This window comes from Sceloporus occidentalis, unplaced genomic scaffold (genome assembly GCF_023333645.1).
Source record: "Sceloporus occidentalis isolate IW3139 unplaced genomic scaffold, rSceOcc1.0.p SCAF_87, whole genome shotgun sequence".
Lineage (NCBI taxonomy): Eukaryota > Metazoa > Chordata > Lepidosauria > Squamata > Phrynosomatidae > Sceloporus > Sceloporus occidentalis.
The window spans coordinates 2,554,355-2,626,443 of NW_028317067.1; the positions used below are offsets into that span (position 1 = coordinate 2,554,355).

At 41.1% G+C, this 72,089-nt stretch overlaps 2 protein-coding genes across 2 annotated transcripts in view; one reads left to right on the forward strand and one right to left on the reverse strand.

Moving 5' to 3' along the window:
- Nucleotides 1–10,203: 10,203 nt before the first annotated feature.
- On the reverse strand, nucleotides 10,204–36,089 carry LOC149284916 (sodium- and chloride-dependent creatine transporter 1-like). Its single transcript, XM_089496162.1, has 13 exons — nucleotides 35,840–36,089; nucleotides 31,578–31,709; nucleotides 30,691–30,952; nucleotides 27,041–27,173; nucleotides 22,571–22,705; nucleotides 21,502–21,605; nucleotides 19,318–19,442; nucleotides 14,295–14,407; nucleotides 13,497–13,634; nucleotides 12,723–12,825; nucleotides 11,992–12,092; nucleotides 10,941–11,111; nucleotides 10,204–10,341 (listed from the first exon to the last, which is right to left on the reverse strand). The coding sequence occupies exons 1-13, from the start codon at nucleotides 35,925–35,927 to the stop codon at nucleotides 10,204–10,206; spliced, it is 1,743 nt and encodes a 580-aa protein (XP_089352288.1). The 5' UTR covers nucleotides 35,928–36,089.
- Nucleotides 36,090–51,927: 15,838 nt separating this feature from the next.
- Nucleotides 51,928–72,089, forward strand: part of LOC149284917 (calcium/calmodulin-dependent protein kinase type 1B-like) — a 20,751-nt gene continuing 589 nt past the window's right edge. Inside the window, exons 1-8 of the mRNA XM_089496076.1 lie at nucleotides 51,928–52,004; nucleotides 57,776–57,907; nucleotides 66,628–66,702; nucleotides 67,471–67,609; nucleotides 67,799–67,922; nucleotides 68,407–68,482; nucleotides 69,982–70,094; nucleotides 71,565–71,643. Of these exons, the coding sequence (XP_089352202.1) occupies nucleotides 51,928–52,004; nucleotides 57,776–57,907; nucleotides 66,628–66,702; nucleotides 67,471–67,609; nucleotides 67,799–67,922; nucleotides 68,407–68,482; nucleotides 69,982–70,094; nucleotides 71,565–71,643 (815 nt within the window). The remainder of the gene's footprint in view (nucleotides 52,005–57,775; nucleotides 57,908–66,627; nucleotides 66,703–67,470; nucleotides 67,610–67,798; nucleotides 67,923–68,406; nucleotides 68,483–69,981; nucleotides 70,095–71,564; nucleotides 71,644–72,089) is intronic.

The window sequence follows — 72,089 nt, forward strand, 5'->3', positions numbered from 1 at the left end:
TATTCTCCACGCATATCAATTGGTGGTATTGGTTTGAGAGAGGAGAAGTATATACAACAATGTTGTACCATTAAGATTTTTAAGTAGTAACAGTTACCCTTTAAATTTGCCTTGGCACTTTATCCTATGCAGGATCCAGTCTATGTTCTCTACCAACACCATGGGTACCAATACAACTTCTGAAACTATCTTTAATATCAATAGGGCTCTGGTATGTTGAGGAAACCCACATAGAACAGATCCAAAGGTTGATTTATCAAATCCATGCAATATATTGATAAAGCAATATCATTGGCTGGGCAATAGTGGGCAAACCTAAGAAGCACTGAAAGGCAAGTGTGCAGAGAAGGGCTGGCACTTTCTGGTGAAGAGGACAGGTAAAGCCAAGTGGCCCCATAGGTTCTGGCACACATATTTACACAAACACTCTCATACTTACAAACACATACTCGTGCTTATACATACTCACTAACACACACTTACACATTCACGCCAGAACATACTCCCTCTCACACACACATATACACATTCTTGCCCACAAACACACATTCATGCTCACACACCCTTATACAGACACATTCATGCTCACACACTTACAGTGTATACACTCTCACTAACATACTGTACATGTATACATACATATTCTCTCCCTTACCCCACCCACAGCTTTCTTCTAGCTGCTCACACACTGCAATTTTGCTTTTACCACAGGATCATATAACATCGCCCCTGCAAGCACATGAAAAATTTTCATAAGACATGATGTATACCGGTACATTTGGAAGCAAACGGTATAGCTTAATATAATCATAGAAAAAAGGGTATCATTTGGGGTGATAAATCAGGCAGATCACAGAATCTCTAGAATTTAGATTAGTAACCTCAGTAAATAACAAAAGAGGATTGTTACTTTATGCAATTATGGTAATTACTTACTGTAACATACTTCCCTTTTCCAGATTATTTAGAATCGTTTTATGGAAAAACCAGTGATGAAGCATCATCTGATACTTAAATCATCTATTATAGTGCCTACATGTTTTATCCTCTTCTCGGAAACTAGTTCATATCAAAATGGTATTATTTTACACATCCAAAGATCATGCATGACTCCAAAAGTTTGACTGTATATAAATTAATTAGTTCTAGAAAGAAGTTAAAGGGATATCCCAACTATCATATGTACTTTAATGCATGCAATGTTAACAATCCCTTAAAATTTTCTATGCAATTAAAGGGGCAGTCAAATGTCGCATGCAGACCCCCAACAAAGAACACATAAGAAAGTGCATGAGATGGCTCAAGTGTCACTTTAATGTTTTTTGGAACAGCATCTTTAAAGGGACAGTAAACAGTATACTTTTTTTATGCTGCCCTTTGCATGTCCATATACACCCCTCCCCTTTATATCACATATACCGCGTGGTGAACAATAACTAAGATATTGTGGTAAAGTGCCACTTAGGACACTTCTAGAGCAGCGGGGACAGCAGGAGACCCAATATGTTTTCAGGCTTTTATTGCACCAACTCAGTCAAACAAACATACAAAGAAAAACCTACTCCTATTTAGGTGACTTACTAAACAGTAGTCTTCCCTGACTAGCACAGAACTGGCCAGCTAAGCTGGTTTCCAGTATAAAATAAAACAGAATATACTTCCCAGAAGTCGTCTCTCCTACCAGCCCACCTTGTAACACCCTGGAGCTCAGGTACACCTCCTGTTCCTTCCAAGTTGTGGGCAAATTGCAGTGGGCTGTTCCCTCCACCCTGCATTTATCTCAGTGCAGATTTAAACCTGGGGCACCTGTGTTAATTGGACCAGCAGTTAACCCCTTAGTCACTGGGATAAACTGCTCTTTCCAATCTCCTGCTTACATAGAAGCCATCTTTCACCCTGTCACAATATGTAGTAACCAGTGAGTGCCGGTGTTAGAGCGAGTGTGTGTTAATCTGTGTGTGTTGGAGTTTGAGTGTAAGTGTGCCAGCCCTCTCCTGAGTCATACATACCTTGCAAGGGTCCCTCTTTAGGAGGCACAGTCTCTATTTTGGCCTAAATTCCCCCCATCCCCTGATTCCTTCATTTCTATCCAGAGGTTATAAAGTCACATAAAAAGTCGATAAAGCCCTGTCCCTAGCCACACCCTAACCACGCCCCTTAACACAAAGGTGCTCCTCTTTCGGCCATTTGAAACCTCGGGAGGTGTGGTTATGTGTTATTTCTTGAAATCTAAGAACTCATGCAATATAATGTAAAAATAGGGAAAATCATCAACATTCTGAGCTTCTTATGGTGAATGGGAGATTTCTCCTGGCTCACAATTGGATTTATTGATATTCTACTCTGAACTAACTATACCTGAGCACCCTAACTGGTACTTTTCTCACCGTTTGGTTTTCATCATGAGCAAGGCAAGGCAATGAAATGTTTGTGTCGGTTTGTTAAAGGGTTAATATCTGAAGAGTCTCGAGTTTCAGACAATTTATTCTGGTAGTGACTTGAAATCTTTACCAAAATAATCTGCCTCTTCCAAAAAAACATACTATGGCAGAGGGGAGGTCTGGGCTGGTGGGCCACTGGCCATCTTCACCCCATACTTGCCATTTCTGCCGCTCCAGTGGCAGATCAGGTGTTCCAGCGTGCAGCCAGCTGCTGGTTAAGCCCAGCGGCATGCTACTTGAGCACAAGTATTGAGCCGTTGGACGAACCTACATGATCAGGTGCCAGGGCTGCCTGGTGATCGCCAGTCCCACCAGAGGTTATGATTTTAGTATAATGGGAAGGTATAATCATACAACCCCAGTGAACAGCATGACATGGTGGCCCCCATGGTACAACACAAAAGCTGGGCTTCTATAAATTTCTCATTTTAATCTTTAAAGTTAATTACAAAAGTTTGCGGATGTGCAGCACAGAATAAGAGTTAACATGAGTGCCATCACAGCCCTGGATAAAGCACTTGTTAAGTGCATGCGCAGATTGCTGTTCGGGCACCTCACAGCGCGTGCACATCTGTGACTCACGGCTTATTTTTATCCTACACTTCATACTTTCTGGATTGTTGGCACTCGGTGTCAGGACCTTGTCTTGTGACTCAATCTCTCAACCAGAAATAGAGGAACTGATCCTGGCAAAACTCAGGTCAAGTGGTAGTGGCTTACTCACTAAACCGAGCCTGAAGAAGTCCTCTTCCTGCCAAAACACAGAAAGAATCCACAGTGCTATCTAAAGGACACCACACAGAAAAATACAAGGAAACTTATTTTTTTCCCCAAAATCACATTTTTTAATATTGCTGTTATTGCCATGTTTAGTGATTTTAGCAGATGATCACAGTGCAAAAATGATGGAGCTCATTGTGTCACGATAACATTTTTCTACACACATACAGCGGGCAAAAAAAAAAAAAAAAAGACTAGTTTATGCCAATATCGACGTGTTTAAGAACCATCCTGCCCTGATTTTGAAGACATACAAAGTTTCCCATACTTCAAGAATTTTTGATGGTGATATTTAGAAAAGGACACGTTACGTCGCTTTTTTATTTCTTACCCGCTGTTACGTGAGCGCCCTCATTTCCGTATGCCTGCTACTATATACATAGCTTTGAGGCCTGCATATGGTTAGAACTCCATAAACCAAAGAGTTCCATCTACTGTCCATTCAATCTGGTTAGAACTTCAGTACAGGAAAGTAACCAATACATCTCAATGAACTGTAGTGAACTTCATGGTTTGGCCACCCTTGCTTGAGATATACACAGATCATGGACCTTTTTTTGGAAGGAAGGTGCAATGCATGGAGTTAAAAAGCAGCAGTTCAGCAAATCCTTTAGAAACTAAAAATAAGTAGAAAAATATCTTTTTCCCTGCAGTCGGAACAGAAAAGGAGCCCCCGAAACTTTATTTACAACAAGGGCAAGGAACATGTGCAAAGGTGATTCTACAGTCTGGAGTCCCTACGTAGCTCTACCACGAAGCTTACCTCCTTGGGCTGCATAGGAAGAAGACAAAAGGCATGATTTTTTTTAAGTTAAGCCTCTAACTTGTTCTAAATTTAAAGTTAACTGATCTCCCCATGGAACGTAAACATGTCAACCTTGCTAGAGATTTCACTTCAACAGATGCTGACGGAGTTTAAAAAGAAAATGTCACCTTAAAACTGATTTTTCTTCATTTAGTACTTATTTTCGGGTAACATCTGTACAAATTTCTTTGGCTTTTGAACAATTGACATTTATACTGATTGTTGACTTAACACTTTAAATTACATAATGAGTTTGAAATATGTTACAACATTTTTTTGAGAATCATCTTCCTTTGGGTTTTTGTCACCACACTCACCAACCCACTAAAAATGCAACCCCCACCCCCATAATGTTAATATTAAATCATAAACCCTACCCTATAACTAGTTTTCTGTTCAGCCACCGCTAGAATTAGGCCATAATAAGTTAGAGTTACTAACTTTGTATCCTTACAAAATATAAGTAGAAAAAATAGCGTTGTCTACTTTGGCTGGCAAGGAGTTGTATACAGAGAAGTTCTCAGTGGATTTGTTTTTTGTAATGGTAACCCTATACTAAAACATAAAAGGGAGCAATTGTTGTTAAAGGCACCAAAAGAGAGAAACTAATTGGATATTTCAGAGCTCCTGATACATAGTATCACTAGGCCGTGACTCACGTGGTAAAGGCATAATACAGAGTTTAAAAAGCACCACGCGAGGAAGGTTTGGTTTACAGCTGAACAATGAGATGCCTCTTCTGATCTACACTGATTCTTGAGTTAATATGCGATCATGACCTCATCATGATGTACATTGACCATAATTTAGGTTGCACTCTGGCCAAGGCCTGGCCCAGAGCGGTGCCTTCTAGGACCGCTAGACGTTGCTGTCTGGTGTATAGTGTTATTACCTAAATCACTGTAGTCTAGCTGGAGTCAACGTATCACAATACTAACTTAATGAGGTCTGACCACCTACTTATGTCTTTATCGGTATTTAGCCTTCCACATGAAACATTGAACAAACTTTGATAACCCAACGTAGAATCAATGAAGCTTGATAATGAAGTAAGACAGTCCAGCTTTGAGAAATACCCTAATTTGGTGTTAACAAAAAAAAAGTGAATTGATACTGCCGGCATTAGAAAATACTGTTGGAGAAATCCAAAAAAGAAAGATGGTTTCACTTTGTCCATACTGTATGATCGATGTCAATCCTTATTTCCACTCGATTTTAAAATAATATATTTAAAAGAATTTCATCTAAAAACAGTCCAGATATCCCTAATAAAAGTTCATTTATAATAATTATTTCCCAGTCCAGTCAGGCATAAATATAAGCTCTTCTTAAAGAGTCTTTATGAAGGTTCAGCTTTCCATATTGAGAAAAACATGGATAATTTTCTTTATCGTTCTGACTTTCTGGTGATAATAAACCAGAAAAGGATTAAAATAATCCTGGGAATATCCACACATTTTCATAGTTTCTTTGTACCCTGGGATTAAAATGAAAGTGCAGACTATGGGTGCCAAACAAATCGTAGTTTCCTCCTTGATGTCCTCCAATGATTGCTACAGGAGCTTCTCCTTCTGGTATGGAGGAAATAAACTCCCCGGTTTAACAATGATTGAATCAGGAACATCTTGAAACCTTGGTTCAGACTAGTCTGAAAGCTGGATTTAAACACATTCTTCTGGAAAGAGCAGGCTGGATATGATGAAGCACATCATGGTTCACATCTTCAAGGTTATCAGAATTAGTTTGGACGATCCCACCTATCGAGGTGTCCATATCAGATGAACATTCCTGGACTAGGAGAATAGGGGGCTGGCATTTTTATAAAAACGTTTTACAGGAAAAAATACTTGCAAATAAGAAAAACCACAAGGTGCATAAAGGCTTGAAGACCCAGAAAAAAAAAACATGAGGCATACCACAAAGCTTCAGATATAATACGCGCTTGGGTATTATATACATGCTTCGTTTAGAATTACATTTTCAGGAAGACTTTTTATAGAAGTCCTAGAAAATGGATAAAGACTTTACAATAAGTGTGACACTGACCTATAGGGTATGAAACCTATAGCCTACAGTCTACTGTAATGTTATTTTTTTTAGCAATCGCTGGCTTGGTGCATGAAATCTGCTGACAGAGGTAGTGTTTTGGGGGCTTTAAGGAAAATAAATCAATTAAATGATTTGTGTCAATCATTAGCTTAACTGGTCTAATGACTAGTAGGCATGAGGAGACTATAACAGGGTGTTTGCACTTTTTTTGGTAAATATTCAAACGTCTCTCGCTTCCCACAGGGAATCGGCTAATGTTTAAGTAGATTGGCACTGTCAGCATGGCTAAAGTAGCCTCAGTAAACAATGTTCCATTTGGGGCACGTTTGCAATCAAGTTTGTGCAATACCGGCAAAGCTGGCGATCTCAGAGAACAGGGATATCTCCAAGACAGTAAAAAGGGCCATGTGTTTGTCAGGAGACCACCGCTGATCACCCATGTCTCCCTTATGTATATGGGGGCTGAGATGGAAATTCTACAGGCCCAATAGCAGAGGCTTGGTGCCCATTAAAAATGGCCCTGAGAGAGAAGTAGGACTTAAGGAAGATGTTTTAGCGTACGTAAGGAATAAAATGCGCTGCTTATTAATTAAAATACCAGTAAGGGTTTAAGAAAACCCTCTCTTGGCCATGGCAGGGGTGACTTCTCTAGACATGGTGTATTTTTAGAAGTGGCAAAGGACTTCTCAGGTCAAACGCAGTTACGTCTTAGTTTCCATACATTATGAGGGTCCAAATATACTCTGAGGCCTCTTTTGTCCCTTGTGACAGATTCCAGACTGGAGCATCTGTTAAACCAATGCTTTTCCAGCCATCCAGTTGGTAAGACCTATTAGCGAATCTTCTTCATCCTTACTATAAGCATGTGGGGTTAAGAAGATAATGTATGGGACAGTGACAGCTGAGAACTATAAGTCTCAGACTGTATCAGACTAAATTATGCAGATTTGGTTGGTTTTAAGTTAAAATGAAAATTATTTTAGTCACAGGAATCGTATCATTATTATTACAGAGGATCCTGATGCTTTATTCTTAATGGACAATTACGTAGTATTCCTGGATTTACGTCCCAAGCATTCCTTGTTATTATGGCTACCAATACTTTTCCCATGCTTTTAAAAATGGAGTCCACAAGGAGAAGAGTGGAAAGTCCCATGAAGTAATTCAACCCCAATTATTATCCATTCTTTTACACGGCAATAAGAAATTACCTTCCAAGGTCATTATCAACTGCACCCACAGATACGCAGTGTCTAGCTTTGCCATTTGCTGGGGACTACAGTTCCCAATATCCTCCTTGAGCAAGACAATCTCTCAGGACTGGCCAATCCATAAAGCTCAACTCGGCTGCCAAGAGGAAGGGGTAGTTTTTGGAGCCCAACCTTCACAATTCTGATCAGGGCCAGATTTTAAGTCCCAGGTACTCGGGGGTAACAAAGACAGGCTGAGCTGAAACAACGTAAAATGTTTGTTGTTGAAGAGTTGTAGACTGGAAATGGGAGGAAAATGCCTGGAAAACATTGGTGGGACCATGTTAGAGCCCTTCTCTTTCAGGTTCTGTGACTATAGTAGCGACTCTTTTTTTTTATTTTTTTTTTTACAAAGGGTAGAAGGTGGTGGGCACAAAAAAGGTAAACTTGGATAGTGGGGGTTGTAGTCTGACTGCCAGAGGATGCCTCTATTTCATACAACCACCATCCGTGAAGGACTAAAGTAGCCAGTGCAACATTAAACTGTTACACGAGACCGACCCTGTTTCACAGTTTATACACGTGTCACGCCAATGTGCGACACGCAAGTAAAAGCAAGTTAACCAGATCAAGCAGCATCAAGACCCACATTCTATTACATATGTCACAAAATATAGCTTTTTTTTTCCTTTACTTTTTACTCTCAATACAAATATCTGTACATTTTCTCAAAAATAAAAATTATATTTTATCTGAGGCACAAAAATATAACAAAATAAGCAATCTGAATCTTTGAAAGCACGTAGTATCCTGCAGGGAGAGTTCAGATAAAAATATAGTGAAAGTCCACCGTTAAAGGGATTAAGTAAAAATTTATTTTTGGACTGGAAGGAAAAAAAAAAAAATATTCTGGGCAATCATCCATAATCTGATTAAAATGTGTTTAGGAAAGAAACCTATGAGGGGGATTTATATCTAAGAATAATTACATATAATCCATAAAGCATCATATAGTTTAGTGCTTGACTTCAATTCCCATGATCCATGTGGAAGTCAAGGTCCATGACCAATGGAGCTCAACATCTTGCAAACTAAGGGAATCTTTGTACTAATACAGTTTTAAGCCCTTAACTAGTGCAATGCGAATCAGAACCAAATTAAGACTCCACGGGGCCCCGAGGAAGAGGATCAGATTAGGACCCCCAATACTTCCCAATCAGCATTGAGGTGGAACGATATCCCGTTTCAGTGCAGATTAATATTCTCATTCTGAGCCTACGTGATTTTTTTTTTTGCCATCGTAACGTGTGAAAAAAATACTGTCTACTGAGAGGCGATGATAAATAATCCCTTCTAAATCGCTAAAAGCTTACGATTTGCCAAGCTCCGATACACACTTGTTGCATTGATCGTTGCATGGATTTGGCTATTTACAGAGGCAGGTTGCGGCTGCCCATCGCAGCAATGCTTATAGCAGCAGCAATTCCTTCTGGAGCAGGGACAGCTGTGCTGTATACACCGGTGGTTTGGCGTTACGTTGCCACATAGGATCCCACCTGTATACTCAACAAACACGTGAAATATAAAGACAGAAAAACAAACGGTGCGGACTTGTCTTCTATCCGTGTTCTGCGGTGATGATTTGATTAAAGGCTTGCTTGTGTTAACCCTCGTTAGTGCCGAAGAAGCCTATTGCAGTGTAATACTTTGCTGGCTTTTCCAGTAATAAAGGGGTTAAATGCCTACGGCATCTCACACAAGCTTTTCCAAATGATATTCTTTACTTTGGCAATGTCTGCCCCAGAGTGCAGGGGAAGTGCCTACACGGCGGGGAGTCCCCCCGTTCAAGGATATTTTAGGGATGTGCGTAGTAAAAGACAACACAGAGTTTATTTTGATATCCTAGTAGCATTTGGCAAAGCCCCCCTATCGGCAGCTCTGCTGATGCTCAATTAGGTTTGTTCTCAATCGCTTGTAGTATCATCAGTCAGTATCTGAAATTCCAATTTGAACGTCTCTCCTAAACACTCTCTCCGGAGATCCTCTTCTTGGACCATTTAGGGCCCTTGCTGGTGAAATTCTCCATTAGTGTGTTGGCATGTTCCTGGAAATCCAAATATTTAATGTTTCATTATGAACGAGAGACATCCTCCGTTGGTCTACAGGGTTCGAGTCTCTGCACAACACTGAAATTAAGAGGAGGGCATCTGATCTACTTTGAAGGCCAGTTGGCTTAATACTTGAGTTGGCAAGGTCTTTCTGTCCAGAATCGCTTTTAAAGGAAAAGTCCAATGGAAACCCTGAAGAAGGTTTTGATTTTTGGTATAATTGTTTCATGCTGGATTTAAAGCCTAATAAAGGCTCTTACGCGAATCTTCTTCTGGAAAATGTTGTATTGTGTTCATCTGAAACTGTCTCCATAAAAAGGCTTCTTGTTCTGACGGCTATTGAACCGAATGCAAATGAAGGGAAGACATGCCAAGGATCGCTCCACCACTGCTTAAGGTCTCTGTTTCATTATTTGATGACCCCAGCTTTAGATGACATGGGGTAAAGGAGAATTTCACTGTCTTTCAGCTGTGTTATGAAACGCATATTATATTAACACACTCATAAACCAAATCAAGCAAGACCACAATTCATGGCAAAGCTCTTTTGTCGTCTTCCATGAAACCCATTGAGATTAATTTCACAAGACAAATTTCTTGTAACCAATTGTGGACATTCCTTGTTTCTCTTTTTCTTTGTTTTTCTTTTTTTTTTTTTATGAAGGCCACATCGTGGGATTAGGAAACTCGTACTTAATATCCTTTTTTCACCGGAAAAATCTACATTACACTTTAGAAGACAAATATGCAGTGGAAAAGAAGCGTCTGGCCATTAGGTAGCAGGAAAGACGGACAATGAGAGAGCAAATGAGTGCGGATGATGAGTAACTTCACATGACGCTTTCAAAGATGATGACCTTGTTGTCCGACACAGGAGTCAGGCTAGTCAGGCTCTTGACATCTTGATCGGGTGACATGTATTCTAAATGATGAGCTCCCCAGACAGGCTCGGTCAGATGCATCCAGCGCTGTAAGGAAATGCGAGAAGACATCAAATGCAATTCTACAAGAACTCAAGAGTTGAATGAGTATCCTCAATGGAGGAATTGTATAGATAAAAAGGGGACATTAGCCTAACGTAACTCTATGAAACTTTTACTTTCACCGTTTTATTTAGAATGTTAACTCTTAATGCTATCAGACATGTTTTCACCAACAAACACACCCTTGGGTGGGAGAAAGAATAGAAGGCACTGCCGGAAGTACTGAATGCTGTCAGAATTATACTATATCTGCAATTCCAAAGTGTCCAAACACTGCTACAAAATAAAAAAGAGGGTACCATAGACCCCAACGTTGATCTGTAAAATATAATGGCATATCTTGAAATGTTTGTGTCCAATTTAACCACATTTTATAAAAAATATAAAGTGTGGCCTGTCCAGGTAGCCTGGCATTGGTTCCATAAGCTGGTCCTAGACTGGCACCCACATCCCATGCTTGGGGAATGATGATCCTACTGCCTGTGGATGGTAATGTGCTTCACATAAGAAACAAAATTGGCTTAGAAAAAAGCTCCTTTAGTGAAAAAAAGAAAATAAAAGCGAAATATCACCCGAACACTCACTTCTTTCAGTGTACCCTTGGCACGTGTGAGTTTATACAGGAAGGTAACAGGAATGCACAGCATGGAAGACAATGCAAAGCACCAGCCGATGGCTTCTCCCCACCACGGGTATGTATAGGTCTTGTTGTAGGTCAAAGGCTTGTAGTTTACTAGATTAAAGATAAAGATGGCCTAGAAAACAGAAAATTGGCAGCCGGTTAAGTCCAGCATAGCAGGTTTACAGCATTAGAAATCATGTGATACTCTGGCATATTCTACCAGCAGGAGGCTAAACTTAGCAGGAGATGTGTTTTTGCCAAAAAAGAATGCCACAGTCCTCTTAAAGGGACAGTAAAGTTTCAGGCCCACTGCTAGAAAACAAGGGACTTATCTGCCATACTTTGGATACTGATCCAAATGCTCTGTGAATAGTTACCTTTATGATTAAATGATTAAATATGATTTATGAAAAAACAAAACAGGCATTTCCACGTTCATCATGTTGATTTAGCTGCTGCCTGGTCAACTATGGTGACCACATCAGCCATGTTTTCCAGGACACATATAATTTTGATATATTGCTGACCAGCCCAGATAAAATTCTGCCTGCAGTATGGGGGGTGTCTATCTGACTAACTGATTCCCTTCCATCAGTCTATACATTCCCCATACCCCAGGCCAGCACTTTACCTGTCCTGGTCATCAATATGAAAAACATATGTGTCCTGGAGAACATGGCCAATGTGGTCACCCTATCTCCAACCTGTCGGCTTTATTGATTGACTTGTTTTAAAGAATCATTTTATGCAATAATCTCAAGCCCACTGCTTTGAAGAGAACATTATTTTTGGGCTATGATATAAATTTTTATTGCATATCACAATTCTTCATGCTTAAGTAGGTACTCCGCCATGTTGACTCAAGAGTTACACAGTGCTGACCACAATGAGACGCTCAGGCTGTGAAGACAAGGATAGATTATTCAAAAATCCTTCACTTCACATAAATTAAATAAAAATGAAATAAAACTACTAATCAATTCCTGTGGTTTGAGTGCAGGGTAATTACTTACCATACATACAAATGGAGTGATCACAGACCAGCACCACTTCATCCATGGGAAGGGGCGGTAACCTATCATACGAGCAATATCATCCATAAACCGATCAGCACCTGCAGGGTTAGAAATATAGAAATTTGGATTAGAATCCGATGGATTTATCATAAGATTCTATTGGTTTCTAAGATCAGATGTTGTGGTGATGTCATTAAGGTTAAATGTGATTTATTTCAAAGATATTCCAGTTTAGAAACCCCTTCTAATCAGAGGTTTGCCTTTTTTGTACTCAGTAAGGATTAAGACCCCCTTCATACCCCCCTCATACCCCGTGCATTTTGGTAAAGTACTCCAATTCAATATGTAAGGGAGAGGGGGAGTTTGGGTTAACCTAGAAGAACAATCTTCTCTAGATGTCACCTCCAGAACCCCATGCACTCTGTCTAATGAGAGACAGTTTATGATATGAAGTCACACAAATACCAGAAGAAGCCAGACACAAGTTCTAGGATAATTTACTCCTGTTAAATCCCACTGGCTTTGACAAACATAACAGAATAATCTCTACCACCTCAAAGTATGTAATTCATTCTCAAAAATGACGTGGCCAAAAGGAGCACACATCACGAGTGGTGGATCCTAACACAACTTGACCCGTCGTCACATGAAATGCCCAGACTGACTTGAGGCTGAAAATGTGTTTATCTAAAACCTGGCAAATAATCCTATTTAGTCAGTAGACTTACCGTACACCCACGCAATAACCACGCACTGCCAGAACGTCTGCCACAGAAGGGTCATCCCACTGGCAGAGTAATAATCAAACAGCTGAAAGACGTACATCCCACCCTGTGTGGAAATAAACATGTGTTTTATGTACAATTTTCTCATTTGTCTCAAATACCACAGCAAGAATAAGACAAACAAAATAAAAAAAAAATCTGTATTTATTTAATATGGCTTGCAATAAAAAATATCTGTATGACATCTAGATGTTTTGTGTTTTCTAACGTACCACCTTTTTAGAACCATAGTCACATTATCTAAGGTTTATGGTCCATTAGTTATCATTATCTGAAACGTACCCACTGTTACTATATTTCACATATTCTTCACGTGTTCTTCATGTAATGACTCCTTGGTAACATGTGATACACCTGGCACATAGATTAGGGCTGATGGTGGATGGAGTCTACAGCCGTTGTTGATATTCAGTAATTCAGTTTATTGGTAAGACTTTCATGATCCTTAGACAACCTTTGCCTTGACTCTCCAGCCTACTGGATTAAGGAGTGTTTTATTTAATATGATGGGCAACCATACCTTTATCTGGAGTAAAATAGCTGGTGGTGCCCTGAGTAAACTATTTTGGTTCCCACAAACACTATAATAAAAAGCCTTTGTTGGTTCCCTAACTGGCTGCCTTGTGTGTGAATATATATTGGAGAGGTAACCATGATGGATGCATCTGTTGCAAGTATTTTTATTTCCGTAACCATGCATGATCTGGTAGAGCTTACATCTGTCAGCATAGAGATGTCAATGAGGAACATGACCACACAACAAACAGCCACGGCGACTTCCCTCTGGTAACGGAAGTAATAGCGGGGTGGCATCAAGTCCAGGATGGCCGTTATGAAACCTTCCACACCCACAAACTGGAAACCAAAGAAACAATACTTCAGCAAATGGTCTATGTTATACTAAGTATGCTCTTTATCAGCTTCAAAAATGACTCGATTGCTCGATTATGAGACGAGGTTTTAATGCTCTGAAAAATATCCCTTATCTTATATTCGAGGTCTGACTACAAGATCCAGATCCCCCCGCAGCGCTGCAGGGGACCTGGATTCTCCTGTGTGGCCGCTGGTGAATGTATGCACGACAACCTCCGCTGCTGCCGGCACTTCTGCCGTGGCTTCTATGACAGGGCACCGTCGTCACATGACCTTTCCGGTGCTCAGACAACAGAGGTTGTCTGCGCACATCGCACAGACCTCCACCGGCTGCCCCCACTAGACACCAGGTAGTCTGAAGCACGGGGGACAAGTCTAGGGATTCACTGGTAAGTCCTTAATTAATATTCAAATTTTGGGGGGTCGTCTTATAATCAGGGTTGTCTTATAATTGAGCAAATACAGTAGTTATTAGACTCACGACTGGAAGCCCTGAATCAAGGAGGACAATGTCTTTCACTTTTCACATAATGCAACCCATGTAGCCCTTACTGCTATGCCTTGCCTGTTCTTTACCCACAAGGCCACACTTCTGCCCACCCGGTATGATAATTTTACAATATTATGAAAGCAATGAAGTACCTGGCTGTCCAAACCCAGAAGCAGCAACATGAAGAAAAAAAGAGCAGACCAGAGAGGAGCCACCGGCATCAAACTTACTGCCCTCGGATATGCGATAAAAGCCAAGCCGGGTCCTGGATGTGGGAATAAAAACAAAATTACCAAATGTAAAACCCCTAGGCTACGCCAACTAAACTGAACCTTGTCTTATACCAGGGGCGTCCAACATGCGGCCCGCGGGCCAAATGCGGCCCGCGAGACCTCGAGGTGCGGCCCGCGTAAGATCGGCAGCCAGGGCAACGGATCTTACGCGAGCCGCACCTCAAGCCCTGCTACTTACTTGTGGGAGGGTCTTCTGGACTGCACAGAGGAAGCGGAGTTCATGTGACATCCTACTTCCTCTGTGCTTTAGCAGAGAAGGCAGAGGGAGGCCGCGCCCCCTGCTGAAGTCTGTGAGCGGCATCGAGGAGCTGCAGTGCGGGTAAGGGGGTGGGGAGGGTGTTTAAATGTGTGTGATTGAGGGAATGAATGATTATATGAATAAATGAGTGTGTGTGTGTGTGTGTGTGTGTGTGATAGCATGGATGTGTAAGTGCTGGAACCTAGGCATGATGGGACTGTGATTGCTGTTAGCAATCACACTCCTATCATGCCAAGTCAGCCAGTACATGCTGAAACCTGGCCAGCTGCCCCCCTTGTGTAGTGATGCTGCCAGCAGTATGGGGTCTGCACTTACAGCCACCCTGTACCAGCATGTACTGGCTGACTTGGCATGATAGGAGTGTGATTGCTAACAGCAATCACAGTCCCATAATGCCTAGGTTCCAGCATTTACTGGATGGATGTGTAAGTGCTGGAACCTAGCCATGATGGGACTGTGATTGCTGTTAGCAATCACACTCCTATCATGCCAAGTCAGCCAGTAGATGCTGAAACTTGGCTAGCTGCCCCCCTTGTGTATTGATGCTGCCAGCAGTATGGGGTCTGCGCATCACTTACAGCCACCCTTAACCAGCGTGTATTGGCTGACTTGGCATAATAGGAGTGTGATTTCTAACAGCAATCACAGCGAGCACAGTCCCATCATGCCTAGGTACCAGCATTTACTGGTTGCCTGGATATGATAGGAGTGTGATTGCTGTTAGCAATCACACTCCTATCATGCCAAGTCATATTGCTAATTTTGTCCAATTGTGTGTTACCTACTTTTATTAAACATGTGAGTTTTTATTATTATTTTTAAAGGTGGGGGTCATTTTCGGTTTTGGCTAAGTGAACCCTGAATGTTTTGGTCCAGAATTTTCATTTTAGTTCATCCCTAGAATAAATCTAGGGAATCCTGAATTTGTAGTCGCAAAACTTTCAAGGCCCAGAAATCAGTGAGAGGAAGAGTAAAGGTTTTGTGTCATTTTACTTTATTTTAATCTGCATATTTTATTAAAGGCCATATTTTTTGTCACAGTGAAAAATGAGTGCGGCCCGCGCACGTATACAATTCTGATGAAGTGGCCCACTGCAGAAAAAACTTGGACACCCCTGTCTTATACTATATTATGCGATAGTTTTTTCAAATGTGTAATAAATAAGAGCTGGACAAATTCCTGATGCCAGCTCCCCATGACGACTTTATAATTGGCTTTTATTTATATAGTCCGAATAATTTACGCAGACCTTATTAAAATACATATATTAAAAACTAGGGCTTCCTCTAAGTCTGGGAAATGTCCCGGCCCCGATGGGCTCTCCTTGAGATACTACTCGGTGTTCCGTGAGCTTTTGGGTCCCCACTTTGTAGAGGCTTTCAACTCCATCTTGGATGGTGGTCGCATCCACGATCACACTTTGGCGGCTTCGATAGCCCTGGTGCCCAAGGAGGGTAAGGATCCTGAGCTGTGTGGCAGCTATCGTCCCATTTCTTTGCTGAATGTGGACCTGAAGCTCTTCGCGAAGATTCTGGCCAATCGGATGAAGCCTTTCATGTCTTTTTTGGTCCATCCTGATCAAACTGGCTTCGTACCTGGCCGGGAAGCTCGGGACAGCACTATCAGGGCCTTGAACCTTATGCACTATGCAAAGCATACCTCCACTCCGACTCTGCTGTTATCCACCGACGCGGAAAAGGCCTTCGATAGGGTGGACTGGTCCTTCTTGCTGTCCACCCTGTCCCATATGGGTTTTGGCCCTGGCCTGCTCTCCTGGATAGGATCTTTGTATACCACTCCTTCGGCTCGTGTCCGTGTCAATGGTTCCCTCTCCGATCCCCTCTATATCCGGAATGGGACTCGACAGGGCTGCCCGCTTTCCCCGCTTCTCTTCGTGCTTGCTCTAGAACCGTTCCTTCAGGCCGTTAGGATGAACCCGGATATCAGCGGGCTTCAGGTTGGGAGGACTCATCATAAGGTTCTTGGCTACGCTGACGACCTTTTGTTTGTTGTCACCCGGCCCACCATCACCCTCCCCAATCTTCTCCGGGAATTTTCGGTCTATGGTAAACTTACCAACTTCAAAATTAATGCCTCCAAATCAGAGATCCTCAACATAACTTTGCCCCCTGCTGTTGTTTCTCCTTTGAAGTCCTCGTTTCCCTTCTCTTGGTGTTGCCACAAGCTTAAATACCTGGGTGTGTGGCTGTCTCCCGACTTCACCCAGCTCTTTTTGTATAACTTCGCGCCTCTGCTGACTGTCATTCAAGCTGATCTCCGATCGTGGAAGCGGCTAACAATCTCCTGGGTTGGCAGGATAAATGCGATTAAAATGAATGTCATGCCCCGTGTATTATATCTCTTTCAGACCCTCCCTATTGCTATCCCGTCTTCCTTCTTCGCCTCCCTCCGAACGGCTTTCATGCGCTTTGTGTGGAACTCGCGGACCCCCCGGATCCGCTTCACTACTCTGATTTTGCCTAAGCCCCTGGGTGGGCTGGCCTTGCCTTGTCCACGCTCTTATTATAGGGCCTGCCACCTGCTCCGAGTGTTGGAGTGGTATCACCTCCCGGGCCATAAGCAATGGGTTGAGGTTGAGTCTACCCTGCTGGGTTTTCCTGCGAGGGTTCTGCCCTGGCTTTCCGTTCCGACGGCTCGTTGTGCGGCGCTGCCCCACCCTTTTACTCATGCTACCTGGAAAGAGTGGCTTTCCATTCTATGGAAGTCCCGGTTGTCTTCTATCCCCTCCCCTTTGACTCCTGTTCGGGATAATCCTGATTTCCCGCCTGGTGTGGGTGCCACCCTCTTCCCCTCGTCTCCTCCTGCGCGGAGGTCTGACATACGCTTTTTTGTGACTACAGGGGGTCTTAAGCCGTTGGGTCTGCTTGCTACCCGCTCGCCTCCCTCTTTCACTGATGTCTTCCACTATGCACAGCTGCACAGCTTCTTCCGCTCCTTGACTCCTCAGCACAATGTGTTGCGTGCCCTCACGCGGTTTGAGGACCTTTGCGCAGCGCCCTCACTCCCTGCTCACGGTATCTCGCGTCTCCTTGAGACCTCCTACCCTGACCACCCCCCGTTTATGGGGCGGTGGGAGTCTGAGCTTCAGATTGTTCTCTCTTCTGAGCAATGGGGGAAGATCTGTGACCTTACCCGCCACTGCTCCAGGAGTAACAGGGATCAAGCGATGGCATATAAATTGCTTGCCTGTTGGTACCGGCCCCCCTCTGTCACGTCCAGATATCATCCTGACATTCCGAACAAGTGCTGGAGGTGTGATGCTGCCCCGGGCTCTCTTCTGCACTTGTGGTGGTACTGTCCCCGCATCGTTCCTTTCTGGGAATCTATTCATCACCAGCTGGCTCATTTTACTGATAGAGAAATCCCATTTACGCCTGAATTTTTTCTCCTTCATCACATTCCGTACTCGGCGTCCTGGTTCCGGAAGTCGGTTGTCCGTCACCTCCTCACGGCTGCTAAGGCGTTGGTCCCCCTGCACTGGGGTGATCCTGCTCCCCCTACTACCAAGGAGTGGATCCTTCGGGTGGAACAGATGCGGGTGTTGGAGGAGTTGTCCCTTTTGGCCACGGGGGCTGCTGAGAGGTATCAGAAAATGTGGTTCTATTGGTTGGACTTTTTGTCTGGCCCCCTGGTTCGCTCTCTGCTTACCTAAATCCGGTAAGTTTGCTGTCTCGCCACTTCTCCTGGATTCCCCCTCCTTTTCTTTCCTCTTTCTTTCTCTCCCCTTTTCTTACCCCCCTTTTTTTTTTTTTTTTTTTCTTCTTCTCCCCCTCCTTCCCACTCCTTATCCTTCCTACCCCTCCCCTCTGTGTCACTGTTGCTCCGTGATCAGGTTTCCCGGTCTCGCGGTGCCACGACAGTTGCTCTCCTCTTATGAGTCCTTTACTATGTGCTACTGGGCTCCTTCTTTCTCACACGCTTGACCCGCTGGTCCTAGACCTTGCCTCGTGGTCCGCTTGTTTTGTTTCCGCGACCCTGCGGATGCTGCCTTCATTTTCCTATTCGCCAATTTGCCTCACACACGTTACACAACTACATGGTGTCCACCTGCTCTGCTGTTCTGGAACCTGTGTTAACGTTCACCTGTGTGCTTTTGGTTTCATCCATGCTATACCCTCTTTTTGAGGGACATGTGCCTGGTCCCTTGTTCCGTTGGTTTTGCATATGTCATTCTGTGTGATATTGCTCTTGCATTTCATCATGGCCCGTCTTTTGTTACGCGACGGCATGCTGGGAACCACTCCTGTAATCTACTGTGATGCTACCTATGTCCCCCCCCTCCCTCCCTTTTTTCCTTTCTGTATCCCTCCCTCTACTGTTTGAAAATGCAATAAAAAATTTGATTTACCCTAAAAACTAGGGCTGGCAGACTAAGGCAAATTGATAATGTAGACTAGTATTTTCTTCTTGGAGTTTAGGGATTTAATTGTTGGACTCTAATCACATCTATACTGAGCCAGTTTGTTTGTCCAGGAGGCAGCTCAGTAGAGCCAGCTTTTCCTATCTATGCTCAACGGGGTCAAGTTACTGACTCCTACAAGCGCAGGTAATTTGTAAACCCCGTCTTTGTGATTCTTAACTGGCAATATAGTGATACCGACCTGATTCAGCCACTTTGGATATATCGACACCTTGTTCATGTGCCATGAACCCCAGGATGGAGAAAACCACAAAGCCTGCAAAGAAGCTGGTGCCGCTATTGATCAGTGCCAGTAAAATGGCATCCCTATGGATGGAGAGAAAGAATTTGTTTTGTGTTCACCCCTAATCAATATCATTTCAAAAACAGGATCGTGCTGGAAAACATGTAGAAGTATGTATTTAGAACAATGCTAGAACAAAGTGGTAGGGCAATCACTATAGCATAAATTAAGATCTTCTGGATGATTTTTACATTTTGCACTAGAATTGTTATGTATACAGGAACCCCAAAGTAATTTAGCACTCCATCCACTGATTCACGAATCAGAAAGCCATATTCTCCGCAATAAGAGGTCACTGCAGTCAATATATGGAACATTTATACGCAGTCCCTTAAGGTGAATGCTTGATAAATCTGGTACATGAGTTATTATTTCCAGAATGCTTACAATATTATTAATTTGCGTTTCTCTAGCTCCATCATATGGCATCTTATTCCTTGGTCACTACTAACAGGGATAATAGAATGTATCATTATGGTAGAGAACTTCTTCTCCCCAGACCATGGCATTGGGAATACAGAGTAGACCTCTCAGATATGCCACTGCCTCACAGAATCTATGGGTTGGATTTGCTAAACAGTGAACTATGCATTATTAAAGGCCAACCTGGACAACTGTCCAACTTACTAAACAGACTTATACTGAGGTGTATGTGTTGTTACATTCCAATACACACACATTATAGTGTTTATTTAAAGCTTTTCTTATTCTGCATAAGGTTGCTAAGTGTTGAGAATGGATACTTTTGTTTGTCGTTTATTTATATAGTAACCCATAGATGCACAAGAAGGTGGCAATAATCAAATGTACAGAAGAGCTGAGGGTTCCTTCTTGACTATCTCTACTCATCTGAAAAAACTAACCCCCATCTCCATCAGTTCAAAAACAGGGCTATCTTCTTGTTACCCCTCTTTTTTCCCTCTTTTTACCTTTCTTCCCACTTTCTTCACTCTCCCTAGGAAGGCTGCCTGTGCATGCCTGTATGGGTTGGGTGGATAATAAATGCAGTGCATGGACAGGGGCTGAGTAGAGCCCAGTAAGTGCCACCCTTGCCTTCCATGGGCACAGCTCTTCAGCCCATAAATAAAGGCTGAACACGATCTTCTGAGTTGCTCACAACAGCTGAGGTGTCATTCTGGCCATCATGGGTTCTCTGCTTACAGCAGCTGTGCATGGCACTACAGATCACGCTACTACCAGGAGGCTAGAGGTGGTCTTAGACACAAACATAAGGGCCGACCACAGCTAGATCACTAAGTTAACCCTTTCAGTGCTTGAAATGATTGGCTCTCTCTTTTCCAAAGCATCCCTTCTCTGACCCAGAAGATCACCCTTATGAATGCTACTAACCAAAGACATGTCTCACCATCCCTGTACTGATAGGGTTACTGCTATATATATTAATATGTATGCACATATGTAATGAGTAGGTCTATTTTACTTTCTTGGGCTATGTGATTTGTTCATTCCATCCTTGGAATGAGTAAGAGATGAATGCATCTTCTCCCATAGAATAGGGATAGTGAAGTTAGATTTCGGTTAAGATGCCTTATTAATGTCCCTGTTTTTGTTGCCACTCTATCCCCCCCCAAATGTTTACCATTAATTAGATTGCTTGCACAAAATTATCATTATTGTTTTACTACAGAAAAAATATTAAATGAGAATAAGCTAAGATATTTTACCGGAATATACTTAATGTAATCAATCGTCCTTTATACTTACTACACTTACTATCCCACACATTTTAATGCCAATAATAATATGGAACCGGTAAGTCATTCTGTAACAATGCGTAGTGTGGTTATACATGGTAAATACACCCGGTAATACGATTGTAATATAGAGCTGTAAAACTTGCTGCTTACACAAAACTCCCTATCCAGGAGGACTTAGCGGGTAAAGGTCCATACAACGAAGGAGTATGGATTTTCCACTGAATGTTCCATAGATTGATGCAGGTTTGATAACCCTTAGGGATATCACACAGTATGAAGAGGCATTTAATTTCACCGGCCTGTAAAATGTTCAGAAACCCTGAACTTGTGTCAACAAATGTCTATTTGAATGCTTGTCTCTTACTTGTAGCAGTCATTGTTGAAGCGGTTGTAGCTGCCCAGCGCTGTTAGCGCTCCAAGTCCTATCGCGTAGGAGAAGAAAATTTGAGTTCCAGCATCGATCCACACCTACCATGAGTAGGAAAAAAGGCACGTTACAAAGTGTACAGACAGCCGAGAATTCAGCCCACAGAGAACCAGATCACAGCACACACAATCCAATCTATTTTTTTCTTTCCAATAACCTTTTAATCACTGTTCTCGCTGAATAGAAGAGTTATGACGCTGGGAAAATGTGTCCATAGCGAGCCACCCCATTTTAAATTTCATAAACTCCTAGCTAGTGCCTGTAAAGTTGTTCTTTGTTACTGAATGTCCTAGAACTTTATCCATTCCAGTGAACATGTCGATAGTCATGTTTGGCAAACATTTGCTCATATTTCCAGTAACCCTTAAAAAAGGGATGATGGTCAATACCATCACACCTATTGGGAGACTAAAGACCTTATGCTCTCATTGAATGATTTACTGTGAGCAACTCTGTAGAAGCAGAGGGATTCGCAACCGATTATGATTATTAATGTCCATATTGTTATTATGGCGCACCACATAATTAATGGTTAAGGTGATAAACAGAACTGGATGTATAAGGTTTGGCTATAAAGATACGTAAAGTAGTGGTTTAGAAAGTGTGTGAGGTTTGGGTACTGGCAGCTTACCAGTCATATGGCCAAACACAGATGTCCATACATTCTATGTAAAATTTCTGTACTTTCTAAATTAATTGTAATGAATATTCATAGAATAAGTTTCATTTTAGGACTGACCTTTGTGGCCCCATGACCTTTCCACACTTGTGGAAGCTAAATCAATCAACCACCCTGACAGTTAACAATGAAATATGCTTGTTACATTAGTAATGTGTAATTTGGGATGCCTGGCCAGCATAAGATTTGTCTGAATTTTGTGACTTTGGATTTTTGAGACCAGCAGAATTGTCTACCGAGTGTAATATTAAGGACAAAAAAAGCCAAAATCTTTGATTTGAAAACAATAATAAATGAAGGGAAGAGATCAGGTTAACGGAACCCTACCTGGGCATTGCCAAGCTTCGACCAATCTGGCTTTAAATAGAAGACAACACCTTCTCTTGCCCCAGGCAACATAGCACCACGAACAAGAAGGATGAGCAGAACCACATACGGGAATGTGGCAGTAAAGTAGACAATCTAAAAAAATCATATCATTAGTAGTCAGTAGTGGAAATCTTTCCATCACCCTAAAAAGGAGCAGAATAAAAGGGAGGCTCACATAATAAAATGGCTGATAATTAGATTTTATATCCAGGTTTTTAATAAATTACCTGGAGCCTTCTTACAGGAGACATTTAATCCTTATCACAGTAGATTGATGAAAAAAATAATAACTGTAGCATTTCTATGATAGAGATCAACTTCCTCCAATCAAAACAAAAAAGATCATGTTCTATACGTCCCATAGTAAGTCATCACATTTGGTACGCCAGGGTATTGTCATGGCTATTTACGAGGTCATATCAGTCTCACCTGGTTACTAGAGGTTGAAGAATGACCAAGATAAACACCTGGACATCAGATTATTGGTTTCCCCAAATCCTTTGCTTCCAGGATTTTACATTATAGGATATCTACTTACAAAATGACCAAATGAGTGCCCTCCCCACTACGTGCAGAAGAATTGTTTTATCTGCAGACTGAAATAAAATCTTGTTTGCTCATATACCCAGTGAATACATGGTGATCCCCTGCTGAGTCTTGCATGGCACACAGATGATATCAGATGACTACTTCTGAGAATGGCAAGGGCAGATCGTGAGCCACCGAAGGGAGCTCAGTAACAGAACAGTAAAGACATTTAAACTCTCCAGTGTGAAGGGTGAGACCATGCTAATCCTGTCTGTTACAGTTAATTTCTTAGCGCCTCATTTCCCTGAAAGTTAGAGTTCAAACAAGCAGGGCCTTCATGATGTCCCTGTGTCCACCTTGTATGTGTGCAGCATTGCAGAAAAAATGGTTAAGCTAATAGCCATTATTATTACCGTCATGGCACCAGTAGCCAATGCCAAAGGCATACACCAGACTCTGTTAAAGTCTTTTGGATTGCTATGGTTACCCTTGAACACACAGAATAAATGTTTCTGGAGATCCTTTGAAGGTATTCCCTCATGGGTATGGGGATTGTAGGAATCCCATGGAACTCTTAGCCCAAGGAACTCTTACCAAATGAAGGCATATTCCTGATAGAAACAACTGTATTCAAACATTGACATGTATAGTACCAGTAATTTAATACAGTATGTCTATGTTTTGATTCAGGTCAGTACTGAATATTAACACGACAACATTAGCCCACAGAGTAACAAACCAAGCCATGAGGCCAGACAGCTTTTTCAAAATGGCTGGTTCACTTAATCTGTGTTTCTAATAATGAAGTCCTGGCAAGATCCAATACTGAAACCTTAAACTATAGTTTTAATCCCACTGTTTATGTGACATTTTGGCACCTCTTCTGGAACATGTGACTATTCTGTTCCTGAACTGGGATTAAACAGGAACCTTTAACATTTCCTAATAAAAGTACCAAGTGATCCCTCTTCTTCTTGGAGGATAATGCCGCCACCTCCACCCTGGTGAACATGCTTATTGTTCAGTAACGACACAATCAGCAGAGAACAATGTCTAGGAGTGGGAGACGTGAAGCACATGCTTCATTCATAACATCTCAGTCATCTCTCCACCTCCCCCATGGTCTTATTCCCTAGCCCTGCTGACCGGGAGCTTTATAGGTCACCAGCTGGCTCTGCGCAGACTGAATAAGCAGTGTGATCACACGCAAGAGGCTTTGAAGGCCTAGATTTGTCAAAGTGTGATCAGATGGGAGCAGTCCTTATTTTCCATTCATGTAATCTGAAGTAACGTTAGCATGGCTAGCAATGTCAGGACCAATGCCTCTACCAACCGCATGCTTGGCTCTGTCAATAAAATTGACAGAAAATCTTCCTCTGTTGAAAAGAAAAAAACAAAAAAATAAAATAAATAAAATTGAGGACCTTGGGCAGTGAACAAGGAACGTCAGATTGTAACTAGGACGTCCAAGTTAGAGAACAACAGTATTAATGAGTCAAAAGGAGCTCTTATATAACAAAAATAAAACAAAGAAAACTTCAAATCAGTATTTGCAATAAAAATGTATTTTGAATCAAAGTCCAAAATTCAAATGTAATTTTCATGCTTGTTGGTATTCCGTCAAACACATCAAGCCGTGGCAGGTAGACCTTGTGGTCTCCTTCACCGATTCACTGAAGGTCACTGATGATTTTATACATCACGCTCCTTTATAGAATCTAACCGAGATTAAGCATGGGGACCCCCTTGGATGCATATTTGCATTTAGAAAGCAACAACAGCTATATGTTTCACGTTAAGCAAAATCTTTCCATCTCTTGTGTTTAAACGTAATGTTTTCATGTTCTCTTGACAATCACTTTTAGCAAATGCCCATTTAACCTCACAGATAGGCTGATTGCCAACAGCGGATAACTCAGCGATTCAGAATATGCGATTGTGGACGCGTTTTGTTTAAACAATAATTGGAGCAGACAAATCACAAGGAGACACGCAGGTGTGCAGCACAGTACTCTTTTCCTTAACCATAAAGGTGCCAAAGGCCTTACGTTAAAAAACTACTCACCTGATCCACCCCCCTCTAGACCACAAGTATCCCATCTATTATTATGATTATCAATACAGTATACACTATATATATATATATATCTAATAATAAGCATTATTAAATACTCATCTACCTCTACCATGCAAGCCAGAAGACTTGCTTTTCCCACAGAAAGAGGTTCCCTTTATTTCTTAAATATAACTTTTTTAAATATTGGCATCTGATATAATAGCATGTGCCGCGTTGCTGTGTACAAAGAGCCAATTAAGATTTAATTCACATTTGCTTTAATACCTCTCTGCCACGTGAAATCCTTCACAGTCTTAGTTTATAAATCAGGGGGTGGAATTTTCCTAAAAATCCTGAAAAGGCCCTCATAGAGTTAATGGTAAACCATATGATTACATACGAATGGGGAAAAATGTGGCAGAAACATCACCACTGTACGGTTCTTTTAATGGTTTTAAAAACAAAAAAATAAATAAAATAAAATTTTTAAGTGAACAGGGGTTGGCTACTTTCAGCCCCCTGCTGCAAATGACTATAACACCCATGATGCTTTTCTACCCAAATGGTTGCTCATCCATGAGACAGGCTGTCAACTTAATAATGAAGCTTTAAGTGCTCAAAGTGTAATTAAGTGGGCAGCCTGTTTCATGGACCATTGACAAGCAGAGCATCATGGGAATTATAGTCCCCTGGGGGGGGCTAAAAGTAATGCGGGTCATACCCACGCTTACAGTCAGTTGCCGTGGATCGTAATGCTTGTTCTAGTGAGCTGTGAGTTAATTCTCCAGCTTGGCTCGGCATGTAAGTCAGGAGGCTTGTATTAACACCAGTGCAATAATGTATGATGCCAATTCATAACACTGGCAGAAACTGAATCCACATTACCCTACCAGTTGTAAACACGCCGTGCGCTACTATATATAAACAGAACGAATCCACGATCAGCACAGGGTACAAAGTGTAATGTACCACGATCTAAATGCACTATGGATCAGTGCTGCACATATCCAAACACATCTGGATAATTCATAATTCACACATAAAAAACCTCAAAATCAGCTGAAGACATATTTATTTTGCCCCCTTTTCATGTCTAGTAAGATCTGAACAGTGAGTAATGCTTGATTCGGTCCCTAGCCATGAGAGGTTTAGACACAGAGACGCTTGTCTGCCTGGTACACACAGCCACTCTCTGTCCTGATTGGTTATTTTGAGCCACAAACCAACCACACCTGCCCACACTCGCTTGGCCACTAAACACCATAAGCCCTAATTTACAAATACCCTGAATGGAGAAGTCTAAGGGTCTTATTCACTACGTACTGAGTCCCTGTACTGACAATATCCTAGCTTCCAAAAATAAAATAAGACTCCATTATATATATAAAAATAAAAACGAAAATAATAAAAAAACAAACCTATATAACCCGATACACTGGTGTGGGGTTTCAATGAGTGGGAAAGCGACTTTCATTGCCATGTGATAACTAGATAATAAAGCCAGCTGTAGCGCATACACAATCGACAGGATGATAATTCTTACATATATCCATGTTCCACGAATTCCCTGCCCATGTTCCGCCTATTCCCTCCCCATGTTCCAGCTATTCCCTGCCCATGTTCCAGTTATTCCCTGCCCATGTTCCAGTTATTCCCTGCCCATGTTCCAGCTATTCCCTGCCCATGTGCCCTGATACTTGTTCACATTGCACCCCACAAAACAACCCTCTGGGACTAGCCCTCTGTCCACGTAACCCACGTATGGTTAGGTATAGGCCTATCTTTGTTGGGAAATAAAACCCAAGTACCCCTCTTCTTTTGCTAAACACCGGCCAATTCCCTACCTTTCCTGTGGACTTGACACCCTTCCAGACACAGAAGTAAACCAGCAACCAGCAGGCCAGCAGACACAGGAGCAGCTCCCAATTCACAGAACCCACATCATCCAAACCACCGGAAAGTCTCAGTACCTTGTTCCTGTAAGAATGATCACAGTGAGAGCTCTGTTCACAAAATAATAAAACAGAATCTTATATTTCAAGGGTAGTCATAATTATCTCCACCCCTTGGACAGCTACCCCATAACCCTAGGTCCTGCTTTGCTCACCCCCATGGCTCTGGATATCTATAAAAACGCACACATTGTAAAATATTTTAGTTGAGGCAATGAACCATTTAAACCACGTATTTTCCACATTATCAAACATATATTACGACTGGTTCTCATACTATTACATTCTGAAAAATTAAAGGAACACTCCAGCTATCATAAGGATTAATCAGAACCCCCCTGCTATTGCATCGCTTCCCTGCCCTCCAGTTGTCACATTGAAGGAGATGTGTTTGGCCGCAGGCATCCATGCGCCAGTTACAGTCATGTCTTGCGTAAGATTTCCATGGGTTCTAATGAGACCCCCTGAATACACGTGCTTTAAGCGCTCCCACTGATTTTAATGGGGGCACCTTACTGCCAATGACTGGCTGCATAAGGCAAAGAATACATTTTTCCTGTACTTACAAAGTACACAAATATGTATTCTTTGTTGGCGAGGATGAACGGGAGATTAAACTGTCCCTTTTAAAGATCTAGGGCAGCCATTGGACAAAGAGAAATACATAAAGCATAGGATAATCTTCAGATATGATGAGAATGAGATCATGTCCACCATTTTACCAATATATTTATTTTCTATCTCATAAAATAAAAAAAGGAGACTTAATAAATTGTTTATAAAGGACACAAGTCCACTTTTATACGGTGGAGAGCTGAGCTGGGGGTATAATAATATAATGAATTAGAATCTAAGAGACTTTCCCACATTCTTGAGGCCACCCAGAAACCCTAGACATGGGACACCTAGAACGGTACATCTAGAACCTGTACATTCTGTTCCTTTATTTTATTTTCCAGAATAATTCTATGATGTGAAAACAAATGTCTTTATAAGAGCAGAAACTAAAAAAAGCAATTCTGGTGCAAATTGCTAAGTTTAGGGCAATCAACATCTCTTTCATCTTTAATCGAATGTTGCCCAAAAATTGCTCAAATTGCTATAGCAACGTGGTTGTCATGTGTACTTTTTGGTGTGAACGTGACATTTATGGTTAACCCTTTTGTTATGAACGGCTTGCAAATTGAATATGCCATTGCTCTATAGATGATACAGTCTTAAATATTGTAATGGCTCGAGTAGTATAAAACGATGAGGAGTTTATCTCATGAAATGTTTGGACCAAGTTTAGCTGCTTATTTAGAAGTGGGCATCTTTTAAATCCTCCATTGTATTCCGGACATTATATACTTTGATAATTTCTAGTTTTCTCAGATCCTTTGAATGTATGGATTGTAAGAGGCGCTGCGGAAATTGTTGGCGCCATATAAATAAATAATAATAATTATATATATATATATATATATTTATTTATAATACTATTGGTGGAGGTTGGTATTAAATGAATATTGCTGTATAAGCCAATGACAGCATTCAGCATTCTAACTATAAAAACAGCAGAATAAAAACAAAATTCCACTTCTGTAACAAATGGATCAAAAAGTAGTGTTTTATGTATTTTCCATGAATTTTCCAATCTATACTCTACTGGCCCAATTTTTTGCTACGGCAGGTCTTTGGTATACGACCAATATAATAATTTAGACACCAAAATACCATCACCCACCGCTAGGAATGTTCTAGTATTAAAAAGTTTTTTGATCCCCTTTGTCTGACAGCATTTCTCTAAAAGTCAATGCCATTCACTGGTGCCCCTCTCAGAAACCACTTTTTTTTTATTTTTTAAAGAAAAAACCCCTAAAATAGAAAACAAAAACAAAAACAAAAAAAGAAATTCGGTAAAAGACACGAAAATAGATTAATGAAAAGGGGAGAGGCTGTTTTCAGGCTCACATGTTTCGGAATCATGCTAACAAGACCATCCCACCCTGCGGGTGCCAGCGAGAGGTCATTTGATCCGCTCCTTTTTCCGGAATTTCTGTGATGCAGTGTGCGGGCAAACATCCCCTACCGCCGCTCGCTCGCAACACTGCAAGAAAACATCATAGCAAGAGAACCAACAAATACACAGGAGGTGAAAAATGGTATTACAAGGGAAACTACAGATATATCGACGATTACGCCATATTGTTACACTGTGAAACTACAAAAGCAATCCTACCCATTATATCATAGCGGGACATACTTCGTCATTCCAGATATACCCTTACGATTAAATTAAAAAAAGACGTATACCCTTGGGACTTATAACTGAGGAACGTTCAATTACTTTTAGGTTAAAAAGCATGGATGGTAGAGGACTGCAGTTGGAGAAGAAAAACATGGTCTATACTCTATATATCTCCAAAAGGATTTTTTTTCCCAGATGCACGCAATGCCATGATAAATAAGGTCTTAAGTTAATGATGTGTGACTGCATATTTCCCATGCTTACATTATAAAAGGAACATAAAACTACTTTTCGCCATAAAAAGTTGGTGGCTACCGTGCTACATTGACATGAACAAAAAACAGTAATAGTCATTTCACTATTGTGTGTGTAAATGTACGAGCCATCGCCCACATGATTAAAAAAATGTCTTAAACTCGGAATGGCATTTCTTTTGAAAAAAATGCTTTAGCAAAATAATACAAATTGTTTTTTTTATCTTTTTAATACCTGGCCTGGTGCCAAATACCGCCTGCTTTTGTAATAAAGATGCAGAAATGGTTTCGTATATCCCTAGAAATATCTTGTTGTTATTTTGTTGACTGATTAAATAATTTAATTTGATTATAGCAGTATAACTGTACAATGAAAAAAAAGTTATAAAAAGTACAACACGAGCTTTGACCTCCTACTTCTAGTGCATTCTAGTTTGAACTGGCTACCCATTTCAGTAGGGCAATGCAGTTTAGAAGCTGTTGAGAAGATCCCAAGCCAGGTCTGGTCATCCTACTCTACTCTACAGGTGAACAAATATCTTAAGTGAGATCTGCTTTTCTCCAGAGGCAAATAAAGATCTCAAGTAAGGTTTGGCTATCCTCCTTCAACAAACATCTCATGTGAGGCTGGGGCTTTCTAATCTTGTCCAGAGGTGCAAGAACATCTCAGGTGAGGTCTGGTCTACTCTACAAACATCTCATGCACGCACCTGGTAGCAGCCCTGACTACACATAGCTCAGTGCTCGCTTAACAGTAAATATTTGGAAAGTAAGTACACACGCTTTTTATATAATAATGATAAATACATAATAATATGAGGCCTTTCAATAAAGATGCAAAGATATATTTGCATCTGGATAACTATGTTCCAAAATAAAACACTAACCAGTAGCAGAGAAAGGCTAAGGGCCATCACGGTAGATTCAACTACTTTCTACATGCTACATACAAAAATGATGGGTTACCACTGCCAGTACGTACATAGATAGTCTAATGTTATACATATGCTAACGGAACAGACTAAAATAATATAATAACTGCTGTGAAGGTTACTTACTCCCAGAACTCTGTGATTGGGGACACTTTGTCTGCAAGTTCATCACATGTCAGGTTGCCATAGGTGGAATTGGCGGTGCTGTTGCTGCAGTCGTCATGTCTGAAGATCTCCACGCAGTCTGGAGTGTTCCATGTGTTATTGCACTGTGACCAGGGCAGAGTGGCCGTGAACGATTTCACCAAGTAATAGACGCCCCAGGTCAGGATCATGATGTAATATGTGTTACAAAAAAAGACGATCACCACTGACGCAAAGCCAATCCCTTGAAAGAACAAGCAGAGGAGATGGAAATCAATGGACATAAGAAGTATAGTAATAATAATAATAAATACGAAAATCGAAGGAATGAATGAAATGCTTATTTCTTTAAAATTGGTTTAAATGTAAAACATATGATGAAAAGTCTCTGGAGCAACACTACAAGAATTTGGTACTTTGTATGTACTATACTGGTTTAGTAATTGGATGGCTAGAATCTGGAATGTGATCATTTCTCGTTAAGGGATATTAAGCAGACTGAACTAATTCCCCAAAATAGTTAATAACTAAATAAGTGTTGAACCTTGTCACAAGTTGGACTCCTACCACTCATCTCATGAATGGAAGAATGTAATGAAAAAAAAGCAATTGCAAACATTCAATTAGTGGAGAAGTGCCGGGGGCTAGAATAGAACAACCTTGTAAGACACTAGGTGGAACATGAGTGCTCGCTCAAACTGGAAATGCTAAGTTGACCTGCATTAGTTTAGGGTCATAGGCTGCATGTTTACTGGAGAATAAAACCTTTGACTAGTGAATGAATAAAACCATCCTCCATCCTACGGGATAAAAAGTCAATAGATATGAGGCACCAGAAGAGAGGCAGAAACTTGGAAATGGAGGCTGACCTTGAAAAAGAGGAGCGATGTTCCACACGGCAATGCTACCAGCTTTCATGAACTGTCCTAAGGCGATCTCTAAGAAGAAAATTGGGATTCCTCCAAGGATGGCAATCAGGATGTAAGGAATGAGAAAGACACCTAGAAAACATAAAACAGAGGCGTCAAAAATCCACAGAAATTGGACAGGGCAAATGGACAGTTTGTGATAAAGTCAGGAGAGATAAGCGGAAAACCAAGCTTAACAATTCGAGTCTTCTCCATTATGGGACCCCATCCCAAGAAAGACTGATAACATGTGAGATTCCACCAAATAATAGCAGTAACCTAATAAAAGGGGAGGGACAAATGAATTGAAGAAAACAGAGATGGCTGCACCTATTCATCATTTTTGGGGGGTGCATTACCTGGACTTATTTGGGTCTGAACTTTACAACTTGAGGATTTGGAAAAATGACAGATTGGAAAAATGACAGATTCACCTGAACATTCATCTCTTTTTAACCCATCTGGCTGGCCTAAACAGATACTCTCTACACGGCCTTCCAATAATCATGGGACAGACTCGTTTGGGGTTTTTCGACATCTGGAATACCCGTAATACCCGTTTCATTCAGATTCTGAAAACCTTGTAGGCTACTCAAGGTAGCGAGTATAGCGAGTAACTGAACTGATAAACCCCCCACACTCTCAGACTCCACTCAGTTTTCTTTCCTGCTAAATGACACGATCCTGACCACGGCATCTGCACCTGTTCCAACTTCCAAAGGAGTAAGTGGCAAAAGCCATGATTTGTGGCAGGATGTCTCACTTTTGTACATTTGTTTTTCTTTTTTGGATTCCATCACAACTTTTTGTTTAACTAAATTCTAGTGGATCTTTACATTATTGCGCGTGTCAAATTCAATAAACCTTCCTGAATAATGCTTTGTACAAATTTGTATTATTTTTGATTAAGCTATTTAAATCTGCAAAAAATAAAAAAGCCCAAATATGGACCAGTTTATAGATTAAGTTAGTGAGAAAAAGAATATTTGAATATTAAGAATTTTGATATAATAAATAAAACCCATTTTTTAAATATAACTTTGCGGGAGTACAACTTTTACTAACGCAGAAAAAATATAATACAATTAATTGAACATGGGTTATGTTGTGCTACGAGTTGAAGAAACACAGTTTACCATATATTAGGTATTACATATGCCTGAAATAATGCAATTTTTAATTGTGATGTTTGTTTTTGTTATTTATTTGCCATAAAGTTGGGTGTGCCCAGCATTGACCGCCATTTTGAAAGTCTCACAAGAGCCCTTGAAGGTGACTTCTGTTTACCTGGAACCTTACACTTCCCTCTGCTTCTTATCACAACTCCTGTATGACTTATAACGTCGAACCGGTTAATTATTAAACAGCTTTATAGTTCCACGAGACAGATACGTGAATATGGAATATAGATGAATGGATTCCACGCTGAGATAAGAATGGATCAAAGTGACAAATGTGCAGGAGGTTGTGATTCTATAATGAACCTTATCAGGCATGGAATGGACTAGGATCATACCATTTGTCATAATGTCTCATTTTCAAGCAGTTTTTCTACATCAGTATTATAAATAGGACACTTAAATAAATAACTTGGAAATCCTTGGAACCAAAAGATTGATGTTCCCATAATTCCAAATGTCTTTTAATGAAAAGTATGCATTTAGTAGATTGAATTTGACCTAGAAGGGTTATGTTGTATTTAACGTGATATGATGTGTATGAAGAAGCCTGAATCTGAGGTACCGCACGCCATGGACATATCCATACGTCCCATCTTGTACCCCTGGTCAATCGGGATGCCGAGGAACAGAGCATGGGAGGTAGAGGGTCACTCGAACTGGCACCGGAGAATGAAATAGGGACCACGGGATTGCTGTCTCAACTCTACAGAGGTAGAGTTCAGGGGGACAGAGGGATAGAGTGGCAAAATCGGGCCTGTCCTACGCAAAGTGGGACAAGCTGGCAAAAATATTTACTGTTTTAAAGTGTAAGATAAGCAATAACATGAATCAAATTTCATTTGCTTAGGATATTTGCCCCTATGGACGTCACTCTGGGTATTATTTACATACATGCTTTTCTGTGGGTAATCAGATAAACGGGAAATCACTTTGCACAGGGCCTGTCATGGTCGCTCCCACACCTCCCGGGTTATGTATATTAATGATTAACCGTGTATGTGTCTGAAAACACATAGATACAATAAAAATAGTGAATTGGTTGTTTTGAATGGGTTGGTTAAGAATGTATTTGCCATTTGAGTGTTTAAGTTCATGGTTGGCACCACATGCCAGGTGGTGTGATAGGATAATTATCAGGCCCCCTGGACAACGTGGGGGCTCTGGCTATGGGCGAATAAAAACAATATAGCACCACAAAGGGGCTTTGGGTTAATTGATGCAAGCTTCGAAAGGTGGTCTCACCACCATAACAGCCAGTACTGCATTGGTTGCCATGGTGATAAGACCACTTTTCAGCACCAAAATCACTTTTTCACACTGTCTCCCTCAGCTATGAATTGTGAGGGGGCCATAACTTGGTGTCCTACCCGGGTTCATATGGAGAGTGGATTTGCGTGTGGGCTGCGGAGGAATTTATTGCAGCCGCTTCTTTGCCCGTTAGCCAAGTCAATGTGTAACCTCAGTTCATATCCACCATTAACTTCAGGGTGAACCGGTATTTGAATAACACTTTAAACAGCGTAATCTAGTAAACTTCCCTGCAATACGTTGGAAAAGGTCTATAGTTTTACACTGACACCGAGAAGCCGGAATGCCTCACATGACCAAGTGATAAATACAGTAATTAGTAAATATTTGGAGAAAGCGACATTAATAATTAAGGTCAGATCCGCTGGTACCCACATTACCAGTGCTGAGGACTGCTGCATTACTGTAACAACGCAAAGTCATGGGGAATAGGATGGAAAGTACACGGCGCAGACGTGTAAGACCCTGGACAGAGACAGCTGCCGGGCGACACATCTGACACCAGAAGCTAATCAACCAACATCTCATCGTGGCCAAAACTCCTATGACTCTCAGTCAGCTAGAGGTTGCCAGGGCCTGCAGCATGGCCTGACTTCAACTACTAAATCCACCATTAACCGAGCTTCAAATATATTTGGTTTGTCCATCAGGCCTTCAATGGCCTCAGTGTTACGAAAGCACAGGGTAAGTTAACATGCTAGACAGGCCACTTAGAATGAGTGGGTGGTAGATAAGTGGAACAGCTTCCCAGCAGAAGTGGTAGAGGCTAATACAGTGAGGGAATTTAATCGTGCATAGGATTGGCATACAGCTATCCTGATACAGGACCAAGGACTTTACGTATGTCTTTACACCGGGCAGACTAGATGTTTGAATGGTTCTTACTTGCTATTAAATTCTCTGTTTCTAACATACAGGGGATGGGCACAGAACGCGCGTTAAAGCTCTGTCACTGCTTTATATTAATTCTGATAATGTATCTACATTTACCGATAATGCAGTCGGCCCTTGTATTGATTCAACTTTGCTGCCAAAAGCTCTGACGTGGACACCACCGAGAAGTGATAGTGTTTTGGGTACACGAATGTTTGTGGCCTCCTTACTGCAATTCCGTTGCAAAATGGTACATGTGGAGCAATTGCCGTAACGAGCATTGGAGGATATCAGCCGTGAATGCTCCATTTTCACATCTTTGCCCCCCAAAACATCTATACATAACCGCCATATTCCCTCTTCTAGTGGTCGGATTCTTTGGGTCCCTCATTTCTTTGGGCTGCCAACCGGACTTCCGACCCTTATGCTGATCTTGGCAGAATTCAACAGAGTCCCGCTGAGTAGTGATCAGCATAAAAATCCGGATATTAATTATAGTTTCATATAGCATGACGAATATGTGTCGCTAAACTGTAACTGTATTATGTAAACCCCAAAGATAGGATGACCAGGCAATATGACACTACGGGACACTACTTCTGGACTTCATTTCCCCGCTCAACCAACAAAGAGCAAAGGGGCGCAATCATTTTGTACACTCAGAAACTGGAAGCTCTATAGAAAGTGTAGTTAATTTTGTACTTGAACATAACTAGATTAAGGAAGTTTGCTACAATATGACATATTGCATACTCCCAGGCATGGCACCGCCAACCAGCAGAGTATCGTATTAGTAAATACACAGGGTACAGTTAATTGGGATATAATTATTAAGAAGGGGACTCTTCGAAACACGCTTACCTCCTCCATTCTTGTAGCACAGGTAGGGGAACCTCCATACGTTACCGAGCCCAACAGCAAAGCCCACGCAAGACATTATAAAATCCATCTGGCGAGTCCATGTCTCTCTTTCGGGGACGCCCTCCCTGCAGTTTGGGGTGAACACAAGGCCCCCTTTGGTTGATCCATTACAGCACAAATCGGTCTCATGGCCATTCCCATTTGGTATCAGCTGTCCGTTCTTCTCCTCCAGTGAAACTTTGTAGCTGCCGTTTTCCAAAGACAAGCTGCTCTTATCCATTCTTAAATCTGTATGTCTGATACCCGCGGCTTTTTATTTTAAATTATAACAATAATAAGAAACAAAAAATAATAATAAAAGGTCCGACACACACCCTCCTTGTTTCTATCCTTTTCCTCCTTTGGCCTCCTTGCTTAAAATTTTAAAAAAAAGTAATAATAATAATAAATAGTAATACTATCAATAAAATATTTTTTAAAAAGTAAAGAAATATGGAAAACCGACAAAAAAAAAAAATCAGTTTTGGCATATAATGATTGGGAGAGAAAATATATATATATATATATATGTGTGTAAAAAAAAAAGCCCCCCCCTAAAAAAATAAAGAAAATTAGGAGTCAAAAAAGGGGGAACTGAGGGAAAAGTCAGAAGCCATCCACAAAACACTTGAAGGTTAGCCGGAAGAATCTCATGCTATAAAAGACAAAAGGCGATGAAATTGTGGGGGTTCAGCGTGACACTGGAACCCCTTTCAGGATAAGCGTGCAGGGTAGGTCTGCGTATGGGCTGTGGTGTCCCTGTGTAGCTGTAAAGATCTGTGCAGCCTGCACTTGTCCACCCTGAGGCTTAAAAAGCTGAGACTGGATGAAGTCACATCTCCCTCCTCCCCATAGCAGTTCTCTCTCCCTCCCTCTCTCCTTTAGCACCTATCACTGCCTCTTCTTCCTCCAACCCTCTCTTTCTGTGGCTCTCTTTCCTTAATGAAGCCAATCCCTCGTCTCACTGTGCCTGGATGCCTATGTACCTCCCCGCTATCTTCACCCCCTCCTTGCACCCTCCTTGCACCCCTCCTTTGCACCCTCCTTTCCGATCCATTCAGCGAGATGAATAAATCCCTTCTGCTGTCGTAGTGTTCTGACAGTGACATAAGGAACAGACCTCACGTGGGTGCTATTTTGGGAAGTCCATGCAAGGAGCTGGATGCACAGGAGGGGGTGGTGTGGGGTATGCATTAAGGCAGAAGGTTCGTCTACTTAACGTCCATCAAGCAACCTTGCAACGCTCCACCTTGAAAGTCATTGTAAAAATGCATTTGCTCGGATTGGCTTTACGGCACGGGTTTAGATAGCTGCGCCCTACACTGCGGATCTCCGGACTGCAATATTTACACTAACACGCACGCCTGTATGCGTGTCTGCCTCCTGAACACGGCTGATTAGATTGCAAGCTCAAAGGGCCAAAGTATGGTTTCTTTGCCTTTATATATTGCAAACAAATCAGATGGTTATACCAAAAAACGCAAACATGCATCCATACCGTTACTGGCCCTTATTTATATTGCATCTGCACATTCCTTAGGGCTAAATACAGTACTTGACGGATATTACAAGACTCGGTTTGACAGACAGAGACATCTTGATATGGCAGCCCTGCATACGTGTGTGTATATGCATTACTCTAGCCTGACACCTAATCACTGACCACATGCTGCCTCGCCAGATGGCGTTTAAAGTGTTAACCGCATCTCTTTGCGTAATATGCTTAACCCCTTCAGCCCAAGCTGTAAGATAAATGAATACAAAGGGGGCTTGATGTCTCTATCCCCCAGGACATTAAATAGTGACAGTCTGTCTGCGTCGCTCTGATAAAAAGACAAAAGCCTGACCTTAATTATATCAGAGTTTGTTCACGAAGATGCCGAGATTTTCACAGCCTGTATCTCTATTATACAAAGGGGGGGGGGGTCAGATAAGACCCCCCCAAAATTCTATTGTGTACATCAAAGCAATAGGATAATAGAATAAAAGGTCTGACGAGTTTATCAATGTTATGCAAATGTCATCTGTCAATAATTATTTTAGGAAATAAAATGTCACTTGAAAAAATAAATAAATAAATATATATACACCGCTATATATATATATATATATATATATATATATATATATGCATTCCGGGACCTCTATAAATAACGAATGATAAGCCTATCCCAGGCATGTTAAAATTCCCTCAGTGTATTAGCCTCTGCCACTTCTGATGCAAGGCTGTTCCATATATCTACCACGCTTTCTGTAAAGTAAAACATCCTTACATTACATGGCTTGGGACAGGGATTTTGTACTAATTTATGTTTATATGAAGGGTTCTCATCGTATATACAGACAGCGCAGTTTGACTCACAGAGTGAAGTATCACGGCTTAGGTCGACTAGGCTCAGGCCTGGGGCGGCAGGTCCAAAGGGCGATCAAACCCCCATGGAACCACATCGCATACTGGGCCAGTTACAGTTTGCCTATTTACTCTGTGGATGCTCAGCACAGCCTCCATAGATGTGGCAGGAACTAAGTACAGCACTGGACTCATATGTAACATGTACTGGACACATATGTAACATGCATGAGCTTTTTTTAAATGATCAAGGACACACAAAGGGTTCATCATAGGGACCCTCATGCTTGAATTATTGGTATGACTTTATGTTTCTTGTAGTGGCCAATGGCCACAAACCGGGACGGGACCAGGGCAGTAACAGATTTATTCAAGGTTCTGTACCACTTACTTTTTAGTTGCACTCTCTATGTTTAGACAGTACCTCTAAGCAGATCTGTCATTGTATTCACTCTTCTGTGATTGTCACAAAAAAAGAAACAGAAACATGCATTTTTTTTAGTTTTTATGGCAACAGCCCACCAGTGCCTGTATTTGTGTTACATGAAAATTAAGTGTTCTAGGCAAAACTTATGAATGAGACCAAATGCCACATGGTTAAAAAATTATTCCTGTAGATTGTAAGCTTGTGAGCCGGGCCCTCCTTATCTAATGTATCGGTTTGTCTTAGTCTGTCAGTTGTAGCTTTATCAGATTATTACTATTTATTATTTATTGTTTTATATAGCGCCATCAACTTCTGTAGCGATGTACAATGGATCTTCAGATCCTCTGAAGGTATGTGCTGTAAGAAGCAGAACTTGTTGGTGCTATATAATAGGAATTCACAACATCAAATACTCATTACCGGGATACTCCAGCTTTATATGGAAAGTTGGAAAAGTGGGCCTAGGGAAGCAGATTCAGCTGAGCGGCCCCCTGGCTCCCTTATCTCCCCACTATAGCACACACTCACTCACTATCGCGCATACACTAACTCTCGCTCTGAAGCTGCAGCATCTTCAGCAGGTAAGAAGGTTTTTTTTTTACAGGTAAAGAATGCATATTACTTACAAATTACTTTATTATGAATTCCTGTAAGGTATTGGGGAAAAAAGAACACATAAACTGTCAATAAGACACATTGTAATTGTATTTGGATATGGAAATAATTGGCCATAAAATGAACATTGTATCACTGTAAGCCTCCCAATATGTTCTGCATCCTTTCCACTTAATTTGACTCTTTCTCTGTTTCCCACTCAACCAGAATTTCATATCAAACCCACACACACACCGCGGAATCATCTCCTAGGTGAGATTATTCATGCCGCTGAGTTTAACAAGTCTTCTTACAGCCCACCGCTGGAATTTAAACCAACTGGCTTCTTATTAACAACAGAAAATGCCAGCGTTGTGCAAAAGAGTATCTTGCTTTTGTGTTTGAAATCTGTTTGTATTGTGGATTTTCTTCCAGACGTAAATTAGTAGACATTAAGTCTGGGTGGACAAACTAAAGGAGAAAGGAGCCGCAACTCTCTTTCTATAGACATTAATGGCGGCACCTAACTTTGGCTATTTTCTTGAGAGCTCTACTGCTTCTTCACTGTGAGTTGCAAGGTCATCCTGCAAAATCTATAGATAAATTGAACAAATGAAATTAGAAGTTTGGCTGAAAAAAGACCTGAGGTCATCAAGTTCAACTCTTCCACCTATCCTTTCCAATTTTGTTCCAAAAGAAGGCCATTTAGAGGGTCCTTCTTGAGCAAGTTACCAGTTTTCAGTCCTGGCTAGAACCCTGACTCACTTTGTGGACTATGATGTGTTTGTAGAGGACAAGCTGAAGTAAAGACTTTGCCATAGATGGTCTATATTAAGGCATGTAATATGCCCCCTTACTCTCTGATGGCTCCGTGGATGGTGTCTATAGATGTTGCTTGGTTTCATGCACCCTTCATAATATCTTGCAGTTACTGACAGTGACTACCAGTCTTGTGACTAGCAAACTAAACATTATTCCCAGTGATGGATGCCACCAACACAAAGGAACAGTCACCACATTGAGGATGTTGCCGCAGGGGTCCTACAGGTTTATACAGGCATATATGTAATTTCCCCAGGTCCTACACTACCCCATTGCAATAAATGGGATACACAGCAAGTATACGAAGGTTATAGCGGAAGGTGCAGTTCATATGCAAACATTATCAGTTACACACCCTTATAACACTGGTAGCCAACAAGACACCCTCCTGCTCTTGTGGCCTAACCAATATCTTAAAGAGAGAGAGTGTTTCTATGGTGGGTCAAGCTTCCTGTTAATAGAGGTCCATCAACAGATAAGATTGGAACCAAGCTTGTAGTTTCACAAGTCAAGATATCAAACACATTAAAAGCTAGGCCAAAGAATATTTTGACGGTTTCTTCTTGGCCACATGACACCAGCTGGAAAATGTTGTGCCCAGTGTGGTCTTGGACTTTTGACACAATGGAAGCTTAATGATATAGTGGTCAACATGGGCCTAACGGGACCTTCCTAACATATAACCTATATTTTACTCATCAATGAGGCTTTTAATAATAAAAGGTTTGAAAATTGAGACCAAGTTAATTATTTATTACGTCAATTTAAAGCATCACTCATTGAGTTATGTAACCACATGGAACGTGTCCGGGTCAGTGATCATCAGTCGGAAACTTAAAATATACCCCATGTTTAAATACCTAATTTACAGGTATATTAACAGTGTAACCCTTTCCCAGGATTAATACAAACTGCTAAATATTCTTGTTTGATATGACCATAGTTATATACTCTTGTTCTTGTCATTTAGCTCCATGAGAAACCCCCAATGAATAGACAGTGTGTGCGGTATCTATATAAATTCAGAAGACATGGTGGTACCAAGAATAAGAACCTTTACAAAGACCCTTAGAGGAAGAATAATATATTCCCAGAGAAAGAGGGATTTGAGCAGGACTGTTATTCCAAAAAAGTGATCCATAAAAGGTATGTTTATACATATATGATTACATACAGCTACATAGTTGAGTAGACACATGCATCCACAATGATTGGATATCATATACTGGCTTGCCCACTTTTAGCTCTTCTGTGAAATAATGGCTGCCCCTCAGACCACCACTGTTACTGACATTGCATGAGATAACGTAACTTATTGGTATTTACAACAACTTTTCCCTGACCCTTTACATGTTGACATTGGCGGCTGGTAATAGCTTATTATGGATTTATCTTACACTCTTTCCACTAAAGCCCCCATGGACTTCCAGCTGACTGGCCGTACATCCTCATCATAACATATTCGGGTTCTACTAGATATACTAGATGACAGTTTAAATGTGTATTTTTTGTTGCTAGTCTCAGAGTGGTTACGTGGTCCCAGGCCATTCACAGTCCATAAACAGCTATTCTTGCATTGAATGTAACACAAGACTGTGGCTATTGTGTATTATTGGAAAGTGGACAGTCACATTTCTCTATAGGGGTGCATTCTGAACCCCACATAACTCCGTATACCGTATAGCCGTATACCTTTACGTATTTTGAATGGCGACCAAGGGAAACTTCTGTTCCAGAGATCGTGGTTAGAGGGCAGGGCTTTAGTAAAACTATTCCTGAAATTCAGAAGAATGCATTTTATGTATACAATTCATAAACACATTTGTACAGTTTATATACACACTATGTGTAGAGCTGTGCAACACTCTGATATACTCATATCCACCAGGGTTCCAAGCTGTTAAAAACGATAGGAGGAAAGAAGGACAGAGGAGTTTGGGTCCCAAAGAGGGACACTTGGGAGGAATATACACCTGACGAGTCAGATCCACTATAAAAGGGTGACAAGATGTCCCATTTTAAGAAACAATTTTCAATATAACGTTTGGTATTGGAAATATCCATTATTACATCTGAAGATTAAAGGGAAAGCGGATCCCTAAAATAACTTGGCATATTATTGAACTGACAAAAAACGATGTCAGTTGAGCCCATTTTCATAATTATTTCCTGAACATCTAAAATTTGAGGTAAGGAGTATGACATATTTACGATGTGATGGGATGCCACCTCCAGTTAGATGGTGCAAGTAGTCACCTGGATCATGCCCAAAGATCCCTCTGCGATAACTTAAAGGGGGGCGCTCAGGTATTATATGCAGTGCATATGATGGCCGGAGTGTTCCTTTAAGTTATAATATCATGGCTTTCATAAGCAGTTTGGGAATTACTGACATTATTGATTTAAGGGAAACAACTCATAGACTTGGGAACAATATTAAAATGGTCATGGGCTTTGAAGAGTACAACTGGCACCAGTAATATCATCATTATATTTGAGTACTGGAAAAAATTATAAGATTTGGATGAAAAAGAAACAATGCAGACTCTTCTGTGTGTTTGATAAGAATACAGAGAGAAAAATGTCATTGTTAGAAAAGAGATTACCGCCTGGAAGGCAGATGTGATACAGATTAGAGGGTTGGACATATGTGGACAATGACATACCATGGCCGAGTACAATGGTAAAACAGATAAAGATGATTACAACCCCAGAATACACTTTATGACCAAAAGTATGTGGACAACCAACCATCACATCATGGGCATTAATATGTTTGTGGCTATAACAGCCTTAACTCTTCTGAGAAAGTCTTCCACAAGATTTGGACGGTTACTGTTGGGATTTGTACTCATTCAGCCAAAAGAGTATTTCTGAGGTCAGCCACTGATTTATCCCAAAGGTGTTCAATGGGGTTGAGGTCAGGACTCTGTGCCACCATTCAAGTTCTTCCACATCAAACTCATCCAACCGTGTCTTTAGGGAACTTGCTTGGTGGGCTGGAGCACAGTCATGCTGGAATAGAAAAGTTGGAAGCATATCACTGTCTAAAATGTCTGTATGCTGAACCCGGCCAGCGTACCTCTGCGGCCTGCCCTGACCTCATGAACTGAACTTGATTCCTGTACATCTACCACCTATCCTTATTATACTGATGTAATTTGTCCTGCGGACATGTGCACCCTGCTTTCATCAGTATTAGTAATACACTGCCGATTCCAGGCACCCTGCCCAGGGCAAAGGTGTTACCCAGCCTCCTTATCCCCACAGGCCCCTGGACAGTATTATAGGGATCAGTACGGTAAAACCCGTTTACAAATTCTCATGTTTCTCCAATGTGGTATCACCTGGCATTTGATTGCAATCCTAAACTCTTTGGCACTTTGTCTATATTGTTGGCTGCCATTGACGCTTCTGAATCTGTTCATGTTGCTGCTTATGGAAACACTATGCACAGATAAACGGCGCTTTACATTAATATGTTACAATGACCTTACTGATCCTTTAAGCTCGTTTCCCAGTAAATATGCTGTTTTATGCAAATTGGTGCAGGGGGAACCTCTTTTTTTTTTACATAACCCATTGAAACAATCCAATTAATTGTATGATACCATCTGCATCATTATAAGCTCAAACAAACGCAACCATCATTTAAATATATAAGGTATATGCAATATAATCTGTATTTTTGGGTAAATAAAGTGTTCCTATATCAATGCAAATAAATTTGTGAACACATGGGGAAAAAATGTTTCCGTGTTAGAATCATGGAACACGTTCTTGCTATTTTTTTTTTTTTTTCTGCAGAAAAATACTGCGCTTTTCGGTAGTTTTTCAGACGTGACGGGAATTGTTCAAGTTTGAAGCAGTGATCTTGGCAGTAGCTATAGTGAGTAGATACTGCCCCCTGCTGAGACTCTTACTAATTACATACAACAATTATTACCCTGACGGGACTGGGTATGAAAAATGCAGGTGCTTGGGAATAAATGCCAGTAATAATATCCATATTAATAGTGTATTAAACAAAATACTCTCTAAATCCTCAAACAGTCCCCTGGCTGTCCATTTGTCCTTAAAATATTTCTCATTTTTTTTAAGATCAATTGGACAGATTGCTTTATTTAGCACAATTATAATGATTTAATTAGCCCAGCTAATTGGATCCCCAATAGTTTACCAGTGAAGATGACGGAGGGGCACAGAGCGCCTGGGGTATTTATATCTCCTGACCTTGTTGTATGTACAATCACTGTAGTTTTGACCAAGTTAATTAACACACATTTTATCTAATTAGCCTTTCATTCACTAACCTACTAAGAAGAAACTCTACTTTTAATGTAAATTATAAACAGATTCCACTCTCTGATTAACAATTGTTTATGGTGAGACTTCATTCATCTTCCAGGTTCTTCAACTTTGTTACAGAATAACTCACCACGTCTTCTTCAGTGGCAGGAGGTAACGGACCTCTGCCAGGTTCCCAAATCAGATTAATGATGATGGCGATTTTCTACATCAAGTTCTTGAGTGTTTATCCAACCATCCCAGTACCTACTTTACGTTCAGTGAGCGGATTATATCAGTCGTACACCACGTTGCGGACCACATCTGTTCTATGCTCTGCTTTTTGAATAGCCATTATTTTAAACAATTATTGCCAGGAGTTCATTGCATGTGCTTCCTGTGAATTTAAATGGGATCGGGCATGAAAATCCCTTGAGTGAAAGTATTCATTGTAGTGCCGAGGATAAGTGCCTCGATTTGTAGGTTACGTGAGGTCACCTTGCCCATGTTGGGTACCCAGCATTGCATCACTATCCCTTGAAAGATCTGCATCTCCTATCCTGGGCTTGTTCAGTTGCTTGCTATGTAGAGATTTCTGTAGCAATGTTTTGGCCACCAAATCTGAGATATTTTTAGACCAATGTTTTTTATGCCTGAGTGGCCCATGTAGGACATGTCAGCCTGCAGCTAATGCAGCCAGCTCCCAATATCTAATTTGGGATTTTGCTCCAATGTGACTAAGACTGCCGGATATTTGTTTGAGAATAAAGAGTGTGGTGTACATGTATATTATGACTTATCTTTTGATATTTACACATAATATGTTGGTATCTATAGCACTGTCTTACTAGCCTGCTTTCCTTCTGCCTGCTGGATGCTTCCAAAAGCTAGGCATTGACGTCAGGGTATCTCCTGACCTGTTTAGCTGCGCCAGTGTCTCCTCTGGAACCTGCCAGCCTCATTCATCTTTTAAGACAGAGATTCATGTTTAATGTCCTTTTTAGAATGGAAAGGCTGCTAAACCGAGCAGTTCCAATCATCACTGAAAACATTCCATAGTTATTCTAAGGCTTATTATTCCAACAACCAATGACTGCAAGGGAAATCTACATCCAAGATGTAATTTAATATGTTCTATACAAAAAAACCTTAGGTGCCCTGGCTGGAACACCACTGTAGGGTCACTCAGGGAAGTTCAGAGTGAGTGCCACCTGGGGGAGCTAGAATATCTCAGGACAGCCTCTTCTTCCAAAGGCAAAAATATCCCTTACATCAACGCTGCATAGGACCATCCTCCTACCATACTGGCAAGATTGCCCAACAATCTGGCGGGGCTTTGGCTAGATTCAAGCTGTGTAGTGATCCTATGTGGAGCATGATTGCTTACATAAATCTTCCTAATACCATTGTTGGTAAATTTGTGTCTGAGATTTCACAGGCCTCTTCTCAACAAGGTCTCAGTGAAGGGAAAAGAAATGCAACTCGATATCCGGCTGAAGACAACCATCAGAAAGAGGCACATACTTGGAAAACTTTTCTACACAGACAGGTTCTATATGCCTAACGAGTTTTACTACATTTAGGGTTCTTTTTAGTCTAAAACAATCCAATTTGTTTTTGTTCTAGAGTCACTGAGAATACTGGAGTATGACATCATACACGTAAAATTAATCATTCAATGAAATCACAGGGAAGAGAACTGTGCAGGAGAGATCTGCCCATCTACAAAACATATTCTGACCCCCTTGTGGACATTAACTCCTGTAAGAGGTTATGTAGAGCAATTCACCGTACCTTCTCCCACCAAGCCTGTCGATGCATTGGTGCAAGAATCTGCTGGCGCAAGAGGGGACCAGGTTTCTCTAGAAAGCATCACTTTCAAAGCCATCATGTATTATTAGATAAAGGAACTGACTTCATATTTTTTGTGGTTACTAAATTTCAAAGGCCTAATATAATTACCTTAAAAATCCACAATCGAGCCTTCCCGGTCCTCCTTATCTACAGCCCATACTTACATGTGAAGCAGGAATCCATCTAGTCTAACAATGTCATTTCTAACTAACGTATTTATGTTCAGCCCCTATGAATATCAGGAAGCCCGATGCGGTTAACTGTCCGTGATCCCAGGTATTTCTCCGGCGCGAAGGATTCTTTTTTCCCCATAGCAAGTGATCATTCCTGTGGATTTGTTCACCGTAGCCTGCGAGCCGGAGAGACATTTTTCAGCAATGTCCTTATAAGGGTAGCCCCCTCTAAGGGAGATGATAAAGGGGTGGAGAGAACAGAGGATAGGGAGAGCGAGAGAGAGGAGGAAAAAAAAAAAGAGAGAGAGAGCGAGAGCTACAGTTTGCTCGCCTGGACTGTAGGGGAAGAGAATGTTTTAAATAGCATGGCATATCTTCACACAGTCACACAGCACTGCATCACTACAGAAGCGCAGCATTCCTGCAGGCAGAAGAAGCTTCATGTACTATTGATCACATACAGGTAAGTTCTTCCTCCCCAGATCAAAAGGCAACACTAATTCACAGGCAGAATGGAAAGCTTTTTATGGCCTAGGGGAACCCGAGATAATATTAAGCTTTTTTTTTAAAAAAAAAAAATTCCCACGACGATTTTAAATAAAAACCTTGACCTAGACCTTGTGTCTCTGATAGAGGTCCATAGACTGAGTGTCTTATTGGGGGGGGGGGGGTTAAGCCAAAATCAGAGCATTTTTTAAAATTCCCTTCTCTTCTTGCTATTGTAACCCGTATCCCCAGCCAGCTCGGAGCGCATGTTTGTTTGGGTAGCTGCTATGTTGTGTTGCTGTCTGGGTTGCCCGTCTTTTGTTTTTGTGCGTTGTCGTGACAGTGTACATCACACAAGATGTTAAATGTTTCCCTTCTTTGTATCGCTTTGCCAAGCTGGGTCTCAGGGATTGCCGTAGTGCCAAGCAGTGTACCCAGCGCTGCTTCTCAGACAACAAAGTTGGTTTATGTCTCTTGGGAAACTATTAAAAGGAAATTTTTTTTAAGAAGTAATATTTTTTTTTCTGGAATAAAAACATAGCAACACAAAGTCAGTGCAAGGGTAAGAGTTATAAACAAGCAGAGGCTCCTTTTAGAACATACCGACCCCAGATAAGAACCAAATGAGCCATTTAACTTGATAATTTCCTACCTAAAAATAACTGCCTATAGAATAAGAATACCTTGTCTATCCACCCTTACCCATCACATACACGTGCTTAATTAATGACTTTATTTCATGACACTCCCGTAACTTTTTCCTAGGGGAGGGCTTGTAATTATCCATTAGTTCCATGCATCCACTACACCTCATGTAATATATTAAGACAATTTAGTGGTAAAGAACAATACCAGTACATAAATAAGTATTATGTATTGGAATATTTTAAAAGGAATATTGTCTAAATGACATCCCACAGAAATTGGAGAGATAAAATCCCTATAGCACCAGTTCCCGAAAGAGTTAATTATTTTCCTTTATACTTTGTGTTCTATATAATTTACGGAGCCTAATGTGTATAGATATCAAAGGGGAAAAAAAAGATTGATCATTTAAAATGAGCAACTGCATTGGATTGATTTTTTTTCACGTTTTATTCATTTGATTGGTCATTAGATAGCCCTTAATTATTTGGAATATTTTTTTTTTTATATTATTTATATTATTTTATATTGAATCTTGGTGATGATGGTGCAGGACAGTCATAAATGATTATAAATTGATTCCAGTAGCATGTGTCAATGTATGTATGATCGGTAACTGAAAGATAATAATAAAAAATGTAATTATGAGGCAGGCCATGAGATGCAGTGCTCTGGATATAAAGCAAATATTGCATAGAATTTAGGATGGCATTACAAGTATATTTTCCTCGCTTGTAGTCGTGTATGTTAGGGGTCCTATAGGGACTATACCTGGCCAGCTGGAACTTGCCTTATCCCGAAGTAGTGGCTTTGTGAGGGGCGGGGCTAGACACTCAAGGGGTGTGGTTAATCATCAGATGAGAGGGGTTAGCCCCACAAAGAATTATATTGCCAGGGAGTGGGAGGGGAATGGGGTGGGGAGTAGGCGTGACCAAAAGCTGACCCTGAGACTCAGGGAAGTAGTGCTTCACCTGGAGACTCTGAGGAATGCCCTTTGCACCACTTGAGTCCCGACGCCATTGCTTAAAAAGGTTTCATGGTAGAACCACCTATGGATGGATCTAAACTTCACACACCTTGCACCCAATGATGGAACACTAAATCCTGGGTTCCCCGAAAGATGTGCTTGGGACCCTTATGAATGCTTGGTAGTAAAATATTACAGACATCATTAGGGCCAGTTTCAAAGTGCCTATTTTTGCACCAAGAAGACTTGAGGGGTCCACTAAACCCTGGCCCCCCTGAACCATTGGTTCTACCAGCACAATATATAGAGCGTTTTATACTTGCACTATAAAGAATACCTTCAAACGTTTCTGACGACCAAAGAGGGCCACATCTGTCTTTGGAGGATGGAACTGATGTTATGGGTTTACAAAGACTATTTAAGTGACATTATGACCCCTAGAGCTATTTCTGTAACTGGCGTAAAGCATCCAAAACCAAGTATTTTATTTTCACAAACATATTACGCATATTGCGCAGTTTAAACACACATCATTGTTAGTTTTATTGCTATGGAGCTATGTGATACATTGATACACAATATACAAGCAGAGCTCCTCATTTGTGTCTGAAGAAGGGAACATCCCGGATCAACAGAAATGTGTTTTTTTTTTTGCAGTGTCCCCCACTTATGTCATCAATACATTAAACCACATGCAAAAACTGCTCCAATGGAGAATAGTTGATTTACACATGGTAGTTTTGCTACAGCAATATATAAGTTGTTTTCTATATTCTACATTCGTAGTATAAATGCTGTTTAGGAGACTGAGCCCTTTTAAATTGTTAAAGGAGTTAAATGGTCTATCAAAAAGAGAAGAGGGATCTCTAGGGTTGTGGTAAAGTGTCCCAGCATAAGTAGTCATTTGCTTTATGAATAAAGGGTTATCACTATAGAAATAACATTATGGGGTTAATATCCTTGGATATTCTACAGTGGAAGACTTGTATTGGAGTTATGTGTAAAGGGATAGTTTACTAACCCTGTTTGCCCCACTAAGGTAAAAAGCACTTATCTGCAGTTGCCCTTTTCTGTGTTCTGATCATTCTTGCCACTGGTTGGCTGCTTGAAGCTGTCAATCAGTGGCAGAAAAGCGGTGTCATTGAAATCAATAGGAACTCTTTCCGCCCATGTGCTTAGTAGTCGTAACAGACCCCCACGCCTGCTGTGTTCACATGTTGAAGCTGACGGTGGTATGTATATCGCATGCAGGGAGATGTGTTCAGCCACAGGGATGAAAATGGGCATATGGAAGGATTTTGCAAAATCCACAAAAACTTATAGGGACCGTGCAGTTATCATATTTTTTAACAAAACCCATACATGTACATGCTCATAATGCGTTGTCCTTAATGGGTTAAAGTGCATATGATGGCTGGAGTGTCCTCATAAGCTAAATACCGTAGTTAGCATTCCTGAATCCTTCTACTGCCCCTTTAAATCATTGAAGACATGTCAAATATACCTACACCCTGCTAAATATACCGCAGTGTACTGTTCAACATGTCTTTTATCCCCTTTCCTACATTCTGATCTGCTCTTTATCACTGCCAGTGTGGTAAGCCAGCACAAAGAGTGCAAATCCTTTAATCCACTCAAATTGCCTTGTCAGTATATAGACAAGGAGATCCATCAAAGTCCTCTTAGGACAAAGTTCTTCATGGACAAGCATCAAGTTTCTCTGGAGAAATAAATCAGGGTGTTCAGCTCTACAACCGGCAAACGCTGATAAATGACTAATACCCTTCAAGCGTTATCCATTGATTAAACCATTTTACATTTTCGGCTGCGTCTCGTTTAAGGTTTTTTTTTTTCTATAAATCAGAGTTCTTTTGGCCAACTGAAGCATCACTGATCAGAGAGGAGATGTGAGAACTTGCTCAGAAATACATGACTGATTCCGAACCCTGCACGGAGATCATAATTTAATAACATTTTAACCCTATGATCTCTGCATCCGTCCCAACATTTCGAATGGTTAAAGAGGGACACTTTTTTTTTTATTGGTTAAAGCCATAGCTGGAAGCGGGGCTTTACCGAGACTTTTTATGTGACTTTCTGACCTACACATGACTATTTATATAACTGGCATTTAGGAGAAGAATGTATTATTTATTGAAATGTTGCAACTTACAAGCACATCTTCTGTTGTTTCTATAGAAATTATTGTGACTTTTAGGGCAGTAGAACACTGCGATACCATCATATCCAACAAACATTCTGAGCTCCTTGGAAAAAGGGACATCAGAGGGGAAAAAAGGGACGGGTCACGCTAGTGTTCTTATTAAGGTCTATATGTTTTTCTTGATTTTTTTAAAGGCTCCGGAAGTCTTTAGATCATCCACACTGAATATACGTCCAGGTATGGCAGCTGATTTCTGGGGCAGTCTTGATTTTCAAGTGGTGGGAGTAACGTAGCTTCACGCCACGGCATTCTGCCTATTTCATGCCCAGCTCCAGTCCTTTACTAAAAGACCATAAAAGAACAGACTGGGATCAGCTCGATCAAGGCATATAAACAGACCAGTGAGTGGATACTGTCTGGGAAAAGATCAACATCTTTATCTTAATAAATGGGGTATGGGATAGCATAGCATGCATTATCCAAAGACGTAGTCTTCTTACATGCACACATATCTGTGAATTTGGTGGGGACATGTGCTTTTAGAATGGAGATATCCGGTGTCATTTCACTTTATTTTCCTAAGTGGTTTCTGAGTCATATTTATCAAGCATTCCCTTGGGGAGATGGAATAAACATTTCAAAGGACATATTTCCTGTTGGAAAAATCAGAGAAAATACGTTTTAGTAACTTTGGCATAGTGTGATACACAGACTCTGACTCCTTTGTGAAGACGTTGGCTAGGGTCTGTTCATCTGTGTCTAGTAATTGATAGTTATTGCTTTTTTTCGGAGCAGGAGGCTTCACACTTTTTTAAGTAACTATAAGGTAACATTCAACGCGGTTATATCACTGTTTACTGTTAGTAATTATCTCAGGTAATTATCTCATGAAAGCTGGAAGTAAATACATTTTTTAATCTAGGTACGCCAAACAGTAGCTGTCAATGAACTACACAGCGGTGGAACTACTTTTGGTGAACCAGATGTGAAGTACACTCCTAGGTGTCACCTAGGTGTCTTCCCAACATATTGTGTACCTCACATATTAGTTATTGGTCATACAACTAATATGAAGTAGGTGTCTTGGGAGTTGTAGATCTGTGAACACTCAAGAGCTTACCTATAATACTATCCAATGTTAATTAGAAAGGTTCTGAGAGGTTCTAATGGAAGGGGACCTAACACAAGGTTTTAAATTAAGTCAGGCCTGACTTAATCAGCTTCTCTATAATTCTTTTCATGTTTCTTCTACAGGGCAAGAGTTTAAAAGAATTACAACCATGCCTCTTGGGAAGAACGGAAAGAGGAAGGTCGAGGACATTAATTTGGTGTATGACATCAAGGAGAAACTGGGAGCGTGAGTGTCCGATGATTACATTGGGATGTATTTGCCATAAAGAGTCACTGTAATATTAGCAAAACATGTTGACATATAATCATAGAGTGGATGCGGAGAATCAGGTCATGGACACAATGTGAAAGAGGCAACTCTCCAGAGGGCCCAGCTCTCCCAAGGGCCCATAGATGCGCTCTTGCTACACCGGGTTAAGTGAGAGCACCTTGGTTGGTTTGATGTAGAGCTTGAACCCCATTTTCATGGTAAATGCCTATTGGAAAAAAATTCATTTGGTAAACACATATTAGAGAAATATTGCGGGGGGGGGGTAGGCTGTTTATTTAATTAATTTAAAACCAAGCTTACAATTAATTTCACACTCCAAAGTTGCTGACAAAGATATTTCCTTGGGAATATTAGCCATACTTATCAAGTAGGACCTGGAGTGCTTTGATGCAGACATGTTTAGTAGATAAGGGAATATGTACACCAGCGGCAGTAGTGAGCTTTAAGGTTATTTTGTTCAAAAATTTATGTTTTACACACTAATTTATGTGATATGGTTTACGGGTTAAAATAAACAATGCATATGTATTATGTGTATATTAGCTCTCTTACCTTCCTGTTCATAAGGTCTGCACGATTATTGTTAAGTTGCTGGTTGGTCCAGGCAGGCTTTTTAAGGATGGAATGGGGATAAGGTGTAGAATTTCATTGGATATACCAGGTTAGCTATAACTTACTTTCAAATTGAACATGCTAAAAATTCTCCTTTACATTACTTAAACCACTTTTGAAATGTGTAGTTGCCGAATTGTTGCTAAAAAAATTTGATTAAACAAATCAGAAGAATCTATGTACGTTTGCGACAAAGTTACAGAGAATCTATGTCCATTTGTGACAAAAAACTTTACTTTCTTTAGCAACGATGTAGGATTTTGTGTCGAAATGTAATCACTGCACACAGGAAGACCCCTTCTGTTTGCTCTACTCGGAGCAGAGGAGTTGGTCATCTACTGAACCTGCCTGCTACCCATTCTTTAGAATATATTCCTAAACATAGGTGTTTAACATAATCCCATTTCAACAAATTCATGTAGGGCTTTCATTCTAATTCTAGAATTGCAGTTTACGCAACTGGTACTTGTTTTACTGTGTGGGAGGATGTCTATGCCCCTATGACGTGCAGAATTAATTGAAGTCAGGTGTTGTGACGTTGGCACCAAGAGTAATATTTTAGGCTGCAGGTGTTCTGCGGAGAACCAAATAGGAAGCCTGTTTCAGAGTTATGATAGAGTAGGACCATGAACATTACTTGATTGAGAGAGAAGAGTTTCCCAGCATGAACCCAACAGGCCTAAGGATCTCCTAATTAGGCCAATGTTTAATGGTAGTGTGGCCTTCAAGCATTTACAAGGTTTAGGATAATCATTAAATAAAAAGAAACCCTGGGGCAATCATTTGGGGGTTCAGAAGGATGTCTCCTGCTTTTTTTCCTACTTCTGTCCTTCCATAGACTGTTTGTAGGCGTAAAGAAGCCACCTGTGTTTGATGTAGCCTATCTTTTTTGAAAAGGCTACCCTACTTCTGAATTAAATCAGACTGTCCACCTGTGCTAAAGAAACAGCCATATTGCACTGTGGGGGATACTTGAGGACCAACAATAAGGCACCCTGCTCTAGATGACCAGGTTGGAAACAGCCACATAGAACATGAAGAAGAGCAGAAAACACTAGTTTCTACCTCTGGCTGCAGGAGCAGCTTGCATTCTGCTGTCGCTCTCACGGTTACATTGTCTGTCACTTTAGATCTACTTTAACTTCCTTTATTTTTATCTTCCTTGTTGTTGTGCCTTCCTAAGAATGTCTCTAGAACATTAGGATAGACAGGCGGCAGTTATGAGGTCGGGAAAGGTAACCTGCAGTTTCTGTACAGATAATGATAAGCTCAAAGTCACACGATCCACCAGAAAACCTGAGTGCTGTAGCTTCGGTCTATACACCCAGCTTCAGTGCACTTTCCTAGTGAAAGTTCCTCATCCAATTAAAACTGTAAAGGCTGACTAAATGCCATCCTGGGGCCACAATTTATATGCATGCGTCAAGTATGGCACTAAAATTATACGGGAACTTGATACTAATTATTTCTGACTATATTCTGGACAGCTTGGCCCCTTCATGGTCACACATCTAAATTTGTTGAGCTCTATGTATCTGCGAAGGTCTAACCAGGCTCCAAGTGAAATCAGGATTTGTTCATCCTTGCTACCCTCGTCTCAAATAAATTAGCATGTTTAATACAGTAAGGGACATGAAGTCTTTAACTTGAATTATGCGCACAGTTATTATTGTAGATGAAGCAGATTTTTTTAAAAACCTATATGTATGGAATTGATGTATTAATGTTCCAGAGTCCTTCTGATCATTTATGTTACAAGGTCAGGAACTGTGTAGACTGGTGAGGGAACAAATAGAGTGCTCTCAGGGTCTCCTTGAGAAATTTATAAATACAAATATATTCTGGCTCTCTTTCTGGAGAAAGTGGTAAATTGTGTAACTTTTATGAGAGGTGAATACTTGAGTTGGTAAAAAACCTGTTGTTATTCCTTAGAACCTACTTTATGGCCCATCAAAGTCCTAAAACTGGAGTTGATCTTGCAACTCTGCTACTACTGGTCATATTTATGAAAGGAAATCTGGGGCAAACAGCATGAACATCTGGTTGGTTTACACGGTAATTTAGAACCTTGCTCCAGAAATGTACTTTATAAAATATAGCACGTCTCTGACACAAATCTTAAATGGCTTATATTCATGCAGTGCTGGGTTAAAAATGAAATTATAATCACAGGCTAGTTGCCTAGAGTTTTAGTTGTGGATTTGGCAAGCAAACAAAAGCTGTACTTTTGCAAAGCCATCTGTAAATTGAAATAGATTTGCAATTTCCAATGTGCCAGTCAAACCGAGCCTATTTTATTGTTCCAAGTTGCATCTGCCATACTGAATGCTTCTGTCTGTTTACTATGGGAGACATTTTTTCTGTAAACAAACAAGTAAAAAAAGTGTGTAGGATCTGAGAGTCATAATCTGAGGTCATACACAGTTGGTTATAAGGGATAGGAGGGATGGCACCCTTTGGCCCGGAGAGCAGGTAAAGCCAAGTGACCCCTATCGGCCTCTTGCCCCTCACCCTCAGTAACCCACATGTACTGGCAGGCATATTAACGCACACTCTCATTTTTTACACAAACTTACATACACTAACACGCATACACACTCACTCTTATGCAGAGTCTCCCTCTGTCTTACATATACACATTCATGCTCACACACACTTACACATAAACTTTCATGCGAACACACAAACACTTATACATATACATTCATGCTCCAGCTCGGACCAGCCTTTTGTGAACAATTTTGGACCGACCCAGGCCGCCCATCTTGTAAGGTTTGCTGCCCCAGAGGATCAGTCAATTTACCCTCATCCTGCATGTGTCTATACACTAAATGAACATAACGTTATATCGGATTTGTACGAACCTTTTTAACGAAAATCGTTAATTTGTACAAATCTCTGAAAAAGAGTGAAACTCTGACAAAACTATGATTAGCATTTTTTGGCAGCATTCCCAGAAAATGTGGTTAAGGTTCAGAGTAGGTACATGTGTTAAGCAGAGTCCAATAAATCTAACAGGTGCTGCTTATTAAGTATTAGCAAATGCAAACTCCACAGGAAACATCAGGGTGCAAAAGGTTTCCTACAACAAATTAGTAAAAAGCAAAACAAACACATTTTTTCCAAAATTGTTTTGTACTTTGTCCACAAGTCTATAATATATATATATAACCCACCCTGTATGAATACTACGAGGAAAGGTATCTTAACTATCCTACATTATTATTCCTTCTCATTATGTTATCTCTTTGTTATGTTGCTGAATGTCCTTAATTGGTTCAGGCAGGTGGGGGATGGCTAGTCGAAGTGAGAGAATGTCAGGGCAGAGAGTTAACTAGATAATAGTAGAATTGTGGTCTTCTGACATTTTGTATACTTCAAAGGCAGAGACCAGACCAAGATCACAAAAACTATTGCTAAATGCTTCCGAACACTGTTTGATTTCTAAAGTAGTAAGCACAGCAATCCACCCAGAGAACTTGCTTCATGAGGATATGTTGGGCTCTTTTTTTCTCCTTCTGTCCTAATTATCTCCTCCTGCCCACGTTGTGTCAGAGGAAGGGAGGGAGTACCAGCCTTCCGTGCTTAGGTGTCGTAACAAGGAGTTACAGTAAGGAGCAGATCTTCATAGGCATTTGTGAAACAAAAATCAGCAGGGAATATGTATCGAGCCCCCATATCTCTCATTCCACTACAGAAACCCAACTGATTAATCAAATCTCTCTCCTCCTCCGCCTTCTTTCTGTTCCTTCATGTCAGCCTGGCTGGGTGCCGTTGTCATTGCCCTCCTCTTCCCACGCAGTTCCACAGTCCGTGGAGATGGTGCCAGCCTTCTGGTGCTAACGAGGAGGCCTGGTAGTTAGTGAGCTGTGGTTTTGTGTGCGTGGGTTGAGGGGCATACAGTGTGTAGGTGGATGTCCCTTCTGAAAGCCTTGTGGTATCGAGACGAGCAAAGAAACACGTACTTGTAAATATCTTGCAAAACTGCAGGAACAAAACTAAACAGTCCAAATGGTTATTAGGTTATTAGCTACCGTATTTTAAAGTTTGTTTTATTTATTTTTTTAAACTCTTCCTTTGGTTTTTTACATTTCTTTGTGTATTTTATAGACATATTTGTAACTGCGCTCTTATAATACGGAAGAACACATTTCTAAGGAATAACATGATTTAGAGATTAAAGGCAAAAAATACAACAGAAACGTATACTATTATTATTATTATCTTTTATTCATATAGCGCCAACACATTACGCAATACATATATTCAAGGGGTCTGACGAGTTAGACAGACTAAGACATGCCGATAGATTAAGTGGAGAGGACCTTGCAGGTCGAAGCATTTTCTGCAAAACTCTGTTATTGGACTAAGTGAGCCTGTAGTCCAATCTTGTTCCTGCTTACCACTTCTTCAGGAAGGTTATTCAATATATATGCTACCCTTTCAGTGAAGGGATTTGCTAGAGGTCCTCAACAGCTAGCATTCCAGTCGTCGGTAACCTGCAGCATCCATGATTCTCCATCGATGTTTGGTTGGTGGAATGATGACTGAGGAAACTGAGGATGACTAAGGAAGTTCTCAAGGCCAGTATCCTTGTGGACCTCAAAGCTGGACGATGGTTTTATTTCTCTTAGGTACGCATACAGGTGATTGCCAGGGTCAGATAGGTGGGCCTCAGTACCCTAAGTAAGTAGTTATTTTATATAGTTATAGTTATAATCACAGCATTATAAAACGGCCTATAGATAATAGCTGGGAACATTTCAGGATTGACTCAGAGTCTCCGGGTCAAATCCTGCTTCCCCAGGTCTCAGGGTCGGTGTGTGGCCATGCCCTCTCATGCACATGTTCTACCCACTTTCCCTTGATCCCTGCCCATAGCCCCCCCCCAAAAAATACATCCCAGAGTTACCTCATCCACGCATGCAGTTACCCCCATTCCCACATGAAGCGCCTCCTCCAGAAGTGGGATAGCTCCGGGGAACCTGCCTTAGGAAGTTTCCAAGTAGGATTATAAAACAGTGAGTTACAATGCATTGTACGGGAAGGTCATTTACTTGATTTAATGTAGAGTGTTACATAAAGGGATTTATATTTTGCCTCCTTTTCTTTAGGGGAGCATTCTCTGAGGTAGTCCTTGCCCAGGAGAAGAACTCACAACGCTTGGTAGCCCTGAAATGCATTCCAAAGAAGGCTCTTCGTGGCAAGGAGGCCGTGGTGGAGAATGAGATCGCTGTTTTAAAAAAGTAAGAAACTGGATATTTGTGTTAATTTGCTAAATATTTGCCCATCTGTATTTATTGGTGGTTAAGTGTTTTATAAATAAATTGAGCATGAGTGCTTCCTTTTTCCCTGCAGAGTATGTGCAAACACAGAATGCCACCATGCGTTTGCAAAAAGTGACATCACTAAAATGTAAAGAAATGATGCAGCAATCATATGTATTAAAGTGTACATGATGGCTGGAGAGTCCCTTTAATAGAACTTTAGATCCACGGCAGCAGAGACTCCACCGTTCTGAATTCTGCTTGTATTTATAAAGAATTGCCGCCTCTAGCCATTAACCCCTTAAGGACAATGGGCGGTCCCTAAACCCATTGAAAACAATGCCTTTTGAGCCCGTACATGTACAGGCTTTGTCATTAACAGGTTAATAACAGCTCTTTGTGGATTCTTTGTTTGACGCTATCCGCAATCGGTGGTGCTGGACTGCCGCTTGCCCGCTGACTGCTACCTGTAGCATCCAGTTCTGATGCACTCCCTCCTCCCGCTTCATAGCTATACCACCGAGACACTGCATACTGATTATAAATCTCCTCACGTTTTTATGTACACATAATCGTCTGCTGAGATGTAGGATGCGGTATCGCAGCCCGGTCCATGATGTCAGCCTTATACACGGATTGCTCGTGTTTGCAGAGCTAAGCTGCAGGTCTTCGCATGCCCTCTCTCTCATTGCCAGTTCTCCTTTGCAAAAGGTTTATGAAGTAAGGAATTTAAGGGGTCCATCTATCAGCCCCTGAACCTTAAAACCTCAATTTTATCCGTCAGACAGCAACGTATTTGAGGATTTAGTTTAGGCATACGGCAGAGATGAGATAATCTACTGGGACATATTAGAGGCAGAGATTGGACAAGTCTAGCCAGCATGGATAGGCAGCCTCTGGCATTCCAGCTGTGGTAGGCTACACTCCCATGATGCTTAGCTGCACATACTGGCAATCCATCATGGGAATGCTAGTCTGCAGGTCTTGTTGTGCCCGAGGCCACATATTCCCATGAGCCACCATTAAAACTACAACAAAGATGCTAGAAATATGGGTGTGGGATTAACACAATGCCCCGGTCTGATAGATTCACTAAAGTGTGAATGGAGGATTCATGCAAAACACGTTCCTCAGATAGCTGCACAGAGCTGCTTGTAAAAACTGCACTCAAAACATCTCAACTACCCCATAGGCGTGTCACCAGAAAATGACTGAGGCATAATTTATGACTGTCACTCGCTCAAAGGACACAGATAGCCCCTTCAGGAAGCTGCCTCCAAGAACTGCACCGATCACAAGCTACAAATAATCCCTGCTTCCTGGTTTCTTGTAACTTCTATGGCTGGGCCTGGAGAAAGTTAAACTTGCAGTTACAGTTCTATGGAGTGTATGCAAGAGAGTAACTTCACTGCAGAGTGTTCTTAATATTTCGGGGCTTACTTCAGTACCGTAGAAGCATTTCATTTTAACCCTATGGACATACATGTACGTCCTGAAAAAAGCATCCAATAAAGCCCTTTGGGATGTACCAGCAAGTGCTGGTAATTACACTTGGGCACCAGGGGGCTCTTCGTGTTCGTCTTCGTGCTCGTCTTCGGCAAAAAAAAAACTTCGTATTCCGCGAATATTCGCCTGGTCCTGTCTTCTCTTCGGGCGAATATTCGCGGACATTCTTCGTGCTCGGGTTTTCTTCGTTTTCCCCGGTTAAGGGGTTAAAACGGGGTTAAAGCCGCTCTGGCGCCAGGAGTTTAAATGTCCGTATGAGCAACTCTATTGGTCGTCAGCAGGGGGCTCGTCTGCCATTGGTTGATGGCAGACGAGCCCCCTGCTGGCGACCAATAGGGTCGCTCGTACAGACTGTTATACTCCTGGTGCCGTAATTGTTCGGCAGATCCCGCTGGTCTCCCTTTTCTATCATTTATTAACTGATAGAACAGGGAGACCAGTGGGATCTGCCGGGTAAGTTGCAGCATTGGGATTTTAAAAGTCTGTACAAGCGACTCTGTTGGTCGCTCGTACAGACTTTTAGGCTCCTGGTGCTGTAACTTACCCGGCACATCCCACTGGTCTCCCTGTTCTATGAGTTAAATGTCCGTACGAGCGACCAATAGAGTCGCTCGTACGGACATTTAACTGATAGAACAGGGAGACCAGTGGGATGTGCCGGGTAAGTTACAGCATTGGGGTTTTAAAAGTCTGCACGAGCGACTCTGTTGGTCGCTCGTGCAGACTTTTAAAACCCCAATGCTACAACTTACCCGGCACATCCCACTGGTCTCCCTCCCTGTTCAATTAATTAAATGTCCCTACGAGCGAACAATAAAGTCGCTCGTACGGACATTTAACTCTGTACAGGGAGGGAGACCAGTGGCATCGGCAGGGTAAGTTGCAGCATTGGGGTTTTAAAACCCCAATGCTGCAACTTGCCCTGCCGATGCCACTGGTCTTTAACTAATTGAACAGGGAGGGAGACCGATGCCACTGGTCTCCCTCCCTGTTCAATTAGTTAGTCCGTGCCGGGTTAAATGTCCGTACGAGCGACCAATAAAGTCGCTCGTACGGACATTTAACTCTGTACAGGGAGGGAGACCAGTGGCATCGGCAGGGTAAGTTGCAGCATTGGGGTTTTAAAACCCCAATGCTGCAACTTGCCCTGCCGATGCCACTGGTCTTTAACTAATTGAACAGGGAGGGAGACCGATGCCACTGGTCTCCCTCCCTGTTCAATTAGTTAGTCCGTGCCGGGTTAAATGTCCGTACGAGCGACCAATAAAGTCGCTCGTACGGACATTTAACTCTGTACAGGGAGGGAGACCAGTGGCATCGGCAGGGTAAGTTGCAGCATTGGGGTTTTAAAACCCCAATGCTGCAACTTGCCCTGCCGATGCCACTGGTCTTTAACTAATTGAACAGGGAGGGAGACCGATGCCACTGGTCTCCCTCCCTGTTCAATTAGTTAGTCTGTGCCGGGTTAAATGTCCGTACGAGCGACCAATAAAGTCGCTCGTACGGACATTTAACTAATTGAACAGGGAGGGAGACCAGTCTCCCTCCCTGTTCAATTAGTTAGGGGTTAACTTTTTTTTAAAGGGTTAAGGGGCCGTGCAAGTGAGCCTATTGGTCGCTTGCACGGCCCTTTGACCTATGGATTTCTGCTCCCGTTAACCCCTTCGATGCTGTGTTAACGCAGCATCGAAGGGGTTAACGGGAGCGGAAATCCATAGGTTCGCTGTCAGGGGCTACAAAGACCGTGCGAGTGAGCGTATTGGTCACCTGCAGGGTCTTTCTCTGGCATCAACCAATTGGTTGATGCCAGAGGAGGTCCCTGTAGGTGACCAATAGGCTCATTCGCACTGCCCTGTAACCCGTGACGGCGAACCTGCGCATTTCCACTTCCGGGAACTGCCGCGATGCCGCGAAGCCGCGAAGACAAGACAAGGTAAGATGAAGGGGGGGAATGGTAGACGAAGACGAAGACAATCACGAAGATCTTCGTGGTGTGTGTCTTCGTCTTCGCCTACGTTTTACCGCCGCCGTCTTCTCTTCGGCGTGTCTTCGGAACGAACACGAAAACGCACTCTTCGTGTTCGTTTCCATGTTCGCCCGAAGACGAATGCACAAGTCTACTGGTAATCCATTACATAAGGAATGCCTGATCCCGGGATCGGGAATTTCCTTTTGGGAGACATCACTACTGGTGTCAACCAGAAGGTCAGCAGAGGAGAGGATATTCCCTGCAGGGTCTGTGTATCTAGGCCCTGCAGGGATATCCAATCACTCCCCTACTGGGCGATCACGTGCATTGCAATCCCTCAAAGCAAGTCTATGGAGACTTAGTTGGTGATCAGGGAAGAGAGTGATAAATATTGTTTCTCCCTCCCACAAGTGGAAAAAGTTAAATAATATATATATATTTTCATTTTTTTTCAAAAAAAATTACTAAAAATAAAGGATACAATCAACAAAAAGTGAGCTAAATGATGTCATTGTGACATGCTGAACATACATTTGGTCATTGTTCAACAGGGAAGTGTAGAAAACTATTTTTTTTTTAGTTTTTTTACATACTAGCACACAATTATTATTTTTTGCATGTTTCTATGGTTTCAACTGACAGCCCTATTTGTTCTGAAAACAAAAAGTATGTGTAAGATGTTAAAATGCCAAAAAAGCTCTGGGACATAAGATACCAAAACCCCCTAAAACTGAAGTTTTTTTTTAAAACTTTTTAATATTTTTTTTCTTGTTCCCTAACCTACACTTCTTACCCAACTCCCTCTAGCCACCTACCAAAGTACCCTGCCTGCCTGCTGGCAGCCCACTGGGCATCTGCTGGATGGCCAGTCCAGGCCTGACTGTGATACACTCTTGTGCGGCCAACATTAGAATCAGAGGAGAAAAGGCAGGAAGAGAGATTTGGGTCCCGAGGAGAGACTGTTGCTCCTAAAGAAGGACATTTGGTAGATATAATCTGACATAAAACAGGCACTCATGAGGCTTCCCAAGTACTCAACTGTGTTATGTCAGAACGTTTGCAGCGATATATTTTGCTTATACATTTGTCCAAGAATAATCCTGCAAATGGAAGACTGGAATGTATATTAATATGTTCTCTTCCATTTGTAGATACACGCAGAACACAATGTATGTAGCAAAGCTCAATTTATAAACTGCATTTCTTTTATAAATCAAAATGTCAAGGCAACGAGCAGCCCTTTAAAAGGATTACATAGAAAACTGTTTTCAAGCATTTTAATTTACCAAGATGGTGGTAGAGAAATTGAAAAGCCTCCCATCAGAGGTGGTAGATACAGTGAGTGGATTTAAACATGCATGGGGTAGGCAGAAAGCTATCCTAAATCTAAGACGAGATCAACGACTGATTAAGGTCTCTACAGTTGGGAAAAATGGGCAGATTATGTGTCTGAATGGTTGTTATCTGCCATCAAGTTTCTATATTATATGAGAAATAATTTAAGGTTTTACTCCGAATTCCTCTCTCATGTGTCAAGAACATAACAATCAAATGTTCTATAACTGGTACAGAGATAATGGGCGACATTCAATGACCCATGTAAACATTAATTGGTGTTAAAGGTGTTTGAAAATGAATGCTTTGTAATTCGGCTCGCTGACTGAACTCGAACATGCGCGGCCAGATTCCAGACGGCAAACACAAAAAAAGCTACTATTGAAAGCAAAGGAAAATTTCTGTTAAGTAATTGAATTTTGTGCGCACAGTGTAGGCTATTACAAAAAACACTATATAGAAATAAATGTAATACAAAATTAAACAAGCAGGTGAAAACACAATATATTAGTGACAATGTATCCATTTGAACACCGATACAGATTTTATAATATATCGGTTGTTTATTGGGCTAGAAACATAGAAACTTAGAATTTGATGGCAGGCAGGAATCGTTTGGCCCATCCAGTCTGTCGGTTTTTCTTGATGTGAAGACTCAAACCTTAATCAATATTTGGTCTTGTCTGACATTCAGCATAGCTTTATGTCGATCCCATGCATGTTTAAATTCCCTCACTGTATTAGCATTTACCATTTTGCTGGGAGGCTGTTCCATTTATCTACCACACTCTCAGTAAAGTAAAATATCCTTACATTACATCTAGACCTCTGACCCTCCACTTTTAGACTATGACCTCTGGTTCTAACATTTCTCCTCCATTGAAGTAAATACCGGTACATTTAACCCTTTTGCAACATAGGGCGCACTATTACATTCTTGGAAACAAGCCCTGGGTAACCAAGGACCTAATAGTATGTCTCATGGTTTCTGTACCAGCAATGCCATGTCCCCTCTGATACACAGGAGATCAGGCCTAGGGTCACCCCTGTCAGCAGGAGTTAGCATCACTAGCTTCCTGATGACTGACCCAATGTCAGGATACCAGAGAATGCCCAAACAAAGGTTTTAGGCGTTCTTTACCGACGGTGTCAATCCGGACAGCACCAGAAACAACATTAAATCGAAAAAGAAAATGAAAAAATAAACCATGACATCATAAGGGGTACCATCCAGTTTGAAAAAAGATCCCTGAGGTCATTAAAGACGTGAAAGGGATCTCCAGTCCAAAAAAGTGTGAAAAAATAAAAATGGAAAAAAATGTAATGTCCAAACAACTTGTACCCCTCCCACTAGAACTATACATAAAAAAATCTTGCACCAAATCCTTTCTTGTGCCAATCCAAGAGCATTTTACTCCGTTATAAAAGTAAAGACCAGATCAATGTGTGTGTGGAAGAGAGAGGGAGGAAGAGAGAGAAAGAGAGAGGAAGAGAGAGAAAGAGAGAGAAAGACAGTATGAGAGTATGCGAGGAAGAGAGAGAGAAAGGAAGAAAGGAAGAGAGGAAAAGAGGAAGAGGGGAAGAAAGAGAGGAAGAGAGAGAGAGAGAGGGAGGAAGAGAGAAAGAGATGAAGAGTGGAAGAGAGGGAGAGAGATATAGAGAGACAGAGAGGAAGAGAGAGAAAGAGGGAGATAGAGTGGAAGAGAGAGAGAAAGAGAGTGAGAAAGAGAGGAAGAGGGAGAAAGAGATGAAGAGAGAGAAAAGAGAGGAAGAGAGAGAGAGAGAGAGAGAGAGAAAGAGAGAGATATCCCTTAGTTTTAACTGATAATGTTTATCTGGCGAATCTTTTACCATTTGAGCAGCCCTTCAAAATGTCAATATGCTTCTGGGGAAGAGGTCTCTAGAGCTGTGATTAAAGCAAATGCCCACAGTATACTCTGCAGTAGCTATATATTCTATGTCAAAATCGCTCTACCATTAAAAAATATTACCCAAACACTCTTTTATTTTGCTGTTATAAAAAAAGAGCCACACTCAATGTTTGGTCTTATCTTAAAGATGTCTCTACTAACCATTCTGTTTTGGATTTTCCTGTTTCCTGTTTTTTTTGATAAATGTATCAGTTGCTAACAGTTGATGAGATGCACACATGACTATTTGCATCAAAGGATGCATCCAGCGAGCAAACTGGGCCCATGTATGTCATTACTAAATCAATCACATTGAGTACACCTTCATTAATCTCCTCACCGTGTATGGGTTGGACAATTTCGATGCAATTTTGCAGAAGATGCCAACCCTGTGACATTCATAGGCCGTTTTAATAATATTATAGAGGGATTTGCTCAAAAAAATCCTAAATCACGATCAGCCTTGGTAAATTGCTGTTATTTTGCAGAGGAAAATGCGTCTTCATACTTACGTGACACGCAAGCCCCGCTCGCATCATTGGGCCGGGGGATTAAAGTAAATCACTAATATTACGTGTCGGAAGGAAAGGGCTGTTTCGTATCCAAGTTTGACCCCTCTGAGACACAGTAATAATACGCTGAGTATCTGAGACCCAGCAGGGGGTTTATTCGTCTTGCACACTGCAGGCATCACAGGGGGAAATTGTCACATTTAAACATCTATAATTTATATTCTTCATAGATATAAAACACTGATCTGGCTTCATGTGACCTAGAAGCAAAAGGAGTGAGCGGTGCTTTGGCCATCTGGAATTTTTATGAGAACAAACCTTTTTATTTAATAGTAAACATTGTATGGATAGTTTAAAGATGGAGCTGCCTCTGGACTCACGAACAGTCATTCTTCGGCACGGAGGAAAGAAAAAACCTTTGTATATTGAAGGAAATCTCTGGGGAGCCATGGCTTGAAGAACTGCCCCTCCCTCGGGACACTAAGAGGCTAACTCTGACTAGAACTAAAATGTAAAGAATTTTTTAATGTCATAGCAACAAGAAATACGTAGATATGTTGACAGTCTTCAAATCTGTTGATGGAAACCTGACGCTCTGTGGATGTCTTTGCCGGGGAGCCGACACTCTGCAGATCATTTTGTCAGGTAGCCAGCTGTCTTGAGATGGTCCTTCAAAACTGTTTGCCCAGATTTTAACCATCATTTGTATCTGGTTTGGCCCACACTGGCATTGTAGAGCCATACTGAAATGTGTGGCTCCTATACAGACGAGAAATGCGTTGGGGTGGGATAAGGACAGAATACAAATATTTATCTAATATTCTATGCTTCTTTCGTAAAACATATTTTGAAAAGATGGAAAATGCTTTAATGCGTGAAAAAAATATACATATGTTTCAAGCCAAAAAAGTGTGGATCAAGGTGGTTCTGCAGAGCCTTTCACAGAATTTCGCAGAATTAAGGAAAGTCCCTATTATAGAAGAACAGGACTGTTCTGAAGATCGTATGTGCTATTATTCCCAGAGACTGGCGTTTGCTGGTTTCAATTAACTCCAAAAAAAACCCTCCCCTTATCTTGTTTTCTTTGTGGTGGGAAAAAAATCTACTGTGATTTATACCATCACAAGAACTTTTCAGATCAAAATTGAATCTGCTTGGCATTTCTATTACTTTTTTTTAATACTTATGCCCAAAATAAGAACTTTTACTGTTGCTATGGGAACCTCAGAACTCTTCGCTGCTTCCCCACCACATCTCTCCGATGTCCATCTTCCTTAAAACCACCCACTGGTAAATTAGACATATTCCTTTTCACAGATGTCTATATATTCCCACACTGAAACATTGTAAAAAAGGTGGGATATTTTATCAAATGTTATTATTCTACCAAGAACATCAGAAAACCCAATAGCATTTTCTCAGTTGTGAGAAAAAAATATTTAAAAATATGTTTCTTTTCTCTTATAGGATTAATCATAAAAACATTGTTGCCCTGGAAGACATTCACGAGAGTCCTACCCACCTTTACTTGGCAATGGAGCTGTAAGTCTCATAGATGACATTATTTCATATAAACATACCCGAGAAGGATTTGATGCGAATTTCATGATTTTTTACATTACGATCTCAAGGACACATTGTCTGGAGGGGATGACTTCATATTCTGCATTAAGTGATGATAAATAAACCTTCCAACTGAATTAAAGATATCTATTAGTTCTGAGGAATTAGGATTTATCCAATGATCAGTATTAGTGAGTTACCATTGATAAGCTTCTACATAGAATCTTCATGATGGACAATTAAAGGCATAATGTTTACTAATATCAGGGTCAACCCATTTACAAAGCTCCTAGTTATGCAGATGAACACATTAGATCAATTGGAAATCTCACCAGTATACTGACATCTAGTGCAGGTATGGATAGAGTGCATGTGAACTCTAAGTCCAAGTGGAATAGAGATAGCATTCATTTGGTGAATTTGAGGTGGGTAAAAACATAAACCTGCCAATTGCTGGACCTGTCTGATAGTAGTGTCCCCTGTTCCTAAATGAAAGCCCTACAGTTGGTAGTCTCAGTTCCTTTTCAGTTGCTGCGATATTCTGGCCACATAGCTCTAATTCTCTTGCCCACTTATTTAAAACTCTCTCCACCAGCCTTTTTCTCTCAATCATTCCCAGCCACCTTTTACGAAATCTCTCCTATTGAATGATTCAGACTGACTCTGGAGCCCCATCACCCATAGTGATAGAATTCATTACAAGACTTTCTGTGCCAGTCCAAGTCATTCCTTATCCATATCTCATAGTGTCACGGGTGGAGAGCTATTTGACCGCATCATTGAACGTGGATATTACACAGAGAAGGACGCCAGCCAACTAATACGCCAAGTCCTGGATGCTGTCCAGTACCTCCACAACATGGGGATTGTTCATCGCGATTTAAAGGTACTGGAAAGTAGGGAGGGCATAGCTGGGCTGCCAAAGCTGGCTGAACATGGAGGTCTGTCAATCAGGCTACGGTTCTACTATCAACAAAGACATGTGATGAAGGGGGATACTGGTATAAATATTGGATAACCTAATTATCTGCCACCTCACCTTTCTCTTTATCATTTTACCTGTCTGTGCTGGTAGCCTGAAAATCTCCTCTACGCTACGCCCTTTGAAGAATCCAAAATTATGATCAGTGACTTTGGCCTGTCCAAGATTGAAGATGGTGGAATGATGGCCACAGCATGTGGAACACCAGGATATGTTGGTAAGGATAAGTGGAACAAAATTGCATTCGCTTCCTTGCCCCCACCCAGCCCATTTGACATGTTTGTTGGACAGCTGAGTGGGAAAGAATAAGAAAGAAAATGCAATGCAACAGTTCCTAGTGGTCTACAAAGAACTGGTGATCTGTGTCACAATATCATTTTATAGTTACCCTAGTCTCTGATTGTGCGGTCCTTTGAGAGGGTAGGAAAGAGCAAGTTGAAAACACCAAGAAATTAGGTCATGGGGGGCTCAGACACTATATACCCCTGTGTAGACAGATGACACCCAAGTCATCTAGCTGTACATGGAGCTGTGTAAGAACTCCAAGAGAGGAGTGAGGCACACAATGGGGTAGGCCCATAGCTGCGGCTTGGTTCAGAGACAAGGTGATCTTTGTATAAACAAGGGCAGACATGTGCATATGTGTTCAATGTCAAACCTAAGAGTATTACTGCATTACTTATCTCATGCACCTTTCCCAGCTCCTGAGCTCTTGGAACAAAAGCCATATGGAAAAGCTGTGGATGTTTGGGCTATCGGAGTCATCTCTTATATCCTGTAGGTATCTACACCTCTTTTATCCATCAAGGCAATAGGGAAACTATATCCTTCTGATGACTAGCATATTGTATTTTTGCAATATATGTAAATGATGTTTCTTAGCATGACACAAGCTTAAGTTTAAGATAACTGCATGTGTGTAGTACCACATTTATGCATGCACAGTGGCATGCCCCATGAGACAAACATGGGGAAAAGGTTCCTTCAACAAAATGTGGTGGCCAAGGAATTTAGAGTTTCTGCTTCTCTCCTGTAGGTGAATATATTTCTTATGTAGAAGGCATCAAAAAGTCTTCCTTGAGCATTAGCAGAATGTAAAAATATGAATTCTTCATCCCTGTTTCTATTCCTGACAACTGGTGTTTTAACACCCTTTGATAGAACAAAATCTGATGATGATCATGATTTCAGTGTCATCTAAATGTCTTATGATGTATAGAGTCAGTATCTAACTTGTTAAATGCCTACATTTGATGATGACATATTAGCATTGTTTTGTGGTATGTCTAGTAGGCAGTTATAGAAACCCAGAGGTTCAGTAAAGTTAAAGCTTCTGTGCAAGCAAAAAGAGTTAGATAAATTAAATGATAATTAATCAATAATTGTATGTGGTATTATCATGACCGGGAACTCTTAGGGGATATAGCCAGACTGATCCCAGGAAGGCAAAAGATAAATGTTTTCTATAGCATATTACCATTAGTTAATTACAACTGCTGCAAAACAGATCAATAGAACAACGTCTGCAGAAGGCTGTGTTCATAACAGCCGATGGTCATGAGGGAAATGGCTTTAAAGTGGACCTGCCATTCAACTCAAGGGCTTTTTTTCAGATGCTGGTTGCCATGGGAGTAGGAACCCCTCTCACTCCTTCTCACTATCTACCCGCTCTCACTATCTACCCCCTCTCCCCATGCTCACTATCTACCCCATCTCACTATCTACCCCCTCCTCACTATCTACCCCCTCCTCACTATCTACCCCATCTATCTACCCCTTCTCACTATCTACCCCCCCTTTGTAGTTCATTTACCATGCTGAAGTCCTGTGGTGGGAGTGTTAAGTCTCTGTATCGCTGCCCTGCCGCGGTGCACGCGGCTTCACTGCTGAGCGCCGGCATATGACGTCATATTCCGGACGCTCAGCGTGAAGCGCCGGCACCAAGACGGCACTCCCACTACTGCAGTCAGGGCAGCGCTGAGGCGGGGGTGGCAGGGAGCAGAGAGCAGGGGAGACTCTTGCGGCTCTGGGGGGAATTTTTTAATTATTAGTCCCCCCGCATGATTTACTGAGGGGATCTGTACCCCCGCCCCCCCAGTTCCTATACCCATGCCGGTTGCACTGTATAATGTAATAAGCTGCACAATTGTGGCATCCACCGATTTAAATGGCCCCAATAATATAGTGCTGACAAAATCTTTTAGTATGATTGAAAATCAGATCAGAATAATTGGAAATGTGTAAAGAAAATCTAATGTGTTTTGGATGTTTTTTAGGCTCTGTGGCTATCCCCCTTTTTATGATGAGAATGATTCTGAGCTTTTCAACCAAATCCTGAAGGCAGAGTATGAATTTGACTCTCCATACTGGGATGATATTTCTGAATCAGGTATGCACTCGTGACTAGAAAACCTCTTTGATTATCAGCCTCTGGTACCTGGTTATATGGAACTCGCATTCCATAGAAATGATTCATTAAAAGGTTGCTCCCTTATTATACCAACAATCTGAGACTAGGCGCTTGATATTTCTTTCATCTAAAGTCATAGGCAGTTTTTCCACAAGACCGTTTTTTCCTCGAGCCAAATGATTTACACGCATTAGGCGCAAGCTGGAGGAAACCTTTCTGTTTGCACCCAGTGCCAAGAAAATTTTCTATAACGAAGGATGAAGTTTGAACAAGAAAGAGACCTTTCAACCAAAAAAAGTGTACATGGAATAATGAGTTCCCCTGAGAATAGAGAGGTCCAGCATTATTAGCTTAGAAAAATTCTGTTTCGGGAGACACAGGCTGAAGAACGTCGTGGAGAACATACTGTGGGGATTGCAGAAAGATTTCAAATTTACATTTTGTTTTATGCAATCTCAAAGCCTACTTTTATGACTTTTTATATCCTTGGGAATCTTTCAAAGCCTTTTTAGCTCAGTTATGTTCTTTAAAACTGTTTGACATTGTATATACACATAGCAGATATACAGATATACAGACTACCGGCAGGATATGGAATGTCTACATTGTTTTATTGGTTGGATGGTGTTCTGGTTTGGAACATCGGCATACAGATACAAGCTTTTAAGATGTTATATGCCTAGAAAAATGTTTGATTACATTAAGCTTGGCCACCACGCTCCATTTTCTATGTTATACTTGAAGTTTAGCAGTCTTTGAAAAGTGCATTAATAATAAATTCACAGGAAATAGTATTACAAAAAAAAAGAAAATACAGGGACGGGTGGGTAAATGTTCGGGGTAATAGTACTGGATCTTTGTTAAGTCTTCAGATCCTGATCATGAGGTCTTAATCCTGATGGGAATTAAACAGTTTTATCTTGTTATTATATACTTGATGTCAGTATAAGCTCCTTGGAATCTGATTTAAGGTTCCACAAACTATCAATGAGTTGAACATGTAAAGTTCAGCTTTTGTTCATCCAAGCTGAACCTACACTAAGAGAACTAATGTAATTCAGCATCTAAAACCTACTGACCCTATCAACCCAATTAGTGGACATTTCAGTTTGTAGTTACAGACACAATCGAAGACATTGCATTAGTAAATAGGATTATTTCCTCTTTAAAGCAGATTTGTCCCAGCCCCACACCTTGTGTGTATATCATGGAGAAGGCTACCTTAATGCTTTTTCGAAGAACTGCTTGATTATCCCTTCCATTATCTTATTTTTGCCCTATTGTAGCTGATTAGTTCAGGCAGTGTCTATAGTGGTGGGCTGAGAAGATGGTAGAGAACTTCTGGACATTGATTAGATAACGCTGGCTCTGCCACTCACAGATAGATCTCAGCTTCCATTAAAGGAGTCAGGGTTTGTGTTTCTTGTACAAATCTTCTTTTTTTTCTAGCCAAAGATTTTATCCGACACCTTCTGGAGAGGGAGCCGGAGAAAAGGCTGACGTGTGAGCAGGCTCTGCAGCACCCATGGTGAGAACAGGTTGAGATGTCATCTGCTGCCATACATCGCAGGAAGAGGATATATATTAGAGAAATTGGACAAGGAATGCATTCCCCATAGAGTACCCGAGAGTAGAGTAGTATCTTTAATATATTTAGTTTGGACTATACATTAAAATATGGTGCATTCAATATTTTTTATATAAGCAAACACCCTTACATTACAAATTTGGTCACATAATTTAAACACATTTTTAGTAAAATTAATTTATGTAAAGAAACCAATATTGATCCTACGGGGTATGGACACTATGAGAATTGGGGAGCTGCCTCTCTTGCCCCACTCATTGCCATGAGTTTGGTCCAATTGAATCAAAAAGCTTTTTTTCCCAGAGAAAAATGATTTGAATTTAGCGGTGACATACTTTTGGACAATGCCAATATAACTGCTATGACTTCTGAATGTTAAATAAATG

Bases quoted from the DNA above. Each gene is read 5' to 3' on its own strand.
- LOC149284916 (XM_089496162.1), bottom strand. From the start codon at position 35,927: ATGGATTTTATAATGTCTTGCGTGGGCTTTGCTGTTGGGCTCGGTAAC. The intron at 30,953-31,577 runs GTCAGCCTCCAT...TGTTCTTTCAAG, and splicing joins CATCGCTCCTCTTTTTCAAG to GGATTGGCTTTGCGTCAGTG. The intron at 27,174-30,690 runs GTAAGTAACCTT...TCATTCTTACAG, and splicing joins CCAATCACAGAGTTCTGGGA to GAACAAGGTACTGAGACTTT.